General features: G+C 32.6%; 7 protein-coding genes across 12 annotated transcripts; 4 read left to right on the top strand and 3 right to left on the bottom strand.

The window, feature by feature from the left end:
- The first annotated feature begins 4,499 nt into the window (after positions 1-4,499).
- LOC7465545 (leucine-rich repeat receptor-like serine/threonine-protein kinase BAM1) lies at positions 4,500-8,444 on the top strand. The gene is made up of 2 exons (XM_002310284.4): positions 4,500-7,188; positions 7,745-8,444. The coding sequence occupies exons 1-2, from the start codon at positions 4,587-4,589 to the stop codon at positions 8,203-8,205; spliced, it is 3,063 nt and encodes a 1,020-aa protein (XP_002310320.2). The 5' UTR covers positions 4,500-4,586; the 3' UTR covers positions 8,206-8,444.
- An 11,144-nt stretch (positions 8,445-19,588) lies between these two features.
- Positions 19,589-23,964, bottom strand: LOC7465546 (malate dehydrogenase, glyoxysomal). The gene is made up of 9 exons (XM_002310838.4): positions 23,587-23,964; positions 23,266-23,484; positions 22,586-22,900; positions 21,821-21,910; positions 21,648-21,731; positions 20,402-20,437; positions 20,206-20,295; positions 19,995-20,089; positions 19,589-19,900 (listed from the first exon to the last, which is right to left on the bottom strand). Exons 1-9 carry the CDS (start codon positions 23,647-23,649, stop codon positions 19,828-19,830), a joined length of 1,065 nt encoding a protein of 354 aa, XP_002310874.4. The 5' UTR covers positions 23,650-23,964; the 3' UTR covers positions 19,589-19,827.
- Positions 23,965-32,046: 8,082 nt separating this feature from the next.
- On the top strand, positions 32,047-33,709 carry LOC7465547 (uncharacterized). Its single transcript, XM_002310286.4, has one exon. The coding sequence runs from the start codon at positions 32,468-32,470 to the stop codon at positions 33,512-33,514; it is 1,047 nt and encodes a 348-aa protein (XP_002310322.4). The 5' UTR covers positions 32,047-32,467; the 3' UTR covers positions 33,515-33,709.
- Positions 33,710-36,640: 2,931 nt separating this feature from the next.
- On the top strand, positions 36,641-39,734 carry LOC7465548 (cytochrome c oxidase subunit 6a, mitochondrial). The gene is made up of 4 exons (XM_002310287.4): positions 36,641-36,848; positions 36,939-37,045; positions 37,146-37,188; positions 39,478-39,734. The coding sequence occupies exons 1-4, from the start codon at positions 36,734-36,736 to the stop codon at positions 39,516-39,518; spliced, it is 306 nt and encodes a 101-aa protein (XP_002310323.3). The 5' UTR covers positions 36,641-36,733; the 3' UTR covers positions 39,519-39,734.
- A 1,027-nt stretch (positions 39,735-40,761) lies between these two features.
- LOC18101243 (uncharacterized) lies at positions 40,762-44,369 on the bottom strand. 2 transcript variants are annotated; one of them, XM_006380756.3, is made up of 2 exons: positions 44,074-44,369; positions 40,762-43,418 (listed from the first exon to the last, which is right to left on the bottom strand). In XM_006380756.3, the coding sequence occupies exon 2, from the start codon at positions 43,369-43,371 to the stop codon at positions 40,954-40,956; it is 2,418 nt and encodes an 805-aa protein (XP_006380818.1). In that variant the 5' UTR covers positions 43,372-43,418; positions 44,074-44,369; the 3' UTR covers positions 40,762-40,953. The 2 variants fall into 2 exon arrangements, with proteins under 2 accessions (XP_006380818.1, XP_006380819.1); XM_006380757.3 differs by having other exon boundaries at positions 40,762-43,415.
- A 13,434-nt stretch (positions 44,370-57,803) lies between these two features.
- Positions 57,804-59,459, top strand: LOC7465538 (probable xyloglucan endotransglucosylase/hydrolase protein 6). Its single transcript, XM_002310288.4, has 4 exons — positions 57,804-58,065; positions 58,173-58,273; positions 58,375-58,571; positions 58,749-59,459. The coding sequence occupies exons 1-4, from the start codon at positions 57,864-57,866 to the stop codon at positions 59,137-59,139; spliced, it is 891 nt and encodes a 296-aa protein (XP_002310324.1). The 5' UTR covers positions 57,804-57,863; the 3' UTR covers positions 59,140-59,459.
- Positions 59,460-60,478: 1,019 nt separating this feature from the next.
- LOC7465550 (uncharacterized) lies at positions 60,479-67,842 on the bottom strand. 5 transcript variants are annotated; one of them, XR_002982953.2, is made up of 12 exons: positions 67,684-67,842; positions 67,503-67,574; positions 67,324-67,394; positions 67,117-67,195; positions 66,963-67,037; positions 66,700-66,814; positions 66,449-66,506; positions 66,295-66,366; positions 65,866-65,996; positions 65,615-65,789; positions 60,879-60,972; positions 60,479-60,736 (listed from the first exon to the last, which is right to left on the bottom strand). XR_002982953.2 is itself a non-coding variant. In XM_024605526.2 (12 exons), exons 1-11 carry the CDS (start codon positions 67,684-67,686, stop codon positions 60,888-60,890), a joined length of 885 nt encoding a protein of 294 aa, XP_024461294.1. In that variant the 5' UTR covers positions 67,687-67,842; the 3' UTR covers positions 60,479-60,736; positions 60,855-60,887. The 5 variants fall into 5 exon arrangements, 4 of the variants coding, with proteins under 4 accessions (XP_024461294.1, XP_024461293.1, XP_024461292.1 ...); XM_024605526.2 differs by having other exon boundaries at positions 60,855-60,972; positions 65,666-65,789; XM_024605525.2 differs by having other exon boundaries at positions 65,666-65,789; positions 67,684-67,841.
- Positions 67,843-68,569: the final 727 nt, after the last annotated feature.

Below are 68,569 nucleotides of genomic sequence, written 5' to 3'. Positions count from 1 at the left end.
TTTAACATCAACACATTAAAATAATTTGAAAATATAAAAAATATTAATTTAAAACAAAAATATATATAAAAACTTTTAATTTTTTCAAAAATATATAAGCCGGGAGTGTTAAAAATACTTGATAGGAGATAAGAAAAAACACTACCGATCCTCTTCGTAATAAATATGAATAAAATCAAAATTTAATTAAACGTGGTTATAAAATAATAATATAATATATATTTGTGAAAATGAAATGAGAAGGGAAAACTGTTAAAATAATAATAATAATAATAATGTGAAGTGATGGCATGACCTTTATAATTTGTAGGTGAGTTGTGGGTTTGTGGTACTATACTAGATATAGTTTTTTTATAAGGTTCTTGGAAGTTTGTTAGTAGTTTTTTTTTAAATTTATTTTTTATTTAAAAATATATACAAATAACATTTTATTATTATTATATAAAAATTAATTTTCATATCATCTGAAAATATAAAAAAATTAATTTAAAGTAAATAAAAAATAAAACTTTCTAAATTTTTTTCAAAAGTATTTTTAAATGGCAAAAATAAACGGGTCTTGATCACCGAAAACATGCCAAACAGGGTCTTTGACTGCGGCACCGAACCCTACCGACTCTCTTTATCTCCTTTTACTTTGAAAAAACAAAACCTTTCCCTACATCAAAAAAGAAAAAAAAGCTCTCCTTCTTTTGAGCTTCGAAAGGATCCAAGGATTACACAATTGACGGCCATACATGCGTTTGGCTGCCATGGTAATAATAAAAGGAAGTGGTGATAGCGTTTACAAATTAATTTTTTTAAAATAAATGTAGGTGTTCGGACCAGTTTATGTATATCTTGACTAATCTCACATATCTTGAAGTTAATAATCACGTAAGCCTTCAATGACCCTAAAATTTGTAGAACTCGAACTGATAATTTCTGGGAAGCAAACCCAAAACCTAATCAATTAAATTTTACCTCTAAAGTTTTTTGTTTTTGTTTTTCTTTTATGATTAATCAGTTGATAGGCATCTTTTGTGTGTATTTTTTTTCATACATGGCCTAACCAATCCTTAATTTTTATAATTCTCAATGGCTTCACACTAGTATGGTATATTAAGAAGAATAATTAATAAAATTTTACCCTGAAATTTGAATTTTAAAATTTTAAAAATACTAAAAAAATATTACTTTAATATTTTATCGAGAAAAATAAAGTTTGCGTCGGCTACAAAATCAACTGATATGAATAATAAAGGATATTCTTAAAAAGAAAACAAAAAGGGACTTGAAAGTGCAATTGCATTTATTGCAGGGCAGAAGGTACCTGAGGAGAAAAATTAAATTAATTTAGGAACCATTATTGATTGTTATATTGGTTGCTTCCATCTATCATTATCCTTATCTCTCCAGCAAAATACTTTATAATATTAAGCATGTCCACTTCCATGATTCCAAAAGAGGAATAAAAATAACAAACTCCCATCATCGAAACTATTACTTCCATTTACAATAAATAAATAAATAAATAACCCATCTTCATAGCCTGATTGACAAGCAAAATTCAACGACTTCTGCTCAGTTTTGACCGGCTAATTGTTATTATTTATTTACTTTCTCAAAATAAATACCCACCCATACCAAACCTAATCTCAATAAAAACCCTCCTTATTGTTTTTCTTAATCTTTATTATTACTTGTTTAATCTATTAAATGACCACGTATTTTAATTAAAAAAAATGAGATTGTTAATTGATTAATAAAACGTATGCATAAAGTTGGTGATGAAGTTGAACTAGAACTTCTATTTTAATCGTGTTCTATTAAATTTTAACTAATCAGTTCTTGGTAATATCATGTAGCTTTGAAGTGTTGATTTCACCATGAAGAACTGATTTTATTTCTTTGAGGCTTGGTTTATCATTTCGCTTTAGGTGGGTAAATAAAAAATATATAGAGGAAATAAATCCCAGTTGTATTTTCAACTGCCAAGCAAAACAATTATATATATAAGAGAAAGAAATTCCAATTTATTAAAAAAAACTTTTTTTTATTTAATAATAAAGGTACTATTGGGTCAAAGGTTATCAAAATCACGAGTTAACTCGTAAAATCATAAGATTATACGAGTCAACATGTATCTAATGTGTTAAATCGTACTAAAAACTTTTTACCAGTAAAATCGGACTTAATTCGTGCAAAATCGGTAAACTCGCCAAACTCGGCCCGATTTTATGAGTTTACTAAATTTGTGATATGAACCAGGTCATATTCAAATTTGGCCTTAAAATATCTGTTAACTAGCTTTGCGAGATTGAACATGTATTTTAAACCGTATATTGGATAAAGCTGAAATTTTACAGGGAAATATTACATACATAAAAATATATTGTGATAAATTTTCATGTCAAATGGAGTTATGAAACATAATATCTCAGAGGGTCAAAGTTAGTAAACTAATATTGTCAAATATGTCAAACAAAACATTCATGTATTGTTTTGGATATATTTGAAGCTACCGGTGAAATTTTACTTCGATTAAAGTTGGGATAAAAACTAGACATTTAAAACTTTACAACAATATATAATAGGTCCAATAATTCATCCAAACGAGATAGAACGACATGTTTGAAATCATGACTCAAATCTGCCAAGAATATGCAAAAATTGGAGATTCAGACTACATGAATAACATGAAGACTTTTTTATTATTATATTATTTTTATTTATTTAATTTTAAATAATTATTTTTAATTTGAATTTTTTATAGCGCATTGGACATTGTTTAGGAGTTTATTTCATTATTGAATTTATGTTAGTCAATTACTAATTTAAACTCATTAGCTTGTAGCCCAAAAGAGGTCTATCAAGATTTATTGTGATGGGAACAACCAGGTTGTCACTGTGTTTATTTGTGCTTCCTACCTTTCAACGATTCCTCTGCATCGAGAAATTTTGTTCCGAGACTTTTTATTTCTCCATGTTATTAATTTATTGATTCATACTATCTATCTTTCTTATTTTATTTAGATCACTCATTGATTATACTATTGTTGACTTATTTTATCAGATTTTAATGTAATTTAATTTATTGGTAAGAATTATCAATATATAATTAATTAAAAAAATTACATACGATTTTACGATTTAAGTTTGCGATACGAGTTTATAATATATTTTCCGTGTCGTATAAAAAAAAGGGCTTTTAATAACTTTGATTGGGACAATTTATACGTCGAAGATGAATACATCTTTCTAAATTAATTTTAAGAATATAATTTCTTTTATTTGGATGAAATTAAATGATCAACTTATCCATTAGTATATTGATGACTAATGAGATTTTTTTGTTGGTTTTTTTTTTAAGATTTATATTTTGAAGTGAGCTCGTAGATAATTTTTTTTTTCATGAATACATTAAACTATAAAGAATGTATATCCTTAAGATTATTAAAAAAAATATCTACATAAAAAACTAAACCATGAAAAAAAATCATCAATGAAAGATAAAATTATTATTTTCTATGAATTACTTTAGCTATAAAGAACGTATATCTATAAGATTATTAAAAAACATTTACATAAAAAACTAATTTGATGAAAAGAAAAAAAATCAACGAAAGACAATAAACTCCCAAAACAAAACAAAAGGACAAATGCATAATCGTGGCCAAGGCCAATATATCCTTTCAGACACTAAAAGATTATTTTACAACGCTGCTTGTTTCCCATTCACCAAACAATAAGAGTCCAAAACAAAAATAAATGAACCTTTTTGGCAATTATTATGATCTGAAATATTTATTCGGTACCCCTCAAGTCTCAGTCCACAACAAGGAATATATTTTATGGTATGCTCGTATGGAAAATTATAAAAACTTGAAAAAAAAATTATTTTAATATATTTTTAAATAAAAAATATTTTTTTAATGCATTGTATTAACTTTTATAATTGTGATAAAAAAAACAGATCTAAAAAATACACTTATAATTAAGTTTTTAAAAATATATATTTAGTTAAAACTGCTATAAAATAATTTTTGTAAGTAGAAAAAATAAAAAAATAGATCTTTAGCTTTTATAAAAAAAAGTTTGAAATATAATTATATTGAGGGCTTGGTAATAACATAAAATTTAACTAACTAAATAATTTTTTTTAATGTAATTAAAAAAAAAACTTATATATTACGAGTATTTTATTGATTAAGAGGGTGTTTGGTGCTGCGATTGAATTATGTTTTTGAAGTATTTTGAATTTATTTTTTTAAAAATTAATTTTTAAATATATTGATATTATAATTAATATTAAAAAATAAAAAAAATATTTTTTTATATTTATAATAAAAAAACAATTTTATCATCTTCCAAGCACTACTGAATACAAAAATATTTCCTTATCACCATCTAATAAAATAAAATGAAAAAAAGCATGTAATCACTGCCTAGTAGCAGTTGTGGTATTATTATTTTAAAATCTAGTCTCAAAAACAACACCCTCTCATCTTTCTTCAACACCACTCCCCCTCCTCTACCCCCATCCACCACCACCACCCCCTCCCCCTCTTTCTAAACTTTAACACAGAAAACCCAAGAAAAGAAAAATGAGACTCCTCCTTCTTCTTCTCCTTCTCCTTCTCCTTCTCCACCTTCAAATCTATGCACCCACCACCACTGCACGCACTGTATCAGAATATGAAGCTCTCCTCTCCATAAAATCCTCCATCACCGACGACCCTCAATCATTTCTCTCCGCATGGAACTCCACAACCCCACTTTGCTCCTGGACTGGCATCACCTGTGACCACACTGGCCGTCGAGTGACCTCCTTAGACCTCTCCGGTCTCAACCTCTCGGGCACTCTCTCCTCTGACGTAGCCCACCTTCGTTACCTTCAAAATCTCTCCCTGGCTGTCAACCAGTTTTCCGGCCCAATCCCTGCCTCACTCTCCGCCGTCACTTCCCTTCGCTCCCTTAACCTCTCCAACAACATCTTCAACTCCACATTCCCTCCACAGCTCTCTTCCCTCAAGAACCTTCAAGTTCTTGACCTTTACAACAACAACATGACAGGTGGGTTGCCACTAACCGTAGTGGAAATGCCAAATCTCCGGCATTTACACCTCGGCGGTAACTATTACTCCGGGAAAATCCCATCAGAATATGGAAAATGGGGGTTTCTTGAATATCTTGCCATCTCCGGTAACGAGCTTGAAGGTAGCATTCCTGTTGAGTTAGGTAACTTGACTAAATTGCGTGAACTCTACATCGGGTATTTCAATACTTACGAAGGTGGTTTACCGCCTGAGATCGGTAATTTATCCAGCTTGGTTCGTTTTGACGCTGCAAACTGTGGGTTATCCGGCCAAATACCGCCGGAAATTGGCAGGTTACAGAAGCTGGACACATTGTTTCTTCAGGTTAACGGGCTTTCGGGTTCGTTAACTCCAGAGCTTGGGAGCTTGAAGAGCTTAAAATCCATGGATTTGTCGAATAATATGTTCACGGGGGAGATTCCTACTAGTTTTGCAGAGTTAAAGAACTTGACCCTTTTGAATCTGTTTAGAAACAAGCTGTACGGAGCAATCCCGGAGTTCATCGCCGAGTTGCCGGAGCTTCAGGTGTTGCAGCTGTGGGAGAATAATTTCACTTCAACTATTCCACAGGCCTTGGGTCAAAATGGGAAGCTTGAGATTTTAGATCTTTCATCCAATAAGCTTACTGGGACTTTGCCTCCTAATATGTGCTTGGGTAATAATCTGCAAACTTTGATCACTCTTAGCAATTTCTTGTTTGGTCCCATTCCTGAATCGCTTGGACAATGTCAGTCCTTGAGTAGAATTCGAATGGGAGAGAATTTTCTCAATGGCTCAATTCCTAAAGGGCTTTTTGATTTGCCAAACTTGAGTCAAGTTGAGTTGCAAGATAATCTTCTAGCTGGGGAGTTTCCTGTGATTGGTACATTGGCTGTGAATCTTGGCCAGCTTAGTCTCTCAAATAATCGCCTCACAGGGTCTTTGCCTCCTAGTGTCGGTAACTTTTCTGGTGTTCAAAAGTTTCTCCTTGATGGGAACAAGTTCAGTGGTTCAATCCCACCTGAGATTGGAAGGTTGCAGCAACTTACCAAGATGGATTTTAGCCACAACAAGTTTTCAGGTCCCATTGCTCCAGAGATTAGTCAATGCAAGCTGTTAACGTTTGTTGATCTCAGTAGAAACGAGCTTTCAGGTGAGATTCCTACTGAGATTACAGGTATGAGGATCTTGAATTACCTGAATCTCTCAAGAAATCATCTTGTTGGTAGCATTCCTGCTCCTATAGCCACTATGCAGAGCTTAACTTCTGTTGATTTTTCTTACAACAATCTTTCTGGTTTGGTCCCTGGTACTGGTCAGTTTAGTTATTTCAATTACACTTCGTTTTTGGGTAATCCTGGTCTTTGCGGTCCCTATTTGGGCCCCTGCAAAGATGGGGATGTAAATGGAACTCACCAGCCACGAGTTAAGGGGCCGCTCTCTTCTTCTCTGAAGCTCTTGCTTGTTATTGGCTTGCTTGTTTGCTCCATTGCGTTTGCGGTCGCGGCTATAATTAAGGCTAGGTCGTTGAAAAAGGCCAGTGAGGCTCGTGCTTGGAAATTGACTGCTTTCCAGCGCTTGGACTTTACTGTTGATGATGTTTTGGATTGCTTGAAAGAAGACAATATTATTGGTAAAGGTGGTGCGGGGATTGTTTACAAGGGTGCAATGCCAAATGGTGATCATGTTGCTGTGAAAAGACTACCGGTAATGAGCCGTGGATCTTCTCATGATCATGGATTCAATGCTGAGATTCAGACCTTGGGGAGGATTAGGCACCGACACATTGTTAGATTGTTGGGGTTCTGTTCTAACCACGAGACTAATCTCTTGGTCTATGAGTACATGCCCAATGGGAGCTTAGGAGAGGTTCTTCATGGCAAGAAAGGAGGTCATTTGCACTGGGATACCAGGTATAAGATTGCTGTTGAGGCTGCAAAGGGCCTTTGCTACCTTCATCATGATTGCTCCCCATTGATTGTTCACCGTGATGTGAAATCGAACAACATCCTTCTTGACACCAGTTTTGAAGCTCATGTTGCAGACTTTGGCCTTGCCAAGTTCTTGCAAGATTCTGGCACATCAGAGTGCATGTCTGCAATTGCTGGATCTTATGGATACATAGCTCCAGGTAAGTTTGGATCTTGGAATTTGGTTTGCTTATGTTTTCTACACAGGTCCTGTTTGTCTAGAGATATACTCATTTCAATTTTTTTTCCTGAAGTCTTGATTTTGCCGAATGAACTTTAACTCATCCTCTATAAGATGGGTTCGGATTATGCATTAATTTCTATCCGATTTTTCTGTCCATGGATCTATTCTGACTTCAGAGTTCTTGAAACATGGCGTGCAATTTAATCTTTAGTTTGTTTTTGGAGGAAGTTTGCTTTACTTTATCTTTTGTGCAGTCTACTCGAGTTTGGTCATAGAAAATTAAATGTTAGTTGGGTTTGAAAGTACACGAATCTAATGATTTCTTAACTGTTACTCCTCTAAAGGATAAAACTCTTATCTGATCATGATGAGCCCTGCCAATCAAAAGTTCGTATCTTAGCTTGTTTGATATGGCCTTATTACAGGGATTTAGATCTTGGCAAAAGTTAAAAGCATCTGCCTCAAATTCTGTATGCAATGCAATTCTCTTGGTAAAGCTTTTGACTGATAAAACATCCAATGATCTGTTGCAGAATATGCCTACACACTGAAGGTTGATGAAAAGAGTGACGTGTACAGCTTTGGTGTAGTTCTCTTAGAACTCGTTACTGGTAGAAAACCGGTTGGAGAATTCGGTGATGGTGTGGATATAGTTCAATGGGTTCGAAAAATGACAGACTCAATCAAGGAAGGAGTTTTGAAAGTCCTGGACCCAAGACTCCCATCAGTTCCGCTTCATGAGGTGATGCATGTGTTCTATGTTGCAATGCTTTGCGTGGAAGAACAGGCTGTCGAACGCCCAACAATGCGAGAAGTTGTTCAGATTCTAACAGAGCTTCCGAAGTCACCAAGCTCAAAACAAGGAGACTCAGTAATCACAGAGCCCTCGCCACATTCAGCCGCCACCGCAGCGCTCGACTCTCCTAGTTCAACAGCTAAAGACGTCCCAAAAGACCATCAGCAGCCACCACCTGCCGATCTTCTTAGCATTTGAAGCATGTTGAATGGGGGGTTGCTGTTTGTTACCTAAAATTCCAGGAATTGTGTTAGTTTCTGTCCGTCTTTGTGTTCCTTTTCATTTTTCTGGGGGGGATTTTCTCTAATGTTTGCAAGTATTTTCTTTTTCTTTTTTGTTGTACAGTAGGTTTTGGGGGAAGGGAGGTATTTTATTTTCTTAAATTATAAGACTTGACTTCATCCATGTAGTAAGTACTTACTGCCTGCTGTTGCTGACTTGCTGGGCTCTGGCTACCTTGTTTATGGCACAGCTGTTCAGTGTTCAACAACACTGTTGCAGCCTGTAGGTAAGCATTAAAGGGGGGAAGTCCTTTTCTTTTTAGCTCTGGGGCGTTGTGACTTTTGCGAGAGGGAAAGGTTGAAAGAGACACCAATGGGGTTGGGTAGGGCAAGTAGAAAGATGCGTATGCAATTCACAAAATATTCATTTGCCCAGAGGCCTTGGTGCTTGTCTCAGAGAGAGCAGAAGGCTGTGGGGTTTCTCTGGCCCCTTGACCAGGCACTTACAGGGAATTGAACTGAGAACTCGAGCAAGCATGAGTGAAGTGAGCGCAGAGCCAGCTAGCCAGCCATTATAAAAGAAGCCAAGCAACTTTGGAAAACTCCATGGGTCTACTTGGGGACTTCAATCAATGGACTGTGCATCGACATGGGGTTCAACCCTTGTGTCGGGCAACGGGAGAATGTCACATGACTCTGCACGTTATTTGTGCGTTATATAAAACTACGAGTAAATTATTATTTATTTTTCTATATTATTACTGTATTAAAAAATCTAATGTTAGTTTCTAGGTTCTTCTGTTTGTTTTCCCGTCACAACTAAATTCTTCTTTTTTCAACTTAAAATTTAAAAAAACACTGTTTTCATTGCGTTTCTAAATTAGACCTTTAGTAATCGAAATCTTATAATATAAAATTAAAGGTGGATTTAAACAAAAAACGTAATTAATAAATCTTAAAAAATAATACACTTGCGATTTTAAGAAGCATGTATTAATTTATAATTTGTTTTAAAAAAAAGACTATAAAAATAGAGTTAGTGAGATTGTCCTGTGGATGGTTGAGCATAGAATCAACAAGTAGCAGGAGCTTCTCGAGCCACAATGTCAGGAATGCCCATGTCATAAACGCCGTTCCTATGGTTAAGAGTGGGGTATTTATGTCCTTTTCTTGAAATCATTTTGTTATCATGATCTTCGGGTTGGTGAGTATTAAGTACGCAGAAGAGGACGTCCTATCTTCTATCTCATTTCGTACTCAAAAATATTTTTTAATTAATTTGCATGTAAATAAAAATAAAAGATTTTATTTAAAAAAGAATTTGTACTTCAACTTGATTTATTTAAAGGAAGAAATTTAATAAATTTATGATGATGACCTTAAAGATTTAATAAAAAAATAATATATGCTCTTGAGAAGATGCAAAAGAGAGCATGCTAGGACAAGATGCCCACGCCTACGTAGTTACCTTTCTTGTTTTTTCTTCTGTAGGTCTTCAATCGTAGGGTCGTACGCGCACACACGTATACATATACATTTATACACATTTATATGTTGAGAAACTCCAACTATATTTGAGATTCGAAAAAAAATAATAACGAGAATAAAAATTATTAGCTTCAAGCACCTCCGATGAAATTTAAAATATCTAGTACGTACTATTTTTTTAATAAATATATTATTAATAAATAATTACGATATATGTGAATTCACAGTGATAAAATAAAATTTTTTATTTAGATATTGTGATAGTTTTTGTGTTTTACCTAACTATAGAAAAAAAATGGCTAATTAGTTATATAGCTTATGCTTTTTTTTCCGGAGCTTGTTTTTCATAAAGATCTATTTTTTATTTATTTTACATGCAACAATTATCTCATAATAATTTTAATAAAATATATATTGGTTTAAAACCGCAACTAAAAATATTTTTCTTAAACCCGTCTTTTATAAACCCTAACAAAAAAAGCTATTGCAATGAGAGACATATATTTAGACTAGGATACTTGTGTGTGTATTGCACTGTGATGCAAACTATTTTTTAAAAATATTTTTTTTTAATTAAAAATATATTAAAATAGTTTTTTTAAATTTATTTTTAATTCTTGATATTAATACATTAAAATCATACAAAAAAAAATATGTCAAATTAATATATTTTTTAAAGTAAAATATACTTTTAAAAAATATTCTAAAACAAAAGTTACAAGGTCTGTTTCGAGAAGCTTCTTAACACTATTGACAAGTACGTATGTACGTAACGTACATACATACAATCATACATCCGTGTGTGTGTGTGTGTGTGTGTGTGTGTGTGTGTAAGTGCGTGTGTGGGGCTTGGATGCCACGTTGGTGTTTGTTTCTGAAATCTGATTTGACAGCCCAAAGATCTCAGCATTTGCATGGAACAATTTATCACAGCGTGGTATTGTCCCATCTCTGACGTATGGTTGAATTTTACTGTTTTAGGCAGCAATTGTTTTACTCTTTGTACTTGATTGAATGATTGATGGATGGATGGATGGATGGATGGGTGTATTTACATTTATCCATCCCTCGAAATTAATTGCGGTGAAGCTCAATGGAGCATGCTATATGGTTAATTAGCGTCACCCTTTTATTATTAGTTCACTTTAATTATAAGATATAAATATTCATGTATTGAAAGATGATATTTAATAGGATAATGTTCAGTTTGTGATTTCTTGAAAAGTTGATATGATTTATTTTTTTATATTTTATTTTTCATTATTTTATTCATAATTACAGATTTAAAAGAAATTAAAAGAGGTACCTATTTTACTATAACATTTTTAGTGTAGTTATAGACTCCTCTGTATCAAGAATTGAAATAGTAAGATTATAATTTTGCCCTTAACAACAAAACACAACTAATCTTGACAACGGGCTAAAATGGCTAATATATCATTTGAGATTAAAAAAAAAAAAATGTGCTGGCGAGCACGAGTGTTTTTGAGTTTTTTGTTAGGAAAATAACCACAATGCCCTTGATTTCCAATTGTCTTCAATCTGGGTCAAGGGATTCTTTAGTCTTTTCCTTATAACTTTTCTGTTATTATAAAGTCTAATTACGAGGAATTTTATATTTTCACATAAACAAAAATATTGTTTAATGTTAAAAGGTGGGTTTTGCGTGTAAAATACGTGGACGCGCGTGAGAACATTCACCCAAGATATAGTCCAACTACCAAACACTGGCTTCTACGATGACGTTTTAATCCTCACGCATCACCTCCATTTCTGGACGGCGTGCGTGTCAAAAAATATCAGGTTTTATGCCGACGATCATTTTTGTTTTTTTTTCATGCCTTCTTTCCTCTCTTACCCTCGATTTAACGCCTTCCCCAACACATTTTTAAAGTAGCCATTCGATTTGTTTTTCTTTCAGATCCGGTCCCTGATATTTTAATTGCTATTTATTTTATTTTAAACAATCCATATAATTAGTATTTTCTTTTAATTTAATTCTCCTTTGATTTTTTATTTACCTTTCAAATTTGGTATTCATTCTTTCGATTGTGAATTTTTGTTTTGTTTTTAATCATTCTCATAATTTGATTGTCTTTCCAATTGCATCCCTCAATATTCTATATCATTTTCTTAATTGAATTATTTTTTCAATTGCATCCCCTAATATTTTATTTTATTTTATTTTATGTTAGATTTTATCCTTATTTTTTTAATTGCTATTTGTTTAGCTTTTTTATCCTTTTTTTAGAACTTTCCTTTTCAATTCCATCCATTGGTATGTTATTGATTGGGATTTTATCAATATAAAATTTGACTTCATAATTTTTTTAGGTTTGCATTCTATGAGATGATTTCGGCCTCAGAACCTGAGTCACGAGTTTGAAAGGTTGGACCGAGTTGACTTAAATCTTTTCTAGGTCATTTTTTACAATTGATTCTTTTCTAATTCCATCCTTCTATGGGGGTTATCTCGATCTCATATGTCAGGTTGCGAGTTTTGAGTTAACCCAGCTTGAACTCGACCAATTTTGGTTTTTTATTTTTAATTTATCTGTTGTTGCTTTTTTTTCTTATCATATTATCAAATTAACCGAGGTTATTGAATCCAATAAAGCCAATAACTCGACTCTCAAATTCCCTTACTTTTTTCACATTAAAAAAAATTTAGTCCGACACGCAGCATGGTGCATACCACCAATCTAGTGATGTAATATAATGTAATGTTATGCTAGAATTTACCTTATGTATGTGCTAACATTTCATCAAATATGATTTTTATTTAGTTATTGTTTTAAATCATATTTACCAAATAGAATTTACATTTATTTTCTAGGACTCTGTTGACCTTTAGGTCACACATTTATGTTTTTATATATTTTAATATTAACAATAATATGAAAATTGGATTAATAATATATTTAATTGAAAATAAATTATACATAGATTTTATACGAAGATCATATCAACAAGTATGAATAATCTCATAAATGAATTAATCAAGAAGTTCAGGAAGAAGCAAAGTGAAGACTTAATTTAGATATTCATTTTAGTATTATATTATAAATATTTATATCTTATCTTGATAGCACAAGTAAAATGAACTCACAGATTTTACTATATTTAAAGGATTGATAATTAATCTGATATAATCTTAAGATAGACTGTTCTAAGAACTCACCTTGGTTAAATTGATAAATTTGGTATTCTGTATGAATCACTCGATTGTTTGGTATGGCTAAATGAACCGGTCAACTACTTATTCATTAGTTATGAACACCTGAAAATTTTACAGGAACCGATTGACTGATTGACTTAACAAATTGAATCGGTCGACCGTTTTAGTTGTCAGTGGGATAATTATGGCTATAAACGACTAGTGTTTTTTTTAAACATACATATGGTTGTCTAATTGCAAAATTAAAAAGAGATTTTGAACACACATCATATACAAGCTATTCTAAGTGCAAAAACATCAATCCTTAATTATACTCAAATTTATGCAAGCAATTTTAGTTGTCAGTGGTATAATTATGGCTATAAACGACTAGTGTGTTTTTTAAACATACATATGGTTGTCTAATTGCAAAATTAAAAAGAGATTTTGAACACACATGATATACAAGCTATTCTAAGTGCAAAAACATCAATCCTTAATTATACTCAAATTTATGCAAGCAAATCTTCATAATCTAGCACAAGAGTATGCAATCTTATTCTCACTACACTTAAACACTTTCTAATCCTATAAATGCTATTTTGTGAGATATTGAGATACTAGAAATTTCAATTGTAATATCCAATCTATTAAGAGAGTAAATTGTGATAACAAAAATCACACTTGTAAACCTTTGAGAGTCAGTAAAAAACTCTTGGTTTTGGTGAGGTGTTTTCACAAAGAAAAAAATCTTGAAGATGACACATCATAAAGAAATAATAAACTCAATAATCACTAGAATTTAGGCCTAATTAATCAAAAATAATAATTTAAATCACTTCCTAGATAATAATCCTAAATTAAACAAAACCTCCCAAGCTTCGAAATCAAGCCATGCATGATTGATTTGGCTGCCAAATTCAGATAAATTTATGGTATTTAAAGAAGTAGATAAGTAATAAAAAAGAAAATTAAATTCTATACCCACTAAAAATAATAAAAATATTTGTACTTAGACAGAAAAATAGTTTTCATTGTATTTCTCTTTTGGCTCTCTTCTTCTTAAGTTTATTTATATCTAGTCACTTACTGAAGTTCATGGTAAATTCTTCCACATGTAACACAATTTATCTTCAGTTTGTCTTGCTTGGTCCCTGTTTTTCCTTAAGTATCTTTTTTAGTCCTTATTGTTACTTGGAAAAAACTTAGCCCTTGTTTATTTGCCCAAGAAAGACGAAGGAACATCAATATACGACCTTTGAGCTTCTAAATATATATATTTGTGTGTGTGGACGCGCGCTCTCTCTCACGGGTTTCTTTTTTTTAAAAAAAATATATTTTAAAAAAAATTAAAAAAAATATGTTTCAAATTAATTTTTTTTTATGTTTTTAGATCATTTTATGTATTGATGTTAAAAATAATTTTTTAAAAAAATATTATTTTAATATATTTCTAAATAAAATATATTTTAAAAACAATCTCTTTACAATACTAAAGAACTTATATAGCATTAAAAGAGGCAAATAGTACTTCCTCTCGTGCTTATAGGAACACTCTAAAATGACTCTTGAGATAGCTTTGGCTAACACATCACAAGCCATGCAAGGTAAGGTTGGAGATCTATGACCACTAATTTTCGACTGTCCTAAAATATCAAGAGTTAATTATCATCTTTGGTATCTTCATTTAAATACCTTAAGACAGGTTTTGAATGGTAGATGCTTTGTTTTTTTTTTTTTTAATGTGAGTATTCGGGTCAGCTTATACATACCTCAACTAATCTCACATGTCCTAAAATTAACGATCACATAAATATCTACGCTTCGTTTTATATGAGGTGCAAGTTGCAATGGCTGCTGGGCTTTATTCCTCCTGTAACTGTACATATTCTTCTTAAATTTATAATCTTTAATCTTTAGATTCTGCAAATATATGCACTGCATCGCCTTCAAGACTTTATCCCCTTAATATCCATGCTAACTTAAGCATGGAAGGGTCCTCTAAACACGAGAAAGAGCTTATTTAATTCGAAGGTGCCGGTCATTTTCTTCAATCTTTTAGGCGCCCATTTCCCATCCCTTGGAGATGAAGGTCTTGATTCTGCGAGGCTTCCTCTTGCAAAAGCTTGATGAAGATGTGGAATGCAATTCACGATGATCTGTGACAGTAAACTAGTGTCAAAATTGAATTAGAAAGCGGGATGGACGCTGGCATAAAGGATCAATCAATTATCTTTTTTTTTTTTTTTTTTTTTTTTTTTTTTTTTTTTGCTTTTAAAAGTGATTGATTAAAGCACTATTAACGCAATGGAGAAGGGGGGCAGTTGAGATGATGTTGGAAAAGCAAAAGGAGACATGACAATGGCTTTCATGTTCATCTCTTTTGAAAATTCAATACAACAAAGTGGTAGGGCACTGCTGAGAAAAGGATCTGTAAAAGACGGCAAAATTTTTGCACTAAGTTGGACTTTTTGGCCCTTTGTTGTCTGGTAATCTTTGGCATAAAGTAGAGCATGTGTGATGAGAAGAAAAATGTGGGGATAAAGCAATTTTATCTCATACATAAATAATAATTAATTTGGACGCCAACAATCATATTCCATTAAAGCAACCTTTAACCTAATTCCACTCCCACGTCTTAATTTTTGTTTTTATATCATCTGTGTCCGCTCCCATGTATCTCTATAATATATGTATATATTATCTACGTCAATAATTTAGGAAAAAGACAAGGGGTATCATGGATTTGCTCTTTAGAATCACCAGTTCGAGTTCCACGAAAATTAGGGTTACTGGAAATTTACATGGTCGTTAATTTTAGGGCATGTGAAATTAGTCGAGACACGTGCAAGCTGACCCGGACACCCATGTTAATAATAAAAAAAAAGAACAAGACAAGGAGTGTTAACTCATAATAGTTTATGCTGCCCTTTTCTTGTAAGAAGATCATGGTAATGACATAAAAATAATAATTAAAATGATCCTTTACACACCAAAAAGTTTACAGATTTTATTGTTGTGTTGCCAATAAAATCTTATTTTTTTTTTATTAATTGAAAGTAAACCGGAAGAAAAGACAATAACTTCTCAGTCGAGCAAGACGTGCTTCCAACGGCAGCTGAACTATGAGCAAATATATAGCAAGGTTTTCTAGCCAGAAGCATAATAAACTACATGAGTTTATAGTAGAGAGTAACTATAGAAAATTAAGAAAATATTAAAGCTCAGAAAAGAAGCATTAAATAAATTTATGAATAAAGCATTAAATAAATATGAAATAAAATTGCTAAGAAAAACTCTGAAATAAGTTAAAACGTTGAGCTCGTGAGAAAATTGTTTTACATTGAAACCTTAGCTGGGCAATTGATGATAACTAGCTTCTGTTTTTAGAAATATATTTGTTTTGAAAAAAGTAAAAAATAAATTAATATGTTTTAGTATTTTTTTTTATGATTTTAATATATTAATGTAAAATATAATAATTAAAAAAAAAATCCTGAAAATCACTTTACGATGTAACTACAAAAATGCACTCAATCATTCATGAGTCTCCGTGAGTCAGTCCTGGTAAAAGATTCTAAAATAGACTATAACCGAAAGGTAGATTACTAGAGTAGAAAACTAGGACATGCTTGATTTAATTTGCGGTGTTTCATGCTTGTCTAACACCCAATAAAACAGTTGTTGTACCTTATACATCGGAAAAAAAAAAATAGAGCTTCATTGTTTAAATAAACATTGAAGCTCCTCCTTTTTCTTTTTTTTTCGACTCAGCCCATCATATTTTCCATCCACTTCTTATTTTTTTTATTACATTTTTTTTAATTTTATTCTTAATTTTTTTAATAATTATTCGAGTTGCTTTTGGACCGACTAAGTCAACTGGATCATATCAAGACAACTCCTACATGATTTAATTTTAAACCCGTGCTAAGTAAAGAGAAGAATCAAGAGGTTTTTTTCTTGTCAATTTCATCTTTTTTCATAGGTCAACCATGTTGTTTTTTGATCGATCAAGGCAACTGGGTCATGTTAAGACAACTTTCACACAGTCTGATTTTAAACACTCACCAAACAAGAAGTTAGGCTGAGAAATTTTTTCATGCTAATTTCATTATTTTTCAATTAGCTTCTCTTGAAGTCGTTCAATGCCTCATGGTCTCCAAAGAAGTGTTTACTTTGGGTGTCATAATGGCCCCTTCATGTTGTTTTATTGGAACCCTACATAAGATAATAAAACGACAGCAAAATACCGAAAATGTAAGAGTTAAGTAGTTAGTGATATTAATTTTGTTATTCATATGGTAACACATACTTTCATTTGATCTTATACATATACATATACATACATGCATATACATATACATACATGCATATATATATTAAAAAAATATAGTCTTGTCTTGCATATAAGCCGTTGGATATTGGACTGTATCTGTAAGATTTCATAGTGAAGGAATTATGTCAAGAACATGAAGAAACAAACACAGAGCTTGTGGAGCCTCGAGAGAAAGGCAGGCCTGGCCTGGGAAATGGAAGGATAAGAAAAGAATGCAGCAGCAGCAGCTTCTTTAATTATGAAATGTTTCACAGGCTCTCTCCCTCTTCATCATTGCTCAACCCATTTAACCTTTGCTTGCTTGATTCTGTAGTGTTTTTGCCTGTGAACATGATGAGTTGAAAGTAAAAGTAAAACTTTCGTTTGTGTTTGATAATGTAATTAAAATATATTTTTTATTACTCATCTATAGAAATATTAAATTAATACTCGTTTGCACCTAATATCAAAAGTAAGAATCTTACAAAAAAAAAAAAAACAAAAAAAAAACACCATTTCAATCCAAACATAATTTTAAAAAACATTAAAATTGCAATACTTCAAGTACTAGTTATTAAAGCCGATCCAGGGTCAATTTAGTTCAAGGATCGGGTAGTCGAATGAGTTGACCCGAGTTAATTTAAAAATACTTTTTAAAAAAGTCAAATATACATGAATTTTCATGTTATGATTCATTGAATTTTTTGTATTGGTTTTATGTATGGGTTTAGAGTTGATTTATTTTATACTTTTATGATTCATGTATAGGGATATAATTTTTTTTTAATATTAAGTTTATTTTTATAAAAAAATTGATCTAAGACAATAAAGAATTCGGATCAGGTCGAGTACCTTCTAAGTAAAAAAAATCCTCTACTCGACTCGACGGAATCGAACCGAAGTAAGAGACAAGTAATAGATTTGGATAGAGATGCAGGTGAAGCAGAGTTCGGCTTAATATGAGATCCCTACTATGATTTGAAATCCATCTATAACTTAATTATTTCGTCCATTCCTTTTCTTTATTTCTTTTTCTCAATGACATTTTTAAAAATTAAATACTAATCGATTAACCATGATGTCAAATAACTGTTTAATGATTTTTTATACCACGAGAATTGATTAATTTTTTTTTAATAAACTAAAGGACTAAGTTATAATTAACTCTTAACATATAAGATTAACATTACTCTTCTGGATAAAGCTGGTAAAGACAATCTCAGACAATAAGATCTCCAAGGATTTAGAGATGTTTGGTATCTATTTGGTATTTCAACGGTAGTGATTTTAAAAAATAAATTTAAAAAAAATATTTTTAGATATGTCTGATTAAAATTATTATGGGAAGAATATTTATAAGAAAAATAGATAAAAAACAAGTTTATAATTTAAAAACAAATTATTGTAGCTCCTATCAAGCAATGTGACTGAGCAAACGAAAGTTTTTCTGCAAGTTGAACAAAAACAAAGACTACCAATGTTTCCGAGCAGAACCAATCATTCAGGCCCGATTCACAAAGCCAGTGGGAGGAAGGAAGAAACAGTTCAGGTGACCGGCGAAGAATGAATCTCGGAAGCTATCTAGCTGGATGCCACGAAGAGGAACTGACATCGTGACAGCATCCAAGAGGTTTTTCAATGCAGCACGCTTTTTGGCACATCTGACAGACTATCCTGTTCAGTTCTGTCTTTGTGTATCACTTCTCCTATTTCTATGTTTGTCCCTTCAATTATTTCTGCACTCACTCAGACAGTCACTACTAATAGCCTGACTCTTCATCTTTTATTTATTTAAAAGTGTATTAAGTAATATATTTTTTATTTTTTTAGATTTTATTTTTAACATCAATACATAAAAATAATTTAAAAATATTAAAAAAATTCAATTTATTTTAAAAATATAATTAAATTGCAAAAACAAACACAATCTAGACACTTTTTAAGAATAAACCGGATCAATCCAAAACTTAATCCATCTTAAGATAAAAATAAAAATTAATCCAATCAAGCTAATATAAATCATCAACCCAATTAAAATCTTATGCCTTTTTAAAAATTACTAAGACAACATTTAACTTAAAAAAACTAAAAAAATCAATTTTTATTGAAGTAAGCCAACCTATTAACCCATTATCCAAAATATTTTTTTATTTAAAAATATATCAAAATATATATTTTAAATTTTTTAATATTAATATGTTAAAAAATATAAAAATACTAAAAAAAATTAATTTAAAATAAAAAAATAAAAAAATTTAAATTTTTTTAAAATTATTTTTAAATAGAAAAACAATTAGGTTCTTGGATCGGATCATGAAGTGGGCTAAGCTGGGCTGCGTTTAGCATCTTTAGAATTATGTCCTTGAAAAAGAAATCAAACCTTTGCACTAGCAAGTATTCTCTGGAATAGTTCAGAGGTTATAATTATTATTATTTTTCTATCTATTCATTACATGAATCTCACCAGAGCCCTGTGCACGAAACCTCATTTTTATTATAAGATTCGAGCTCTCTTACTCTCAGCTAAAACAAAGAATTTAAACTTATTTCGAGGAACAAGTATCTTGAGGACACCCGGTACTAAAAAGAACCACAAATGGCAGAAAACCATCACCGAAATATATCAATGGCATAACTCATTTCTTTACAAAGGAAACCCCCTTCTGAATGCTTCCTGCTAGCTCTTTCTTTGCTTTCTCCAAACCAGCCCTGTTGATAAACAGATATGATTCTGTTCTCTTAAATTTGTATTGAATTTAACCAGGTTTTTCATCAAGAGAGTATAAAGCAAATAGTTACAGACCTTTCATAATCATTGAGGGGTCCAAGTGGGTAAATCTCCTCTACTCCGTTACGGCCGAGCCGTACCTTGGATGCGAAGAAAGGCAGTTCGGTCACCTATAAAATGTAGCATGTGAGTTTCATACAAGCCCCCTAGACTCACTAAATGCTCAAATGTAGAAAAACAAATGATTTAAAAGATGGTTCACTAAAAAAGGACACTGGAAGCACACCGCAGAAGCTACATATGCACAATGGACAACAGCAGCGTCTCCTCTCAAGGCCCGGAGGCAAGCATCTGCAAATTTAACAGCAGCATATGCCTGCAAATATTGTTTTATATCTTTAGTCACATTACTTCGACCAGTTCAAATTGACAAGTAGAATAGTAAGGATTAAAAAAAAATTGTAAAAGTAAATGTAACCAACCATTGATAGTGTCGCAGAACCAGCTCCAGCCTTTGCCTGCAAAATGCATCCAAATGCTGACTCAAACATAATTGAAGAACACAACACCATGGCAATAGAATGGCACTAAATCTATAGGGAGATGTCAGCAAAATAATCAATATGTATAATTCAAGCCAACAGCTGCAACAACTTGGCAATTGATATCAAATCCTTGTCAATAATTTCTACAGCTAATGCAGTGGCAGTCGGGTACTACAATAAAGGGGACAATTCCTTCTTCAAAAAGCTGAACTAAAGTTTTACTATGAACTCGGCCAAAAATCAGAAAATTATAACAGCAGCAGAACAGAGATCCAGGAATCATACAGGCATTGTAAAGTCCTTAAGGGTTCAGGAAGCTATCTACTAAAGTAACACATTCCTTCCAAGGAGAAATTGTTTTCTCGAGGTAAGAAATTTTCATTATGTCCCTCCTGCATACTTACTCCCACGCACTATATCAGCCAAAGCAGCTTGGTCTTCTGCCATTTGTAACAGTTGTTACAAAAACTTGCACAACTCTGTTTTTCTCTCTTTCTTTGTTTTTTCTTTCAATCAGTCTACATATATGATTCCAATGTATTTGATTTTTTTAAAAGGAAACAAAGTTGACATGGAAGATAATTATTCTGATCTTAGTAAGACAAAAACCATAACTTGACATCATTCTTTCGGGATACATTATTTATATGTAGTGGTGACATTCAGGGACTCTTTCTTACAAGACAGAGAATAACAAAAACAATGAAACGTCATGCATAGAACTTGTGTAAAAAGTTTGAAATCTGCATCCCAAGGTTTGAAAAGGTAGATTTATGATATCTTCTATAAGCAACATCATGCAAATAACAAGTATTAAAATTTTAAAGCCTTGTGTCCCTAGATGTTACAAAAAGATTTATCATGTATCGTTTGTTATTAATAGCAATCTTTGGATGTGTTCTAAACATGCAATTCTGGATAGGCTTTGCAGCATTGAATTGCCAGTCATATCTTTACTACAATGATCCCCGTGCAACAAATTAAGCATATGAACCATCAGAAAGCATTTATTAAGAGAACCAAAAAGATTGACATCAACTTAAGCAAGACTCCAATGGCCATCAGTTGAGGCTACATGATACCGCAAGTATGAAGTTTAACATGATCCCTATTAGCCCCTCCAAAACAACAGTTGTTTTTGTTCGAAAATAACATGAAAAAACATGGCACAAGTATCTCTTACCTCAACAACTTCTGTTCCGCCATTTTGAATACGATCTGTCAAGTAGTCTATTTCTTTCTGTGTGAATGAGCACAAAGGTTTTACCTACACAACGGAGAACAAAGGACAGAATAAGTGATACAAGAGCTACAATACAACATACATACAGTTCCCAAGTTTAAATGAAGTTAAACCTGTGATAGAAGAGGTAATATAGTAACCCCAGCATGACCCCCGACAACTGGAACATCAACCTCCCTAGGATCAAGACCCATAATTTCTGCCTGTGGTGTAAACAGAATTACGAAAATAACACATACATTATTCCAGAATGGAAGTGAATGATAGTAAAAACACTAAAATAGAACAAGAAGTTACAAGAAGCAAACAATTGTATAAAACATGGAGCACTGAGCTACGCTATTTTAAATTCTCTATGCCATGGTAGATTAAAAGCAACATAAGCAATTAACAGTATAAATACTGGCATCATAGTTTATGTAACATCGATTATTGAATCACATTGCTTGTCTCGAAAATTCATAAAACTAGCAATATCTTCCTCATAGAAAATAATTTCCAGGCTCAATTTATTGCAAAAGAAGCCACCTCACAACAGCTTTACTGAATATCGTTTCAGTCAGTAACAAGTATGGGATGCATTAGATTTTTCTTTCTATCATGAATGAAAATGAGGGAAACAGATTCCAACAATTAACAAAGACTCAAACTTCCAACAAGAAGATCATATCCTTCACCTGTACATTGTCACAACCAATGCATTGATCCATCATAATTGACTTCAAAGCATATAATAAAGTTATAAAGGAGTGGAAAAGATGCAAGCAATTTGGTCATTTAACAGCAGATAGCCAGCCATTAGCAACTCATTGATATATCAGCAGTAAAATGAAGCAAAGATTATCCCAAATGAGTCAACAGTGGTTCGTAGTTATTACCACAAAAGTATTGGCTCTGACAACATCAAGCATCGTGACTCCCAAAACTCGTTTCGGATCAAAGACACCAGCTTTCTTGAAGACTTCAGCTGCAATTGGAACTGTGGAATTAACAGGATTGCTAATTATGTTGACAATAGCTTTTGGGCAGCATTTAGCAATTGCTTCACAAAGAGTCTTAACAATTCCAGCATTGATGTTGAAGAGATCATCCCTCGTCATTCCTGGTTTTCTAGGAACACCAGCGGGAATGATTACAAGATCCATCCCTATTAGAGCATCCTCTAATTGCTGCTGCCCCAAGAACCCACGAACCTACAAATCACAAAATAGCTTAAGTTCTTTTGCACAAATTCAGGAAACTGCTTACTTATTTGAAGTTTCAAGCTGTCAACCACGAAAAGTTAAGGACGAACCAAGTCTCAAAGGATTTGAGCAATCACTAATCTAAAAAAAACCCTTCATCCAATCATCAAATCAGATAAATAGCTCCAGATTTTGAAACCCCAAACGCCCCAAAACACATCACAACATAGCCAACCAAACCCAGATTCCGAATTACTATAAAAACAGATATTAAACCAAAAGGGAAATAAAATAAAACATCATGAGAAAAAAATTGAACCGCAAAAATAAAAATAAAAAAAGAAAAGAAAAGAGAAAAAGAAAGAAGTAATTACCACAGCAGAAGTGTCCATGTGACTAATATCAGCAGTGACACCAGGAGCATTGACGACATCATACAAGTGAAGAAGAGAAACCAATGGGTTCATCTTCATTAACATAGCCAGTGGCTGCCCTATGCCTCCTGCAGCTCCCAGTATAGCAACCTTGAACCCAGATGATGCTCCTTTGGCTCGGCAATTCACCCGCTCCAGACCCAAATCCTCCTCCACCATCTTTGTTAAAAAAACAGTTTTTATCATTTCCCTTGATTCAATTAATTAAAAGAAACAAAGAAAGCAAGCAAACAAATAACTAAATAAAAAAGATAGAGAAACCTGGAGATTTGGAGGATTAATATGGGCTGCAATTCTTGCAACGCGTAGATTGGATTGCTGCATCGTTTCGTTTCTTGAAAGGGAAAAAGAGAAGAGAGAGAGAGAGAGATGCGTTGTTGAAATCTACTCTACGTTTAAACTTGTTGTGCAATAGAAGAAGAAGATGAAGAAGAAGACGCCTTCGTACAGGAACATGAGAATTGAGATGTATGTTCTGCACTGTACTGATGACGTCAAACGTTGAATTTAGCAAAAACTAATTGCATCGGGAAACGTGGAAAGCATCAAAATTCATCTTATCTGCGTTAAGTTTGCTTTCCATGTTACCATTCATTTCCGAATTTCTACAGTAAATTATAAATTGTTTTTTTTAGTATTAAAAATTATACGATTTGTTATTTGAATATTGTTGGGTTCTATTTAACTTAATATTATTTTTATATTAGAAAATGTTTTATTTCTCTTTCAATCTTTCTGAACTATTTACTCTCTTCTCTTCGTTTCGTTTTATAGTTTCTCCCATTTTCAAAAGAATAAAGCAAAGGTTTTCTAATATGATCACAATTTTTTTTTAAAAAAATTAAATTATCTTGATTTCATATATAAATTTTCATTTATATATAATCTTTGAAAAATTATTCGTAAAATTCAACCAAAACCCTGATTTTTTATTTTTGATGATCAAGTTTGTCTAAAAACGATCTATCATTATAAAAAAAAAAAGTAAAAGAAGAAGAGGAGGAGCATCGTATCCGGATCTCGGTTGTGTCCAAAATCGTGGTCGTTGAATGCTCTCTTTATTTTTGGTGGCATCGGGCGTCAACGATCAATCGATTATAACCTACTATCATTAAATTAATTAGTCCTCTTAGTTTTGAGAATCATACGTTTTTAGTCCCTCCTCAGTTGTTTCTTCCTTTCTGATTTTTTTCTTCAAAAATAAACAAAAGAAAATAAGAAATAGGTGATATGAAAAAAATCAATTAGAAAAATAGGTGTGTATATATATATATATATATATATATAAAAGATACTATATTGATTAAATATTTAATTTTAAATTGGAATTGGCTATTTCATTAAAATACCTAACACATCTCAGGTGACAAAAGTTACATTTCACAGCACTCAATGAGCATCAATCTTCTATGGAATCCTTCAAGTATCATTAGTTAACATGAAATATAGGCGTGGATTTCATTAAAAGTTTTTATTTTTTTGGTTTTATATAAATGAACTTTACTTCTCAAAATAAAAAATATTTATTTTTAAATAATATTTATAATATATTTAGCTTTATATAATATATTTTTTAGGGTGTGAGTTTATCAATTAGTTTCATTTCTGTTTCTATTTCTATTATTTTTTATTAATTTAAATAAATAAGTTCAGTAAATATAACCAAATAAATATCTTATTCTACTGTGTGATTGAATACCTTGATTCACATTTGTTTATTAATTTTTCTTTTAGTTATTGTCAATTATTTGTTTCTGTTTATTTACATAGATAATTATTTATTTATTTAATTACATATCTGTATAGGCTTTTTAATTTATATTTTAATTTTTTTATATAAAAAATACATTGAAATAACTTAAATACCTGATGTTTGTTTTTTTAAAAAATTATAATCCATAACAATAAACAAGTTAAATAACTACTAAATATTAGGCTTAATGGCTCAAATTGTCATTATATAGATTCATATATCTTTAATTAGTATTAAATCATTATTTTTGAGAAATATAGCCATCGTAAGGGTTTTCTTTTCTACTTTTTTCTCTGTATTGTGTAAATTTTTTTTTCAATTAATAATAACATGCAGCGCAAAGGTTTCCTTATTTTTGTTATACGAAATGTTAGTTCTTTATACGAGAAATGATTCTATAGATGAAAAAACAAGAAATAAAAATCTTGTTATTTCTTTTTTATTTATTTCTTTTTTGTTGATTAATCTTGAAACTAGCTTCGACTGTGTAATATGTATATCTGATGATGAGCAGAGCAGTCAACAAAACCAATCCAATTTGGCAATGGCTAGCAGGGATGATAGTCCATTCTGCGACCCTGCAACTTTTTGGGATCGGCAATACCATTCAATTCCTCGAAATATTGTGGAACAGCCTTCCTCAAGTTCAAAGCGACATGTACTGGCACAATCACCACTACCTGTTGCCATGAGCCAGTGGGAACAATTGCTGAACCTGCAATTGCTTCACCATCATGTCCAGCAGAGCCATCTACTGTCACAATCAACCATACCCTTTTGTCTACCCCATCTCTATGGTTACCAGGTACCAGGAGTGAATGCACCTGGTGTTCCTCGACCATTCACTCCCATTGGAACAATTGATGGTAGCTGGCATTTTGCTGTGGTGGGTGGAGGTGGAACTTCTTTGAAAAACCATCCTCAGGTTTCCAACCTGGGCTACCAATTTGTCTGCCCATATCCATTCTTTCCAGGTAATGTAGGCTACTTATGTAAATCAGGATGCTATGTACTGAAAAATAGAATTTGTGTGTGTGTGTGTGTGTCTTGAACTACTTTAATTGTCGCCTCTATGGATAAAATGTGTACTCAGTTGGCAGGATTAATATTAGTATAATGATGCAGCAGGGAACTCTCAAGTGCCTTTTCTTCTGGGCATTATTATGACCTGAAGCTTTTCTTGTTAGCAGGGCCTTGGGATACCTCATCTTGGTGGCAATTATGCTCTCCTTGCACCTATACTGTTCCAGGATTATGTGGCTATGTCCGTTCACAACCTCCAAATATGCCTGGTTCCGCAACATCCCTTCTAGAATCTTTTCAAAGAGGCATCATTAGGACACCAGAAAAACTTTCTCAAAAGCACCAACAACTATGGGATGCACGTACTTTCTTTAACTCTTCTGTTATTGTTTACTGTGATCTTATTATGTTATGGTTGTCAGTCAATATAAAGTGAATTTTTGGTTTACGTTGTTGGTTTTGTGTGAGGATGAAGTCAACAGAGAATGTTCAGCTTTGGTCTGTAATTGGTCTGTTGCAATCAGAAATAACTGATTACAAGAGCCGTATAATGAAGCTTCAAGCAGAAATTCCACCTGTGAAGCAAGCAGTGGAAGATCCCATTGCTCATGTTGCTGAAAGTGCTGTATCTAGAAAAGCATCAAAGAGAGGAAGACCAAAGAAATTAGCTGCTTCAGTTGATGCTCCACCTTCACTTGACAAGCCTCAACTCCAAGCTCAAGCTAGAAAATCAGAACCATGCAAGGTTCAACCTGAAGCCAGAGCACACATTTTTGAGGAAGTTGTCCTAAACAAGGTAGAAAACAAAGAAGAAGAACAATAAAATCCCATCGTCACTGCCAATCAAGATAGAATAAGAAGAATTCAAAGATGCTCCCAGACAGTAATGTTAGCATGGAAGTTGATGGAGGAGAACTGAATGCCTTCATTTCACAGTCAAGTTCACCAACAAATGCTGGGAGTACAAATGTGTGCAGTTGGCCATGATTCCTCACTAGACATGAAAAGTAATGATTACATGGCTGGAGATCCAAGCATTTCTATAAAAGTCTTTTCTCAAGAAGCTAACAATATTGACAATAAAGGTGCTTTGGCTACTTGTTTGGGAGAAATGAACAAGAGTAACCTTGCATGGCCTTACACGGTCTCCTCTAAAGACAGTGGAAAACATGTGCTGAATATGAGTTCGGAAACCTCTTACAATAATGGCAGTGTTATCCAACAAGTTGAAAAGTTCATTCCAGGATGGAGTTTTATGAATGGAGAGGATGCCTCCAATGAGTTTGTAGATGGTTTAGCGGCATTGTCCAAGGACAAAAATGAGGAAGAAATGAGAGATGATGCCTGCGAGATAGGTCAAGGTTCACCTCATATCAGTAACTGCTGATGGATTTTTCTTCTGGGGAGCTGCACTTCACTCTGGAAAGTAAATCAAGTATTTTGCTTTTAGGACCAACAGTAGATGAAGTTGATGATAAGAACTCTGCTCAACTGGGCCAACGTTTTGTGTACGTGATAAAGGTTTGCCCAAAATTTTGTAGGAGAGCAGATTTCACATTCATGGCGACTACTACTTCTGTCAATATGTACGTGTAAGAATTTGTTCAAAGTGCAGCTGTGTGAATGCGCGCGCGCATGTGCATTGAGCCTAGATGTTGAAAACTTCTGCATGGGCAACTAGCTCAATCCAGTCCAAGTGAAAATTTCCAAACCCAGATCCATTGAACTGCCAAGTTAGGCCACCCTGAAACTTAGGATGGACTGTATATTTTTTTTTTTTTTGTATAAGACTGGTTTGTCTTTGGACTTTGACTATTTCCTTTTTATTTAAAATTGAACCGAAATAAAAATACTTATATAAAAAAAAAACAAATTGTTAAAGGGTATATTTATTTGTTTGTATGATAGTTGTTTTTCAAAGTATTTTTTATTTAAAAATATATTGATATAATATTTTTTTATTTTTAAAAATTTTTTTTTAATATATGCTTACCAACAAAAAAACCTATGATAACGGTTGTTTTTCAAAATATTTTTTATTTTTTTAATATTTTTAAATTTATTTTTAATATTTTTAGATTAAAATAATCTAAAAATATATAAAAAAATCAAATTTTCTTAAAATTACTTTGAAAAAAAAAAAAACAAAATGACTCTGAGAGATAATGTATCACAGCATCGCATTGTACTAGTATTCTGTAAAACCTAGAAGGCCTAACAATATTAAATGTGATTAAACATTGCTTGGCATCCTAACGTTTCTTTTTTTTTTTTTTTACTTGAAAATACATTGAAATAATATTTTTTTTATTTTTTTAAATTTATTTTTAATACTTTTAGATTAAAAATAATCTAAAAATATATAAAAAAAATCAAATTTTCTTAAAATTACTCTGAAACAAAAAAGAACAAAACAAAATAACTCTGAGAGATAATGTATCACAACATCGCACTGTACTAGTACTCTATAAAACCAAGAAGGCCTAACAATATTAAATGTGATTAAACATTGCTTGGCATGCTAACTTCTCTTCTCTCCTTTTCTTATCTATTTTCAAGTAAAAATAATTTTAATTTTAAAATACATTAAAATAATATTTTTTATTTTTTAAAATTTATTTTTAATATTTTTAGACTAAAATAATCTAAAAATATATAAAAAAATTAAATTTTCTTAAAATTACTCTGAAATAAAAAAAAAAAAAACAAAACGACTCTAAAAAATAATATATCACAACATCGCACTGTACTAGTGTAAAACCGTGAAGGAACTAACAATATTAAATGTGATTAAACATTGCTTGGCATGCTAACTTCTCTTCTCTCGTTTCCTTTTCTACCCAGTTGGCCTACAAGAGAATTTCTATTTGGTTGGGCCATTAATGGGATTAACAAGCTGTCTAGCTACCCAGTTTAGCACCTGTTTTACCCCGCAGTCGTGACCGAACAACAACTATCCCGTCTAGGGCAAGCCATAGCTCTGATAGTCCATGCCCAGCAGCTATCCGGTCAAGCAATTCAGATAATTATTCTAAATCAACATCAATCTTAGTTTTTTATGCTCCGTCCACCGCACATGGCCCCTTGAAACCTTTGTCCGAATCAATAGGAAGTAATTTGTTTTTTTTTATTAATGTATATGTTTGGACCAGCTTGTATGTATTTTAATTAATTTTATAAATTTTAAAATTAATAACTATATAAAACTTCAATAACTCTCAATAACTCTCGGATTTATATAACTTAAACGGGGTGAATTCTAAAAGTAATTCTAATAATTCTTTATTCTTAGGTCATGATGTTGTCCTTTTGTCTATCTCGACTTGAGCCATGTCATTTGGTCAAGATTAGTCACATAACCCGCGCGATGCCGCGGGTTAATTTTTTATATAAAAAATACAAAAAAAAAACTAAGATCTAAAAGTGTTAGGTCTTTCTGTAAAGCTATATCCAAGAATCTTGGGTTTGGTTATAATGTCTGACCTAAAAGTAATATTTATAATAATAATAATAATAATATTAAACTTGCATGACCCAGTAGGTTTAGGTCTCGCTCTAATACCAGACCTAATAGCCTTGGATGTGGATCTGGTTGCAAAGTCATGTCATAAAAGTATGATAATTAAATAAATTAATTAAAAAGGAAAAAACCAATAGAAAGAAAAAAACTAATGAAGAAAAAGAAAAAAAATCTGAATTAACTGGGTTAACCCGTCAAACCTTGGATTCGCGTCGTGAAAGTTTGATAACTAAATAGAAAAAAAAATTGACGGGTTAACCCAAAATTAACCGGGCTAACCCGTCAAACCAGGTTACCTGTCAAACCCGGGATCCGTGTCATGAAAGTCTGATAACTAAATAGAAAAAAATTAAACATTAACAACCTAAACTAAACGAAAAAAATTAATTAAAAATAATAAAAAACAAAAAAAAAACAAAAGACATAAGCCTGTTACTAATGAGGAAAAAGAAAAAAAATCTGAATCAACTGAGTTAACCTGTCAAATCAGGTTAACCTGTCAAACCTGAGATTCGCGTCATGAAAGTTTAATAACTAAATAGAAAAAAAAATCGACGGGTGAAACGAAAAAAATTGATTAAAAAGGAAAAAAACAAAAAAAAATTCAGGTTAACTCGTCAAACCAGAGATCCGTGTAATAAAAATATGATAACTAAATAAAAAAAAATTCATATTAACAAACTAAATTAAACAAAAAAATTCATTAAAGAAAAAAAACACAGAAAAAAAACCCATAGATGAAAAAACAAAAACAAAAAAGAAAAAGTCAAGTGTTTCACTGTGCACTGTATGCACAGTGATACATTACATGTAAAAAACATAAGAAACAAAAGAAAAAAAAAAAAAACTGCTACTACAGGGAAAAACCCACGCGTTTTAAAGTTTTTTAATAATTTTGCACTAATGACAACTTGCACGTTCAAGCTCTGGATTAGGATATTGCATCACGGGAAGCCATTTGACAGTATCAGACGCGAAACCACAAGCAAAATGAAGTCACCCAATTGTCGTCATTCCTCACAGCCTAATCAGATTCTAAGACCAGATTTCCATGCCATATGGCGAGTGCATGCTAGAACTCTCGGCGCAATATATTCCACGACGCTAGAAACCTTACAATATTCATAGAGATCGATTGATGGTTAATGTGGTCCTATTCTAGCATGATTTCAGGATATTACGATGTGTTTGCTTCCCAATTAAATAGATTGGACGAGTCGGAGCCGAGGCACGATACAGATTTTTAATACACTATAAATTTAAATTAAACAAGGCAGAGGCTAGCTGCAGGGATCCAAGGTCGTGATTAATTATGTGTTTTTATTAAATGACAAGATATATTTTATAGATAGTTTGTACATCAATCAATATATATATTATTATTTTTAATGGTTTTAATTAAAAATGTATTTTCTATGATTTTTTTTTAAATAATAAATTCTTATAATTGTTAGTGCTGAGATTTAAATTCAAAATTAAAAAAAGAGCATGGCCCATTAACTACTCGATCAACCTTTTCAGTCAATTGTTATATATCTTAATTGTTATATGATGGGATAATAGACTCACGTGTCTATATTTAAATTTTTGTTATGTAAAGCTGGATCTCATTAATACAACTGCTCTGTAGACTAACGAGGTGTTTGATATAATTTTTGTTTTTATATTTTAAAAAAAATATTTTTGATTTGAAAAAATAATAAAATTGATATTTTTTTAGTGTTTTGTAAATATTTTAATGTGCTGATATTAAAAGAACTGAAAAAAATTATTTTAAAGTACTTTTAAGTAAAAAACTATTTTGAAAGATACACCACACACACACTGTATATATACCCTTAATTAATTAATTAAAAACTAAAGGAAAAACAAAATTGTTCTTCCTCAATTTCATTTTAATAAAATCTTTAACAAAAAACCTTTTTCTTGGCGATAATTCTTGGTTTTTATTTGTTATTCATCTTTCCCATCTCTAACATGAACAAAATATAATTTTTTTCAGCCATATATCCATTTTGTATTTGTTGAAATTATCCAACTCCATGACAACAGTTAATTTATTTTTTCTTATAGTAAATCAAATTACGGAGTAAGGCAATTTGAAGTAAAAAAAATAATTTCTTCATGTTTAGTATTAGTAATAATGTAGTAATAAATAATGCATGTTGCACTATAAAATTGATAACCAACCTAATTATAACAAGAGATAACATAAATTAATTTGAATCCTTGATATGCATCCGATCATGCTTAAAATCCAATTATTAATTTGGAATACAATAATAAAGTTGAGGTAAAAGAAATAAAACGAAAAAAAGTCAAGCAATTATTATTTTTAAATTTCTATCATATATTAAATTATATTAATTTAATTTAAACTCTCTAACGAGTATGGCGGTGATATTTCAGTCACCTTCAATTTTTTTCCTGCTCAAGGCAACCCGACCCCTCCCAAGGCAACTTCATTCTGGCCGTTGGCAGTCATGAGGTGTTACGTTAGCTTTTCTCCTTCTCCTTCTCCTTCTCCTTCTCCTTCTCCTCGTATACTAATCCAAGTCAAACTCGTGTCTCTCTCATACCCATACGGATCTTAACTCCTTGGAGACTTCTTCGCATCCTGGCTACCTCCACAAACCATACACTCTCCTCCTCCTCCTCCTCCAAACTCGCTCTTCCTCGTAACAGATTAAACCACAATAATATATGATCCGTCCTGCACAAACACAAACCCTGATTTCTTACTATTATCTTCAATATTTTGTTACTTCTTCTCATCTCATCCCTCTCTATATATATTTCAATATAGTCTTCTTCTTCATCATTCATTTCTATATATATACGTATATATGGCAGCAACAAAACAGAACACAGTACTAGTATGTTTCTCCTTTGCTGCCTATGCCAAGACCTTATTAGACCACCTCAAATCACTCAACATCCCAATCCTCCCTGGCCTCACAGACTCTGAATTCACCTCTATCGAATCCACCTTCCACTTCACTTTCCCACCTGACCTTCGGTCCATTCTCCAAGAAGGACTCCCCATTGGACCTCACTTCCCTAACTGGCGTTCCTCCTCTTTACAACAACTCCAAATCCTCTTAAACCTTCCTTCCTTGAACCTCTGTAAGAATATCTCTCTAAACAACTTCTGGGTTGATTCTTGGGGTCGTAGACCTCAAGATACTAACAAAGCCCTAGATTTTGCAAAACAGTTCTTGGATAAAGCACCAGTTCTTGTGCCCATTTATAGAAACTGTTATATTCCTTCTTCCCCTAACGTGTCCGGTAACCCCGTCTTTCACGTTGATGATGAACAAGTGTGTGTTTTGAGCTTTGATGTTACTAGGTTTTTTCAACAAGTTGATTTCTTGCAAGTGGGGTTTCCTATACGTTCGTCAAGAAACGAAAATGTATCCATGAATGTGCCTGCGTGGGCAGCGACAGAGGCCCGGAAGATAGAATTTTGGACGGAGGTGGCGGAGAGAGGGAGGAGAGTGGTGGCGCGTGGAGATACTCCTCGGTGGTGGAAAGATGTTGGTGGGGGTTCAGATCATTTTGAGTTAAGGGAATGTTTGGAAGAGGTGTTTTGGAGGTTGAGGGATGGAGGGTGGAGAGAAGAGGAGGTGAGAGAGATGATGAACGGCTGCGATCAAGGGATCAGAGAGAATGGTGGTGGTTGTGGGACCACAAAGTTTGATAAAGAGGATGTGTTCTGGCACGGTAGGATGTGGTCAATTGTGTTGTTGCGTGCGGGACGGAGCATGGAAGATGTTGTGCACTTGCTTGATCTTGAAGAATTACAACTTCCAAACAGCTGTTCCAGAGAGGATGATGATCATAAAAAAAACAGTATCAAGCAGTTAATGAAGCTGAGGTCTCTTGAAGTTTGATCATGATTTCGAGGGTCCCACGTTCCTGAGATGCCTGCAATTTTGATAATTTGTTTTCTATATTTTTAGCTCAGAGTTTCAAGTCCTCCATGTAATTATTAGTTGCTAATACATTCTTGATAGTAAAATTATTATTTTTTGTATCAAACTTTACTTTAAAGTTGTATAGATGTAAAAATATTTTGATTGGTTTTTTTTTTTGGATAAAACATAAATTTTATAATTAAACATGAAAATATTATTTTTAGATTAAAATATTATTTTTTTTTGTCGTGAATGAAATTATCATCATTTTTCATATTATTATAATCATTTTCAAGATAATATAATTTTTAGGCATCCAAATTTAGCTATAATTATAAAGAAAATATAAATAATATGATCTTTGTTTTTTATTTGTATCACAATTCTTAAAATTAAAATCTATTTATATTTTATATAAAATACAATAAAAATTAATCTCTTATATTCATTATGATAGTTAAGGTTTTCTTCTTCTTCTCCACACATCGATAATTACTCAGTGATTATGTTTTCTGTCGGTGTAGTAGAATTTTAAACTCTAAACTAGTATTAAGTGAATTTTAAAAAATAAATTTTAAAAAATTAAAAATATTATTTCAAAAAAAATTAAAAAGTAACCACTAATATAATATCAAATGCTATCTTAATATATATTAAATGATAATTAATTGAAAATGTATTAAAATAATATTTTTTAAAAAATATTTTTAATATTAATATATTAAAATTATTATAAAATCTTCAAAAAAAACAACCTTTTAATATCTTTTCATATAAAAATCAAAGTGAAATGCAAGTTCAACCAATCTCTCTAGAAGGTGGCACCAAGTAAGATATTTACAATGCCACGTCACCAAGTGAGATATTTACAATGCACGTCTTTAATAGATTGTTGTTGCTAGCTATTGTTGATGAAAAGTCAAGAGGAGGCATCGGTAATATTTGTTTTTTTTTTGGTTTGAAGTTGTATTTTAAAAATATATTTGATTTGAAAAATATTAAATTAATTTTTTAAGTGTTTTAAAATGAGTTTAATATACCGATAAAAAATATAAAAAAATTATTTTAATATATTTTAAAATAAAAAACAATTTTAAAAATACTTTGCATTACAATACCAAACACATGGTAATTTGAGTAATCGATAAGACAGAGTATGATTAATATAATTACAATATGGTCTCCAATCATAGCAATACTTCGTCCAAGATTAGAATATTTTATTTGACAACAATTTCAATCCTGAATGACAATATTGTCATCTTTCAGCTCAAGGAAATAAAAATGCCGACCAAATGTGTGAGCCCCGGATCAAGTTCGAGTGCAATTTTTCTTCATGATCCATCCTTTTCGTCGGAGGTTATTATTGGTAATTGGAGTGCTTGAATCAATTGTCCAAAATTAAGATCACGAGAGATTAGTGTAGAGATCCAATCTTTCAAAAAGTGCTGCAAAAATGTCAACAAACAAGACTTTCCTGCGAACATCACCATCCATATGGTCTAAAATATATTACTTCCAAGAAGATCAAATTATTGGCATCTTGACTTGTTCTTTCAAAGCCTGCGTTGTGCCCTGCGTTTGAGTTTGGAGATTGGACTTGTGGGAACGCAGATAAAAGGCCTGACGACACTGTTATTTCTCAATTTTTCTCAGGGCTAGTTTGTGGCCAAGAATGTGGTTTTGTGGCTCATGTGATGGATGGACAAGAACTGCAGGGGGAAAAGGAGAGTAATATGCCGCTCCATCACGGATCCTAGACCTTTATATAAAAAACATGAGAAATATACTATATATTTTTGTGGATATAGATTTATTTTAATGTGGATTACATTATAGATATATAGTATTTTGCACCGTAAATAATACTGTAAAATCATGAGAGCATTCTCTTTGCTATTTTTTTTAGTTAAATAGTATTGTTAGGGCATTGTTTTTTTTATTTTTTATGTCAAAAGTTGTTGGGTTTGTCTATCAAATCAAACTCAAATCGCTTTCAACAGGTGTTGGGTCTGACTTGACAGCCAAACTCACCGCTATTGGGTCTGGCTCGCAGCTAGACCCAAGGCTACTGGGTCCGACTTTCAGCTAGACCTAAATATGTTCAATTTTATTTTTTTGTCTCTTTAGATTTTTTTTCTTTTCTTTTATGTAATTATTTTTTATACGGTAAAGAAGAAATAAATTGATGAGACTTTTTTTATATTGTACAAAAGTTAGGTGATGATAATTTTTTTTTTCATTTGAGGTTGGGTTGGTTGAATTTTTTTCTCCTAATAAAGTTGGGTTGCTGCTAGACCCAAGACATTTAATATATTCTCTATACTCTTCATATTTTTTTTTTACTTTTAAATTTTTTTGTTATTGACCCGTTGCGGAGTGCGAACTAATATGCTAGTTTAATTTATAACTTGTTTAAGCTTTTTACAAATAATAAAATTTGTTACAAGTCAAAACTTAATCAAAACACCATAATAGAAAATATCCAATTTTTATCTATTAAAAATTTTATTAAAAATTTCACTTATCAAAATGAAATTGCAATATTTTATATAAAATATATAAAGCCCTATTAATATAGAATAAGAAAATTAAAAAACAATTCCCTTTAAATAAAAAACCTAGAAAAATATAACATAAAAATAAAAATAAAAACAATACAATTTCTAAACTAAAAAAATAATTAATATTTTTTTTCTTTCAAAAATCTCCTAAATGCCATCTCTTTTATAAAAATTATCATTGAGGTCGCTTTGCCCCATCATTGTTGCTTACAGTCTCTTATTTTTGGAGGAAATTATAAATTTGTCCTTCTAGGTTTGCAAAATAAATTTAAAAAGTCCCTTTAGTTTTAAAAACTAATTAATTAGTTCCTATAATCTTAAAATTATCTGTAACTTAATAATTTTCATCCATTTCATTTAAAAAAAAAGATAAAAAAAAGATAATATAAAAATATTGAAGAGAAAATAAAATATTTTCCAGTAAAGTAATATTAAATTAAACGTAATCAAAAGAGTATAATTAATTAATTTTTGAAACTAAAAAAAGTTATTTAATTCATTTTATAAAATTAAAGAAAATAATTCATAATTTACCTTGCCAAAGCCCTACCTGCTGATTATTAGAGAGAGCCAGCCAGCCAGGGGTAGGGTTGCTCAAAATTGAAAGCAAGAAAAAGAAAGAGAAGAAGAAATGGCGATTTCTATGATGCGATCTGCTCTACTTCGAAACTCTCTTCGCAGCGCCTCCAAACCCTCTGCTCCTACTAGACGAGGCTTTTCATCCTCTGCCCATCACGACGATGCTTGTGTGTATTGTTCTCTGTTTTTCATTCTATTTATCAGAATCAGGATCTTGATTTCGATTTTTTTTCTGGGTTTTTATGGATTTTAATTAGACGAGGCTGCGAAGTGGGAGAAGATAGCGTACTTGGGTGCTGCGACCTGCACTATTTTGGCCATTTATAACTTATCAAAGGGTCATCCTCACTACGAAACCCCTCCTGTGAGCTTTCCTTTTCTTTTGATTCATCTCTTCAATACATTTTTAGTCTGTCCATCTGATTGATTTATGCTTAAGATTTGTGTTTCAATTCGATGTGCAGGAGTACCCATATTTGCACATTCGCAACAAGGAGTTTCCATGGGGTATGTTTTTTTTTTGTTGGATCTCGAGTTTCCTTAACTGGGAAAATCTTTCTGGTTTGTTATTGAGCTTATATGGTTTATTTTGGCCAATTATATTGAAATTATCATAGTGGTTTGTTTTTGTGATTTTGCATTTTGTTGATTTTGCGTTTTCTGGTAGACTTGGATTTTGATCTGGGGATGTTTAGATGGTTTGAATCGAGGCTTTTAGCTTGTCCATAGAGAATGGTGGTTTCTGTGTAATTGTGCTCTTGCTATCAGAATTGGCTGGTGAATATATGATGCCCATATCAAATATTGCCCAAAGTTGCACGGTGTTTTTTTTTTGTTTTCTTGGTGTGTGTGGAGATTAATAGCCTGAGCCAGTTTCAATACTTCAAACCTGTTCTTGGTTCAGTTCATATGTTTCTTGAAGTCTTTGATGCTTAGTTTCTTCAGTATACATATTTTGTGGATGTCGGGGGCAGTTCCTTTTCATGCATTTCCAAAGGACACTCTTCACAAATTGTATTGAATAGTTGCAAATGTGTAATTCATCATTAACCTTTGCTCACCACTGCCGCCACTACCTCGACTATCCTTTCTATTTGTACACACACATACATGCATGTTCATACACAGACATGTACACATTTATATGTTGCAGTGGCACGAGAAACTTTTTGATATGGCACGATTAGCAATAAGTCTGTATGATTGGTTGAAAGCTATCAGATCTGGGGACGTTTTTATGTCATTTAATTTTTAAGGGAACCCATGCCTGCATTATGCCTAAACATTAAGAAATTTGCCACTGATCGCTATATGTGTTTGTAGTTCACACATTTAGTCCAGCCATTATGTGATATTCCTAGAGAATTGTCCATTTCTTAATCAACTTTAAATTGAAGATTTGAGCACTTGGTGCCATAGCCTTTTTCTTTATCCTGCTTATTGCAATACTTTTTTAGTATTTATGGAGGTTTATCTAAGTAAAGGTAGAGTGCATTTTTCAAACCAACAGGTGTTTGACCCAGTGGTACTGTCCTGATGGAGGGGGTAATAGATTGAGTTTTGTTTGTTAGTGTCTTTAAGTTTGGTTGGGTATGAAGGTAGGGGGTGTTAAGGGACTAATGGAGATTGTTTAAAGGGATTGGAGATGAATGTAAAAATGCTAGAGTTGCATTAGGAAGGTTTTTTAGGAGTCACACCTAGAAGATAGAAAAACCTAAGTTTCACACCAAGGGTTCATAAGAGTCAATACCTAAGGGAAGATTGGGCCACACAATGAAAAGCATAGTTGTTGAAATTTTACTAGTAAACTGATTCCTTTTCTGTATGGAACAATTACAAAACCTTTATGTAGAGTTTCTAGGACTCATCTTCCAATATAAGAAAATGCTAATAGTTCTATTTAGAATAGGAAAAACCTAATAAAGCTAATTACTTTAGAACTAATACTGAATAGAAAATAAAATCAATACTCGGATGATTTTTCAGATTTTCCAGAAAATCTAAAAATTACGGAAATACCCTTGTCTACTTTTGTTGTCTGCATCGTACGGTGCTTCTATTATTATAGGAAATGTTGCCGTAAGTATCCTGGTAGATATCACACAGGGTCCAACTTACTGCCCAGGCTTTGATCCTGCATCACCAAGGCTAAACTACATTGTGACCTGTGCCTGGTGCAATTCATTTTGTATATTGAAGGCTTTGATGGATAGTTTTTCAAATTTTCTGGTACTCATGCTGGTGTGGTTAGTATATGGTGTGCCTAATGATTCCATGCACTGAAAGTGCCTAATGTTTCCATGCACGGAAACTTTAATGGCATTTCCAGTGGATAGTTGGTTTGTAGAGGCAATTAACAAACCAGAAATGATAAAAATTATAAGATTATAGTTGCCAATATGTTTATGATATGATGCTAATAGTTTGTATTATATAACGACATGTAGTGTTGAGCTTGTAACAAAGAGCAAGTTAGGGTTGCACTTAGCAGTATGCAGATTGCAATTGTTTTGCTTTTGGATGCAATATCCTACAAGTTTAGTCTCAAGTTCAGCATAATGCAGATTCCAACGTGAAAATGCAGCAATCCATGGGCATTAGTTGGTTGGATTATTTAGTTTGTAATGTTGTATTATATTTGCCACAAACAAGGTTAGCCCATAACTGTGCCGAAGCAACGCACCCATCTTGTGCCAAATTCAGTGAAAGTGCTTTTTCAAGTGTAATATCTATCAGTATTCGTGATTGTTTGAATCTGATATGCCTTCGATCTTCTTCTTTTTTTGTGTCATGCAGGACCAAATGGACTCTTTGAGGTCAAGGAGGACCATCACTGAGACTTTTGTATTGGATGGAAGTATCCGAAAGTACTTTTGTTTATGACATTCCTACCATTTTCTCAGAAAGATCGAAGAGACAACCCTTGGATCTTTGAATTTGATGTTAGCACTTCAGTTTTATGGCTTTGCATGTTGGAATTTCTTTTCTGTCCCATTGTCTGTTACCTGTTAAGTGCTCTCAGCAAAATAAAATAAATGAATGATTTGAAATAATATCCTTCTATCTTTAATAATTTGCAATTTATATAGTTAATCTTTCCCAGTACGGAATGGATAGTGTTTTGGAGTACAGCTTTTGAACTTGAGTGTGAGCTGCACCTACAATGAATGCTGAATGTTTTAGAGTGAACAGGACATGTTTCTGTCATTTTAAAACAGGACATGTCTCTGCCATCTCTGTCTCTTCTACCATCTACCGCTATCTCTGTATTTTCTATCTTTAAGACAACAAAAAAGCTACCTTGCTGATTCACATAATCAAGCACGTGCTGAACGTTTTTCAGGTCTAGTGATCCGATTTAGAGGGCAGGAAATGGATAAGGATGAATGGTGGTGGTTTTTTCGTTCTTTCAATTTTTTAGATGACTAGTAAACTCTACAGAAGCATATAACTAGCTCTAAGCGACAGCGATGGGATATCCCTGAACGCCGCTAGTGGCTCACAAGGATGGGAGAAGGGGTTCTTGCATGTCTATAAGAGGTGGAACTTCACCATAATCTTACAAGTTTTTATCCGACCCCTAAACCAATGAGTCACCCTCGTAGGTTTATCATCAAAAGAGTATGAGCCAGCTTGGGATTTTGGTGGGGAGGCTTTTGACCCGACAACACCAGAAGAAAAAAGATGCTTGCCTAACTAAAGCATCATGCTAGGGGTGGGCATTATAAAAAAAACCTGAATTATCCATGAATTATCCAAGTTATCTGAATTGATTCGGATAATTGTTTTTAGAAATATATCAAAAAACAAGTAATTCAGAGAAGGTGATGGGTAAATAATCCGAACTACCCAAATTATTTGATCAACTAAAAGAAAAAAAATCCAAAGTAATTATCTGAAAGAACAATTTTTTTTATCCGAAAATATCCGAATGCTCATCTCGAAGTCATGAGGGAACTACAAGGAACACTTGCAACTAGGGAAAGTGTTGGCTCATATGGTGTCTGCACTTTTAACTTTGTTGAAGCACTAATCACAACAAACACAGGGATTCTGCTTTAACCTTATTGAAGCCTCTGATACAACAAATCTTCAATACTCTTGTCAACTTGTTCACGTCGAAAATCAACGTAAAATATTCTTTAGATAGTATAATTGCAATAAAGCACAACCTTGCACATTTCCTGATCATCAAGGGAGAAGGGGAAAAAAATCCAAAATCTTAATGACAAGAATAATGGTTCAAGTAAACACTGTAACCTAATAGAAACTTCACTCCGTAGCTGCATCTCCACCACTGGCTCCTTTGGTTCCAGAACCAGGCAAAGTTCCCAAGTCCGTTCGAGCCTCCTTTTCTTCTTGAGAAATGGAAGAATCAACAGAACCATTCTGCTTCACATCGATGCTGCTACTAGTGTTTGTGGATACATCTCCCTCTTCTCGAGACTTTGAAGAATCAGAAGATTCAACTTGCTCGTTTTGGTTTGCATCTGTGTTTTCATTGGCATTGCCATTGTAGTTTGAGTGGCTGTTCTGGTCAGCATTGCCATTGTTAGGATCAACCTGTTCTTTTTGGCTTGCATCAGTGTAGACATTTTCATTGTTGTTGTTGTTTGCATTGCTGGTAGCAGAACTCTGGTCAGCACCATCATTGTTACTACTGATTGATAACTTATCTTTCTCTTGAGAGCTCCAATTGTTACCTTGTTGCTCTTGGCCAGTATTAGCATCGTTATTTGTGTTTGAGGATGTGTCTTTCTGTTCAGAGTGCAGAGAATCACCATGTCCGGTTTGCCCAGCATCAGCACTTTCATTTGTGCTTGATGGTAGAACAATTTCCGTACTCCCTTCAACACTAGAACTACTGTTGGACTTGTCAATCTGAGCTGCATCACCATTTTGGCTTGTCAACAAAGGTGTAATGGAGTTGGTCTGTCCATTTGACGCAACAGATTCAGAATTGCTAGAGCCCATTGATTCTACATTTGTTGAATCTCCATTATTGGTTGTACTAGAATGTGTTGAGTTTGAATCTGATTGCTGGTTGCTAGCAACTGATTCAGGTTTCTCAGTTTGCTCTAGCACAACATTATTCATGGTTGACTCCTCTTCTTTTGATACTACGTTATCTGCAGTAACTGGAATGGAGTTAGAATCTTCATGCTGCTGTTCATTCACTGTTGCTACTGTGGAAGTATCATGGGAACCTTCCTCCGAGTCTTGCTTATTATTTTCATTAGTACCCTCTTCACTTGTTTTTGCATTTGTGGAATCATCATTTTCTCCCGAGTCAGATTCTTTCACCTTTGGAACTTCATTTTGATTGAAGTCAACCACTTCAGTGTTATTTGTTCTATTTTCAAACTCTAACTGATTCTTCTCTTTGTTTTCCACTGGCTCTCCCTCACCAGATTTCTTCAAATCACCGTGCTCCTCTTCAGGCGTATCATTCTGAATTTGATGGACTACTGCACTGGATGCATCATCCCCCTTGTAATGTTCCTCTCTTGCCTCCTCACTATGTGCATTATTTCCATCATTAACTTGATCCTCCATTGTAACTTTACTCTCTAACTCTTTTTCTTTATTTTCTTCCTCATTGCTTTGTTCCACAACCTCTTTATTTTCCTTCTGCTGACTCTCTTCCACCCTTTCCTTTTCTTCACTTGCATTTTCTTTATTCTCATTTGCAGTCTCTTCGCTCATTTCGTGCTCCTTGCTGTCTTCAGTCTCTCTGTGCTCACTTTCACTTTCTTTTCTCTCTTCATTCTCCTTGCTGTCTTCACTCTCTCTGTGTTCGCTTTCACTTTCTTTGCTCTCTTCATTCACCTTCCTCTCTTCACTTTCTCTGTGCTCGCTTTCACTTTCTTTGCTCTCTTCATTCTCCTTGCTGTCTTCACTCCCTCTGTGTTCGCTTTCACTTTCTTTGCTCTCTTCACTCTCCTTCCTCTCTCTCTCTCTGTGCTCGCTTTCACCTTCTTTGCCCTCTTCATTCTCCTTGCTTTCTTCAGTCTCTCTGTTTATGCTTTCACTTTCTTTGCTCTCTTCAATTTCAATCTCTTTTCCCTCTACATTCTCCTTATCCTCACCATCACTCCTTTTGCTCTCTTCAGTCTCCTTATCCTCACTATAATTCTCCCTGATCTCTCCCTTCTCTCTGTCATCATTAACATTATCCCTTGTACCCTCCCTCTCCATCCCTTCACTGACGTTCTCATTTCTCACTTCCCTTTCCTTCTCTCCATCTACAGAATCCTCTCTATGCTCAACTCCCTCTTCAGTCTTATCCTCTGCTTCCTTCTCCCCATCTATAGAATCTTCTCTACGCTCAGCTCCTTCTTCTGTCTTATCATGAAAATGATCATGAATCTCATCATCGCCACCCTCTGTTCCTGTGTTATCATCAGGTTTGCTTTCTTCTTCGCTCTTGCTCTCTTCCTCTTCCTCCTCCTTGTGCCTCTCATCTCCAATGAAATTTTCTTTAACTTCAGGCTGGAGGTCCTTTCTCCCTAATTTTACAACATCATTCTCTGTTTTCACACTTTTCTCATATGCTGCTTTCTTATCATGAGAGTGCTTGACTTGGTAAAGTAGCCAGCCACAAACACCGATCAGAAGACATATTTGCAGAGCATGCTTGACCTTAAAACCTTTTGATCTCTGGTTCCTACGAGGTGATAACCGGGACATGTTGAATACGCCTCAACCACAGCAAATACTTCTCCTTTTGAAATCTACTAAAAAGTTAAACTCATATCATTTCCATGCTCCTGCTAAGAGATATCAAACTAATCCAAAATGTATAATAAAACAAAAGGGGCTACAGAAAACGACCTCAGCTATCAAATTTATCAAGCCTAAAGAATTTCAATTACTGAAATGATTGGCAATTAACAAATTTAATTATCTGTGCCTCATTGTTACAAATTTTCATTACTGTCAGCACTACCAATTTGTCCAAATCAATCTGCTAACTACGAAATGCAAAACTGAGAATCCAAACTCAAATCCCATCAATACAAGACAAAAGCGACCCCAACATGCATGCCATTGTCATGAAACTGAAATTGTATCACTCTCCATGAAAATACAAGATCTGATCTACAGAGCTTCCGGCCGACACAAACGATCACTCGAATATAACAAAATAAAGAAACGGATCAAAGCTCTAGTGCACACATGATAGTGATCCCAGTGCATCAATTAATGAGAAAAGATCTATAACACTTCCATATCGGAAACATGAAGCAACCAAGTTCCCTTATAATAGAATCAATCCAAAACCAACCAAATCCATAAAAAAAAAAGTACAAAATGTAAAAGCAGAGCATTTTGATGATCTAAAAACAAACCCACTTTCATAAAAAGCGATGAAGGAAAAAGGAAACTTACCCGCAAAAACAAGGCCCTTAGATTCTGTAATGGCGATAAAAAGTGTAGTAGCCTTTTTTGCAACTACCCTTCAGGAGACTGGAGTAATTAAATGCGTTATGTATATGCAAGATTTGGATTGTTTTTTTTTTTTTGTTCTTGAGTTCGAATGCTTCAAAGACAAAAGTTTTACTGGATATGAGTTTCACTTGGATGATTGGATCTAAATCAAGGACAGGTAAGACTTGACAAGAGAGGGAGAGACAGAAACTTAGGGAACCACGTAAGAGTCTTCCTTAATCCTTGGTATCGTATAGCCTTGGATTTTACTTTTGAGTACATTTAACCTGCCCAGTTGGGCACCTTAATATTCTACCTTTTTTTACTTGACCACAAAATAATATTGATTTTGTTGATCTAACGCATCTATCTTTCACCACAAAGTAATATTTATCATATGGCATACTCAATAATAATACAAAATAAATTTTTTATTTACTGATAATCATGTAAATCCTAACTAAACTATACCACTTGGTCAATTTAACTTGTCAAAGACTCCCGTTCGAAGTAGGATTGGACCTTTTGGTCATTCATGTGAATTTAAAATCCTATAATTTATTGCTTTGCTTTGGTCAATGATGATTCCTGATCATTTGGGCAACTAATTTCTCGTTCCCTTGATCAATTTGTAATATTTAAACTTGATCGATTTCACTGTTCATAATCAATTTCAACTTCTTTATTTTGTTTAAACATGAGCAATTAATGTTCTCATTTGATTGTCATGTTAATGTTTATTTTTTTATATAAACAAATACCATGTATTCCTTTATTTCTTAAAAGAAAAAAAATATTCCCCCATCATATTTTAACTAAAATTAATCGATTGAATTGATCACCACTGACATGATAAGTGTCACTATTCATCCAAAAGTATCGACCATGTTCTTAAATGTGCTAACATGTCAATTAATTTATTGTTTTCAAAAAATTATGCATGCTCTGGCCTTAGACACAACATTTAGGTTTTTACTAAAACCATCTTCCTCCACAACCCCCCCCCCAAGTTCTTCTTAGAAATTAAAAAAAAAAAAGGATTAAGAACCTTAGACCTCCTTTATTTTTAAACACTAAAATGGCATCAACAATTTTTATTCCTTGAAATTCCACACTCATCTATCGCTTTCAAAACTATGCATATTGCTTACCTCATATCAATTGGTCCACAAATAGTTTTGCATAAGAAAACATGAATAAAGAATATATTGACCCATTTTACAAAAAAAAAAAAGTACCATAAGAAGAAGTTCTCCACTTTTCTCTGGATATTGAAAGAGAAAGAATTTCTTTACAAGACAATCATGTAAATCTTAATACAAAGAAGAAGTCAATTCTAACATCGCCAATCATCACTCTTGCAAGTTATATTAGATGACTAGGTGGGATGCAACAAAGCTTTAATGAATTATGGCCATGAAATGATCATACTTGTTAAACTTACCCATAACTAGAAAGATGACTTTCTTACCAACTGATTTAGGCAAAACCTCTATAAAATCAATGCTAATGTTATTGAATGGTGTTTGGAGAATAGGTAGAGGTTGGAATATTTTAGGGGTTAACACATTCTCTATTTTGTTTTTTTAACAAGTTGGACATTCCCAAACAATTTGCCTTTTATATGCTTATACTATTTTTTCCAATAGAAAATACTCTCCACCCCCTTTGCAGTTACTGTAATGCCATAATATCCTCCTATAACAGAGTTATGATGTATAACTATCAATTTAGCTTACAATATAAGATCACATCCCACCATTATTTCCCTTTTCCTATGTAAATGACTATTCATCCATTTATAGTGGAGGTGAGAATTAAGATCCTTGAGTAGTTCATGTATAATACTTTACATAGTAGCATCCTTCTCTCATTACCTTTTAACTTCATCCATAATATTAGTAGAGATAATTGATACCACCGTACATATATTTCTCCATTAAAGATTGTTCTTGCCCTTTCTATACTTAATTTTATAATAAAAATCTAGTAGTTTAGCTAGCCATAATTGTTAGGAAGGACAAGTTACCTTTTGATCAAGTAGATACTTAAGGCTGATATGGTTTATCCTAATCTTGAATTGTTTGCCTCAGAGGTGGTGCCTCTATTTCACCATAGCTTAAAGGATGACCAATATTTATCTTTCATAAATAGATGATGATTGTTGCCTTTGACCAGGCAACTTGATAATAAGAGTTATAGGATGCCCTTCTTGCATCAATATTGCTTCTATACCCATAACCGATGCATCACTCTCCACCACAAATATCTTATTCAAATCTAGTAGTACTATAACAAGTGGCTTGGTCATGACTTTATTAAGGAGTTTCAAGGCAGCTGTAGCCTCATCATCTCTTTCAAAAACATCTTTTTTTAGTAATTTGTTTAAGGGCTTATATATAGAACCATAACCCTTTATAAACTTTCTATAATACCCAACCCAATAAAGCCTTTTAACTGATTGATGTTGTTGGGAATAAACCAATCCATTATAGCTTGCATTTTTTATGGATTAATAGTCACCTATGTCTTCAAAATGATATAGCTAGCTTAAGTATTACATTGTGTCATTGCAGAAGACATATTTACTATTTTTAGTAACCAATTGATGAGAAATCAAGAGTTCAAACACAATCTATAAATGTCTTAAGTAGTCAATAAAAGTATGACTGTAGATTATGATGTCATCAAAGAACACAAGAATAAACTTTATGAGGCGCACACAAAACACTTCATTCATTAAGCTCTAAAATATGGTTAAAGGTTTGGTTAAGTCAAAAGGCATGATCAAAAACTCATAATGGTCATTATAAGTCCTAGATACAATATTGTATATGTCTCCATGACTCATTCTATTATGATAATAACCTGCCCTCGAGTTAGTCTTGGAGAAGATTATTACACCCACTAGTTCCTCTAACAACTCATTAATCAATGATATATGGAGTTTTCTTTTACTATAAGCTTGCTAAGTTCCTTGTAGTCTATATAAAGTCTTCATAAGTTAATTTTCTTTTTCATTAAGACTACCAGAGAAGTAAAAGAACGATGATTATGTTATATGACACCAGACTAGCATTTCAGAAAACACTATCTCCATAATATCCTTTTGTAATCCAAAATGCTTGTAAGGCATTGGGCTAATAAGTTGAGCTCCATTCTTTAGAGGTATAAAATTTTTATGAGGTCTTGGTGAAGGTAAGCCTTTAGGTTCCCTGAATATATCTTGATATGATTCCAACAATGACTTTAAAACAAGACTCCTTTCAACCTTAGGTGAGAGAGTAGCAACATTAAATGTATCTCATTGCTAGCTTTTTAAATTAGCCTTAGACTATCACTACCAGAAAATCAATAAATACAAACGGAAATATCGATGAAATATTTTTGTTGGTAAATTTTCAATGGAAATATTTCCTCGGTATATATCAAGGGAATTACAGTGGGAAAGAAATAATTAAGGTGAGATTTTTTCTTCTTCTTTTTTCGTGTTTTTTTTCACTATATTTGTTTTTTATTTTATTTTTAATTGTTTTTGTTCTTGATTGTATGAATATTGTTGTAGGATATTTTTTTTCATATGTAATCAATTTTTAGTTGATTTATTTATAGGATTTTTAAATTTTTAGCAATCACAACTTCATTTTTTTCATATGAATTTTTTTAGTTGAATTTATTTTTTCGTGTTATTTACTTGTTGTAAATTTGTTTGAGTTGATTTTCTTCTTCTTTTTTCCAAGTGTTTTGAGTATTATAGAGTGCTCATTTATATTAATTTAATTATTTTATAGTTTTGTAAAATGGATTTATTTAAAAATATTTTTAAATAATTACCGACGGAATTACATACGGTATTTTTCCGAGGGAAATACTGATGAAATGAAGCGGGTAATTTTTTTAAACGCCTTTTCCATCAGTAAATCCATCGATAATAAAAAATTTTATTATCGATGAAAGATTCACCGACGAAGCATTTTCGTCAGTGATTTCATTGGTAAATTAATTACTAACGGAATGATAGTACAAATACCAACGGAAAATTTCATCGGTAAATATAAAGTTTGTGGAGGTGTATACACACTGACCTCTGCTACTTAAGTTGGGTCGTCTAACAGACTATTGATTTACTCAAACATGATGGTTTGTACCTAATATGATTCTCTCCCCTATGTATCATTTCCTGATTATGCCACTCAAAAGACATCCAAAACTTTTTATAATTTGACATAATATTGCCGAACATGGCTAACCATTATATACCTAGCATCATATCATAATTATTGAAATCTATAATGAACACATCAACCACAAAACTAATCCCTTGTATTTTTTATTTGAGTTTCTGCACATAGTTATGCAAATCATTAGTTCCCTATTTATTGATTCCATTCTTAATGGCTTTATAACTGTGAGGTTACACTATAATTTATTGTCCATTTGAATGTTGATAAAATCATGAGTACTGCTAGAGCCCATCATAATTAAAAAAAAAAAATGGATGTTTATCTATCATTCTAGTAACCCTTAGAGTGTGGAAGCTAATGACTCATTATAAGGCATTAATTGAGATATATAGGGTAATTTTCTCATGAATGAATTCCTCTCTCTCAACCCCATCACCATCCTCCACTTCCTCATCTCTATCCTCCACTATACACAAAGAGTATAGTTTTTTATTTTTATATCTATGGCCTGGTACAAATTTATCATTGCACCAAAAACACAATCTCTTGGCCTTTTTTTCACCTAGCACTTTATTCCTTACATATTTGGTAAGTTTCATGGTTGGTTTGTAATGAAGTTTTGGTAGGAGTAGGTAAGAAGTTATTTTAGAAGGTCTTTGGTTGTTCATGGTTAATGAAGATGGAACTTTGTAAGGTGTTTAATTGTTGATGGTTTTAGGTTGGATTGTTTGGTTGGTGGTTTATGAAGGGAGTTTAAAATGATTCTGGTAGGATCTTTTGTAAGTTAAGGTGTTTTCTTTTAGGCATGCCAATTTGTAAGCTTGTTTTAAAGTTTTAGGTTCAAACATTTTCATAAGATTTTTTATTTCTACCTTTAAACCTCCTGTGAAAAACATTAAAGTTTGCTTCTTATTAATTTTTGTCTTGTTCCATGTATATCAAAGTCTTTAATATAAGTCTCTAGATCCTTTATTTACTTGAGATCTTTAAGTTTTTCTAGTGGATCTTTCTGCCCAAATCTGAAATATATTGCTTCCACATATTCACCCCAAATCACCACTTGGCTACCTTTACTTCTTATGAAGTCTCGGTGCTAGTAAGGGATCATTCCATCAAAATAATGTGAGTCTAGCTTAGCTTCCTAGAATCAATAACTTTTTTTATATCAAAATATTAGGTGCACATGTATAACTATTTGTGTACTTCCTCACCATTAAAATTAAAAAAGTTTTATTTAGGTTTATGTAACTTGTAAGGGTAGTAGCTTCCTTCACAGGTCCAACATCATTTTACAGCATATTCCACTGAATTAGAGGTTTGGTGGTAATGGTAATGGTTTCATCAGAGTATAGTTGTAGCTTCCGTAGAATAAAGCTTTGTTGGTAGGATTGTCAAAGAATCATCTCAACCCAAAAGTTTAACATGTTAGGTGAGGTCCCATGATATGATTTATATTATTCTCTAGCACACCCCTTCAAGTGAAAGCTATTTGGGCTTGGAACTTGCACAGACCCACATTACCTTGTGCTTAATTTTTATCAAATAAATAGGGGATGATGAGATTCGAACTCGTGACCGCTTGGTCATTAAGGCTCTGATACTATGTCAAAGAACCATCTTAATTCAAAAGTTTAAGTTGTTAGGTGACGTCCCATGATATAATTTATATTATTCTCTAACAAGAATAACCATTGATAAGCTCCCCAAGCTCCTCACACTTGGTTTCATGGGTGGATTTAGTATTTTCTTATTGCTGACCATACACCTCTAATATTTTCATAACTTGTTCATACTTCTGTGATTGTTCCTTCTTGCAGGTCCAAAGAATTCTTCCATTTTTTAAAGATTTTAGGATCAAGTGTCAGGAGTCATAGCAAGCATCCAAAAATTAATGACTCTGATATCACTTGAAGGAAGTAAGATTTCAAGGGAGCGTCTCTAAAGGTCAATATGGCATTCAACGGAGCAAATAATGCAAGGTATGAGAATGTGTTAATGGTAGAGAGAGAGAGATCATTTTTACTCATTCTTTGGCAATTAAGTTACAGGTTATATAATAGGATATTCCTTGTACAAGACAAGACTCTCTTACAAAGCTACGTGTGACATTTTATTTACTAAGTGAGACGTTGCATATGGACTAAGTGAAACGCTACGTATAATGATCAACAGCTATATACCAATGGTCATATTTATTCAAAAGATCTAACCTAACTCTCTGCTCTTCACTGGTTTGCTTCGCCTCCTCCAGCAATTAATCTCATTGACAAAACACTGCTAAAGTATTACTTTATCAATATACCCAGATTGATTAATCATCTCAGCATAAGATCTTACAACATTATGATTTATTGAGCAAGGATCTTTTTTCCAATATGACTGTAAATGTATCCCAGCTAGGTCTTCTACTTTTTCTAGAGTTTATAAAAAGATAGTACACAGCATTCTTTTCAGAAGAGTGCTCAAGTTAAGAGAGGAAATTGTGCAAACCAAGAAGCTTGGAAACGACGTTGGAGCTTTTTTGATACTCAGAAAGATTGATAAGGACCAGCTAGAAGATAAGCTACTGGAGAAACATCCCCTCTTAGTTTCTGAGCAGGCATCCAGTCCCCAAGCTACCTGGCTTGCCTGTAGAAGAACCATCGAACATCCCATTTAGGTGAGACATCGGTGGGAGATATCCATGCTGCAACTGGCCAAATACTAATTTGGCATTGGACCGTTGTTGAATTTTTATAAAACTATTATAGTCGTTGAAAAGAAAGGCTATCAAAGACATGCTTTTGATGTATCTTAAGTAGACATACGCATGATTGAAAAATGAAATATTAGATGAAAAGCACATGAATGACAAGAAGAAAGCAAAAAAAAGTCCAAAGCCTCCAAAGGGCTGCCAAATACATGCTTCTCAAATATAAATCTATATGGACAGTACAAATAAAACGGAGATTTGAGATGAAAGCCGCAGTAATGGCCATTTAACAAGTGAAAACTACAAACTAGAATCTATTTTCAAGTTCGTGTTTAGTATTGGTAATTAAGTTGGAAGGATTGACGAAAAAATATCCAAGGCATCCTAGCCATCGCGAAGAAAAGCCATCAAAATGGTTTTTTTTTTTTTTTTTGGTCAAGAGTGGTAATAGTCGAATCAAACAGAGAACAACATTTTCTCAAACGTGATAGTGAAGGGATAAATTGACAAAATTAATAGTATATATAGAACTCGATGTTTCACAATCCCAATAGTTTAGAGGTCAAAAGTTGTCATTAAGCCGTTTTAGATGCATAAAAGTTAACATGATGATACTTTTACCACTAAAAAAAAGTCCAAATTGTAAGATACCATCTGAGCTTAAGCGAAGAAACAAATATCTCGCCGAACTAAAAAAAAATATTTTTCATCTTTTGAATTTGCCTCTTTTGATAGGGTTCTATTAAAAATATTGACAAAAAAACCTATAGAATCTTTCTAATTCCTCTCTCTTTCTCTAATATATATATAGGAAAGAAGTATTTAAATCTCTTCTGTAATTACTTGAACATCATCAACAACTATTTAATCGATTCAATCTAAATAAAAAAATTAAACTGAAAATTAATCTTTGAAATGTAAATTCATACATAGAATCCTCATTCAAAACACAAATTAACCAAGAAAGAAGATGGGTTTTTTATGGCTTTTTAGAATTGAAAATCTTTCAAATTGGGGTTTTTAGAGATAAATCTAATTGGGATTTTTAATTTTATGTTTCTTTTAGGGCTTCATGGAACTTTCTTTAATTTTTCTCCTTTATATATATATATATAGCTTACAAGCTTAGATTCAGGTGTTAGAAGAGAAAAGAAAAAAGAAGATGAATATGAGTTAGTTTTTCTTCTGTATTATGAGTTGCTAAGAAAGAAAAGGGGAATTAAGAGAATTTTTATGGGCTTTTCCATCAATTTTTTCTTAATTTTATTGCTTGGAAAATCATAAAATTTAGAATGCTTATTTTATTTAGAAAGATATTTGTTAACAACAACAACAATAATTATTATTATTATTTGTGCTGCTTACTTGATGAAAATAAGTGAGGTGGTTACTGTGTTCACATCAGTATAATGGCACAGAAGTGATTGACCAGCCAGCTACAGCCTTGGTAATATATTAACGAATATTTGATCATCTTGCTAATCCATGAGGTGATGAGCATGTAGGGTGCCTATGCTTAATTATGTCTCTCTAGATGAAGATTAAACAAGATGCATGTTTCCCTAGCTATGACAAATACTTTTAAATTAAGCTCCATAAATTGCAAAATGGCCCCCCCCCCCACCCCCAATTTCTTCCATGTATTGTAGATAAGGTCGTTGAATTATTTCTTCTTCTTTTTTTTTCAATTTGGTACACAGAGACATGAAAGGGGAGGAAAACCAAACGAATTAGGTCGATACAATCTCTTCGACTGTGTGCGTCTACATCCATGCATTTAGCACTGCTCAGTGGCCGATGCTGACATGATACCGGATGTTGAATTTACATGGATACTTTTTAATCATCCAAGTTTTGGTTTCTCCTAATGTTATGGCATTGTGGTGCTATAAAAATTCGGTTCAGGCGGTGTGTTATGATTTGCGTTTTGTTTTAACTACATATTTAAAATTGTTTATTTAGTTAATATGAATTTAATTTATTGAAAAATCTCTGTTGAAACTTTAGTTAAAAAAATTACAATTTATAGTTTATTTTAAATCTTTTTTTTTCAAACTGTAATAGTAGAAATTATGGCCATTCCCAACTCAAACTTACCAGATGCTGCAATGATTCTTGAAAAGGGAGGATTTGGGGTATTAGCAAAGGTAGAGGGTGATGATGATTGTGGGCTGCTATCTATATCAGTGATGTCCAAAGATAGAATAAACGAGACATGCTAAGAAAGTTTAAAGTTAAAATGAATCTCCTAGAACTATCAAAAAGTCTTCAAATGAAATAATGAATGAGCTATTTATACATTTTAATTGGATTGAAATCATGTTTTCAAGAGAAAACATAGTTTTAGATTACATTGGTTTCGTATAAAATATTTTTTAATGTTTAATTTGAAAAACATTTTATGTAAAATATACAAATATTTTTCAATGGTAGCGATTATGACATGAAGATGATGATAGAAAAGAAATTGATGGTGGTAAAAAAAAGTGGTTATCATGGTGTGACAGTAATGGAATGGTAAAGAAAGAGATTGTAGTGGTGATGAAAGGGAATGTAATGATAAGATGGAGATATAATTGAAATAGTTAGATAATCTTATAAGTGAATTATTATTTGTAAAATATTTTATATAATTTTTTGAGCTGAAAATATTTTCCAGCAAATAAATTAAATTTAAAAATTAGTTGTAAAATTTAATCATTTTTCTTATAAAATATTTTTGAAGAAAAAATATTTTTAAAATAGTTTCCAAGTCCAGAAAACATATTCCTTTAAAATATCTAACGGAATCTAATATATATAAAGAAAGGTTAAGGGAAATTTGGATGAATATTAATGGAGACTACTTCCATCCCATCAAACCAAGTCTTCCATGGCCTGAAAACCCACCACAAGTCCTACCATTAATGAAGTTACTCCAATCCCATCAAATCAAGTCTTCGGATGGCCTGGAAACTTATCACGACTTGTCCTTTGATTGGCCTCTGTTCCTACCATTTATTGACGACCTTTGTCCATATCGCTCTCCAGTTCGAGAGTCTCTCAAAATTCATACAAGAAGAGAGTGTTATTGCACATTACTTACAATGACGTGACTGGCAAGCTTGAATATCCATATCATGGAATAGCCAGAAATCTGGAATTAAAACGATTTTCTTAGTTATAAATAAAAGACTTTTAGAAGAAGAAAAAATATTATCAATTGAGTTGCAATTAATTTGTTGATTGGAACTAATATATATATATATATATATATATTGAGATTTATAAATAAACAAAGTGGTTAATTCTCGTTTATTTTGATTATGTGTAGTTCTATCCAATTTTACATTCGTTCAAGATAACGTCATTAATTTTGAGTTAATAGATAAAAGAAATACAATATATGGAGCTTTGACCAACTTTTTGGTATATATACATGAATCTAGCCTATGAAATATTTCTTCCATAATTGTATCAGTAGAAATGTTTTTTATATACCAAATAATGACTGCAAAAATAAGAATAAAGAATATTGAATTATTAGCTTGTTGCTATTTGAAGATATTTATGGAAATAACATTTTTAGAATATGAATTAAATGTTATTTGAAATATTATTTTTCTTGATAGTGTTTAGTTACTGTCTCGTGATAAAAGATGCAGAAACAATTTATATATATAAAAAATATGTCTTTTTATACTTTTTATTTTGAAAGTACAAAATTTACTCCAAAACTATTCCAAGATTATCTTATTTATCTTATATTTTCAGCTATGTCTCTTTAAATAAATATATTTTTATATTTTTTTATATCTTATTTTTATATATAATTAAAAAATACAAACAAAACATAATTTTTTTTACGAGAATTCTTGTTGAACTAAGAGTGCGTTTAGTAAAATGGTTTAATCTGTTTTTTTTTAATGTTTTTTAAGATATTTTTTTGCCTGAAAAATATTAAATAAATGTTTTTATGTGTTTTTTTAATAGTTTTTATCAAAAATAAATAAAAATAATAATATTTTTTTAATTAAAAAATATGATGCAATAATAATAAATCTTGGGTGGCCCAGCTCTTTCAAGTTATAAGAGGATTATTTTTCTCAGACCAATCAGTGTTAAACACGAGTCCATGTAGCTAGCACATATACATCACTCTTGTTGGTCCGACAAGTACAATAAAAAATCTGGCCTACTGCTTTATGACCACAGTATGATTCTCCTATCCAACTCACCTCTCTTCCAATAATATTGTGCCACGAGGGATGGAACATAAGCTCCAGCTCAGTTGTTGGGGCGCTACAATCCAAGCAAAACGTGGGCAAGTTTCCATATGACTACGTGGCTTTCTCTAATTTGTTGCACGGATGATTCTTTCCATTTCAATCATGTAAATAAAAAAGTGATCTCTTTGTCGTTTAGCTTGACGTGTATTTGTTATATATTTATGGTGCAACTCAATAACGTTTGATTTGCCTAAAATATTTTTTCTGCAAAATATACATTGTTAGTAGAAGCTTTTTTTATATATAATTTTTAATTATATAAGAAATAGAATGATAATAATATATTTATGAAGATAAAATAATATATTTATGAGGATAATAATTAGAAAGGTATTGTAGTGGTGATAATAAAAAGAAGAGTGGGATGAATAAATAGTTATAATGATTAAAATTTAGTGATGGAAGCCAAAACAATAATAAATGTGGTTGGATCATAGTGATTATTGAAATAATTAGATAAAATTATTAAGTGATTTATAAAACAATTTATAGAATTACATTGAATAGTTTTTTTATTAAAAAAATGCTTTCCAAGAAAAATACACAAAAATAAAAATGAATACTTTCTTTTAAAAAAAATCTACCCAAAACAAACTATTCTTTGTTGATTTCCTGAAAATTGTTTATTAAAAAAGAATATTAATACTATCATCATTACCATTATTGTCTCATATTCATTATCATGACTATATAACTATTTTTTTATTATTATTATCACCCTTTCTTTGTTATTGCTACCGTCGTTATTTTTATATCTATAAAACATTATTTGATCAAAATCGCACCCATTATCTCCGCCAGTGATATTATTGACAACATGTTTTCATATTTTTATTAAGAAATAACTCAATTTAAAGATTATAATGATGCAAATAAAAATTCAATTTAATTCATGTATTGTAATGAATGCTTCAATAATTTAAGGGGCCTATGTCCTAAAAACAAATACACCATGTATATCTTGTCATGAAATATTGAGCATCTTGTGACAAAAAAATTTCCACACACGCACATATTCAAGTATATGTATATGTAGGGTAATTCGAACACACCGCAGTTATTCTACCACTGGCAATTAAGTCAAGTCCTTCAATCAATATTCAAGCTGGCCAATCTAATGTGGGAGCAAGACCAAGGTCTAATCGTTGCCCCATACACCACTGTATACCCAATCTTTCCCCAATCTCATGACTAAAAACTAAATTATCCTCAAAATTGTATCATATATATATATATATATATATATATGAATGTAATAATATTTGAAAAAAATCCAATTTTTTGAGTAGATATGTAATATCGATGTCTACACAATTTGTCTTATAAAATTAATAAGTTACTAAAATCAAGGACTTAATTGTAATTTACTGCACAGAAAACTACGAAGCTTGAAGAAGTTGAGATGGGCCCGAGAAAGTCCAAACCTAGTCGATACAGCCTACTTAATAATGGGCTCCACATTAGAGGTTTCTATCAATCGGCAGATCAAAATCAATCTCTGTCTATGGGCTGGCCACGGATATAAGAATAAATGAATTGTTATTATTGCAAGAAATGGAAGCACAGCCTTTTAACTTGGGGCTGTTTGACCAGAATTCGGGGCTGTTTGGTATTTTGCTGACTTGTGATTGTGCTCTGTACCTTGTTTTGTGTTGGATTTTTTTTGTTTTTTTTTTTATTTTTAAAAAAGTTTGTTTTTTACTTAATTCTTTTTTATTAAGAATTGTTAAATTTAACATTGAATCTCATGAAGGGCCATTAAATTTGGAGAGTTTATCTGATTGGATCAAACCTATGCTCCATCCTTTTCACAGCGATTGCTATCCAAGACAACTAGCTAGCTATTACGGTTTTGGGGGTATTAGCTGGGAAGCTCCAAGTTTTTCTAGCCTCCACACAATAATATCTTCTTCATTTTTCCTCTTTTTTTTTTTTAATGATTTCAAAGGTGCATTCCCCGTCTCAGTTCGATATATTCGGAGGGATTTAATGAGATTTCTTTGACGCGAACTTTTTTTTTTTTGTGTGGTAATTGTAGGTGTTGGGTCAGTTTGTGTGCATCTTAACTAATCTCTCGAGGCCCTAAAGTTAATGAACAGGTAATCTTCCAGTGACCCTGAGATTTGTAGCACTCAAATTGGTAATATTTAGAGAACAAATTCAGAGTCTGACCAGTTAAGCTACACCCTTGAGATTTCTTGGACGCTAACTTGAAAAGTCAAGAAATGGATTACAGGTCCTTGTAATTTCGGGCAATAATACATAGGAAGATAAAGTGTATCAAAATGTAGACTGGTAGTTCTACGTATTGCGTCTGGGAAATTAAGAATGAGTTGAAGAAAATTATGAGGTGGAGGATAAGACGGAACAAGGGTCGAAGCAAAATAAGCACACACGGACACAGTTGGGAGTAGGGCCTATTGACGGCATGCCATTAGCTAGATTTGAAAGCAAAACTGCAGTGTTGTTTTTCACTTGAATGCTGCAGTCAACATCATGTATCTTACAACTGGTGTCTGTGTGTATATATAGCAAGAGCCCTTAACCTCTCTAAATCACACGGTCTAACAATACTCTTAATATCACTTTTTGTAACACAAAACTCTAATGATCATGACCATGTTTCTTCAATCTCTCTCCCTGAGAAAGGCTAGTGTCTTTCTTTTCTTTTCCTTCCTTGCATTTCCTCTCCACGTCTCGGCTCGACCGGCAACTTTTCTTCAAGACTTTAGAGTCACATGGTCCGATTCCCATATCAGGCAAATCGATGGAGGGAGGGCTATCCAACTCGTTCTAGACCAATATTCAGGTCACACTTTTCGTGGGGTCACTAGCTAATTACAATAATTGGAAATCTTGACAAATGATCTAATTACAATAATGTTCGACAAACTAAGACTTGTTACAATATTTCAGGATGTGGGTTTGCATCCAAGGCCAAGTACTTGTTCGGCCGTGTTAGCATGAGGATCAAGCTCATCCCTGGAGACTCTGCTGGGACTGTCACTGCCTTTTATGTGTGTAGTCCATGTTTTGAATTCATGATTTCATATACTACACTTGCATGCTCATTCAAACGTTGAAGTTTCATTATTTCATTTGATTTTTGTTTTTGTAGATGAATTCGGACACCGATGCCGTTCGAGATGAGCTTGATTTTGAATTTCTGGGGAATAGGACAGGGCAGCCTTACACGGTTCAAACAAATATCTTTGCTCATGGAAAGGGTGATAGAGAACAGAGAGTTAACCTGTGGTTTGATCCTGCTGCAGACTTCCACCTCTACACAATTTTCTGGAACCATCAACATATTGTGTAAGTTCATAGCAAAATACCCATTATTAACTTTTTTATCGGTGACAGAGCAACAGGGCAGCCATTTTTTTATGTTCAAGTGTTGAAGTTTTCAACCTTCAATCATTAATTTTGTAATTGGGAGACTATACAGAGTAATTGCACTGTTAATGGTATTATTGCTGGTGGGGATTGCAGGTTCTTCGTAGATGATGTGCCTATCAGGGTTTACAAGAACAATGAGGCGAAAGGAATTCCATTTCCAAAGCTCCAGCCTATGGGGGTATATTCAACACTGTGGGAGGCCGACGATTGGGCAACAAGAGGTGGCCTAGAAAAGATTAATTGGAGCAAAGCCCCTTTCTATGCATACTACAAGGACTTCGACATCGAGGGATGTCCGGTTCCAGGACCAGCAACCTGTGCTTCAAATCGTGGAAACTGGTGGGAAGGTGCTACTTACCAAGCCCTCAACGCCATGGAAGCTAGGAAATATAGATGGGTCCGTATGAACCACATGATTTATGATTACTGTGCCGACAAATCCCGTTATCCGACTACACCACCAGAGTGCGTTGCCGGTATCTAGTTTGCGACAATCAACCAATCCATCAAGCAAACCAGTACATAGACATTGATATCGTATACTTGAATGTCTTTCCTACGCCATTTACGTACAAGTCGTTGTCCCGGTACTCTCCTATATTGTGCGACAAGAGCCATGCATGTAAAAAGGGTAATAAATCATTCCTGTGTGCCTATGTGGACCACCAGTTCTAAGTTTATTCTTGGAGAGGGGCAAAAAAACAAATAAAAAAAAGTCGATATCTACCTTGTAATCAAGCGTGTCTGTATATGATGCACAATATTTTGTGCCTATAAAAAAAGCTTGTCTATTATTGTGCGCAAGGGTTTTGATTTTCAAAGGTGGAGCAAGAAAAATCTTGCCACTGTCTACTTTTTTTAAAAAAACCAAAGGACATGGTAGGTTCATTAAACGTTCAATCATGATACAAGCCGACAGAGGAAGAAAGAATGGAAAGGAAATGGCCGAAGGTGGAGTACGGCAATCCTTTTGAATTTTTTCTGGCTCTTATTACTCCTACACGAATAGGTCCCCATCTTTTTGAGACCCTCTTGTATGATCTACAACAACATGATTCACATGGCCCATGAGTAACCCAGAGAGTAGGTGGGGTGCTTTACGACGTAGCATGAACATTACTACTCCACTCAAGCATGAAAGCCTGAAATGCTTCCTCTTGAGAGTAGACTGGATCTTGTCAGAAGAATCGATTCATGGATTGAGGTCTATTGCTTTTGTCCCCTCTAATTTTCTTTCTATCAAGGCCTCAACGCTAAATCCACGTTATTTCGAGGGATTTAAAAATTGGATTCATACGTGAAATATGTGCCCCTCCATTCAAATGCCTGTAACGTGCATGTTTCTCAACTAGCCTTGTTCCCTTTAAATGGTAAGGTTATAGTGAAGGAAGCAAAAGCTAGACAGGTCAATATGAAAGCGATCAGGGGAACCCTTCCCCTCTTCGTGCCCCCCCGAGACACACAAAGCTGGTAGAACTATGGACTATTCTTTGAAACTGTGGCCAATTTAATCGAAAGCCAAGTGTAAACTAGTTCAATATGGCGTATCTACAAACTTTAAGCATAGGTGCCAATCAACTGTTGTTGTAAGAATGCGGTTCCTTGGGTTCAACAAAAACAAAAAACTAAAAAGTCTACCTGTCAGTGCCTATAGACTGCAGCAAGAAGCAAGGCATATATATCCAAAGTGGCAGATCAATCATCGACAAGAAATTAAGATGCTAGGTTTAGAGAAAATTGGATCACTTGGCAGCTTTCAATCAAGCAGTGAAAACTTGTGATCAATAATCAACAGGCCAAGAGATAAGGTCAAGGACAGGAAATAATGAATTGAAAGTTGCATATCATTGCTGTATCGCAGGTCACATTAAATGAAATTGTGGAATATATAAATGAGTAACAAAAGTGGTCCCTGAAATCACCATAGTTTCTCACTTTAAGAGTTGATTTTTCAAGAATTGGCAGATTTACTAGGACTTGCGGGAATGGAGTGTTCAGCTGAGGAATTCGTTGTCTAACAAAGCAATGAGATCATGTTTAACAAGAATGCTTCCTTTTATCGTTCAGTTCAACAACAATGCCTACGGAATAAAATCCAGTTAGAAAAGGAAATCCAATTAGAGACTCTTTTGTTTGAGACGAAGAACATCAAGTCAATAGACAAATAAGGGCAATCAAAGAGAACGGATCCCATTGAACCTCCGTCTTTCTTGGCCTTGATGCTTTGAAGACCTAGACATGCTTCTTTTTATCGTTCAATTTGACTGCAACAGGCTCGGAACAGTACGGGCAATTACCAAACAGGACATCAAACGATCTGCAATGAAAAGATGCAAGAATCCACAAATCATTTAAACCCCAGTATTTAAAACAATCAGAGAAAATAATAGGTCGGTGTGGATCTTCTCTATGCAACTTAATTAAGAGGAACAAAAACAAAAACTAATTATCAATGCTTTTAATGACCCTATCATTTCCTGCGGTGCAGATGTTCTGTTAAATTTCCCCTAATAGAGCAATTAAAGTTGAGATTTACCTTAAATGAGGCCACCACAAATTGTAAGTAGTAACCATCATCACCAGTGTCGGCAACAAATTATGCTGTATCTTGTTCACTGAATCTAATATTTACTCTTAACCATCAACCGTGGTGATAGGTCAATTATTTCATAGTACTTTTTGAAGAACTACCGATAATGAAGTGATGCAGAAACGTCAAGAAGATTACCAATAAGAGAGACACTCGATATTGAAGAAAGTAACATAAAAAAGATATACTCAATCTTGAAGAAAACTCAATTTATTTTATTCAAAAACTCAACCATTCAATAACCATGTTAAGTGCTTATTTATATATACCAGACAAAAAAAAAATAGAAAAAACCTAATAAATACTAATTCCATACGGAAATTAGAATCCTAATTTAAGGGTTAATTTTATTTTATCCCCTAAAGGATATGGATTCTATCAATTTCTTCTCAAAAATTTGTTCTTTATCAATTATCTTATGATATTTCATCCCTTTATCTATAAGGTCCTTTCATCTATAAAGAGTAATTGATTAAACAACTTAGGAGTGTAATCGATTGAGAATATATTTTTGAGAAGAAATTGATATAACTCATATATTTCAGGAAGTAAAATGAAATTGACCCTTAAATTTAACTACTAAATTATAAATACTAATATTTTTAAATAATAATAAAATCTAGAATGATCATTACTATTAAAATTTCTAATAAACAAATACCAATTCCATTCGTTACTCACTTGCCCTTCATCCCCATTCATTTTCCCTTGATTGGAAATAAGATAGACTTAGACTTCTTAACAACAATACAGAAGGAAGAACAAAGTCATTGTGATTAACCTTTTCTTTAAACTCTTCAAGGATAGAATTTTCAATTTGTGGTACTTCCAAACCTTTCTTGTACAAGATCCATTGCATTAAATTCTTCATCCTCCATGTCTTACACATCATGTATCTACATGATCTTAATCTCCTCTAAAAATTTCTCTCCGACGCGATTTATCTACTTGTTTTACAAATTCTGCTTACTTCATAAAATGCCCAACATAGACTGTGAACCAGTCAAATTTATCGCTCAGGTTCTGCCTTAAATTTACTGTAGTTGGTTTGCATAGTTTAGACTTGAGTCGCAAGAAAAAAATAACTTAAATAATTTTGGAGATCTAAGTGTTTACAATCAAAAGAGCTTATTAACCGAACGTTGTGACAATTAAACTTTTCGTTTCGAATGATAGATGATATTTAAGGCTCCCATTATCATAATACATTGGTAACTTTCTATATCTGTGAATAGGATACCCACCTTACAACAATTTTCATAAAAACAAATGTCATTAACCTTAAATAAATCTGGAATAGCATGTCTCATTTATTGAAATTGAACGAAAGGCAACTCCTCAAACATAAATATATTCTCCAAATAACCACAGTCATAAAATATTTCATGTGATACAATCACTTTGATACGATTAAAATATGTGAAAATCTAACCAAAAACGTTAAACTTGGCTCACTTTGTTCCTGAAGTCTACTTCTCCGATCATAATTCTATTGGTTATGAAGATGGTACTTGGAAGGTTGATCCGCCATAATCAAATTGATTATTAACCAAAAAAAGAAGAAAAGAAAAAAAGAAAAAAAGAATAGTATTGTTTAGTATGTTTTACTAGAATAGTATTGTTTTTCATTCTTTTGGCATTTTTATATACATAATTTTTTTTCTTCAATTTCATCTTTGATATTAGATTTATTAAGAATTGAACTTCTAAATTTTTTACAATTTACTTTTTATAAGGTTATTCTAATCTCATAACCCGGGCCGCAAGTTTTAGGGTTAACTTGGTTGATTTAAGTTTTTTTTTTCCTTTTTCTCATTGACTTTTTTTTTTTCAATTTCATCCTTCAACATTGGATTGATTGGTAATTAAGCTTTGTGATTTATTTCGGTTTATTTTCTATGAGGTTATCCCCTCATATGACTCACATCACGAGTTTGGTGAGTTAACTCAGGTTGACTCGAGTTGGGTTTTGTGTTTTTTTAATCAATTTTTCAATATCAATTTCATCCTTAACATTAAGTTTATTGAGATTGAGTTTCATAATTTTTTTCAATTTACCTTTTATAAGGTTATTTCAATCTCATGATCCAGACCGCGAGTTTAACGAGTTAACCTAGTTAACTCGAGTTTTTTTTTCTAATTTATTTTTTTCTCAATTTTATCCTTCAATGTTAGATTAATTGAAAATTAAGCTTCGTAATTTAATTCGGTTTACTTTCTATGAGGTTGTTCTCGTCTCATGACTCGAGTCAGGGTTTGACGGATTAACCCAGGTTGACTCGAGTCATTTTTTTATCCTTTTTTAATCATTTTTTTTTCAATTTCATCTTTCAACATTTGATTAATTAAGAATTAAACTTTATAATTTGTTTTCTAATGGGTTATCCCGGTCTCATGACCTAGGTCGAGGGTTTGGCAGATTATCTTGGTCTGACTCAAGTCATTTTTTTAATTGATTTTTTTTTTCAATTTTATCCTTCAACATTGGATTTATTGAAAATTGAACTTCATAATTGTTTTGATTTATTTTATATAGAGTTATCATAGTTTCACGATCCGGCATGTGGATTAGCAGGTTAACCTGAATCAATCCAATATGTTGTCATTTCGATATTTATAAAAAAATATTATCTTGAATATTTATTTTGAGTCAAACTATATTTTTACTAGTAGTCCGTGCTATTTTTGAACCTGTCAAGTTAACCGAGTCATATTAAATTAATCCCAACACGGTAAAAAAAATTTCCTACTATAAAAAAAAAATTAGCAAATTGTATCCACAAAAGTAGACTATGAAGATTGCTATTAATTGTTTTCGATCAAATAAAAATGACCTTAATGACTCATATGATGACAACATTAAAAAAAAAAAAAAGAATTGATTGAAAACGAGAAATAGAGAAAGTAAGAGAATTGGTAATGAAAAGTACATGTAAATTTGATTTTCTATTAAATTCATTTGTACTTTTCTTCAATCTAAAAAATTCTGCATGGTTAGCAAGTTGAACTTCTGTTTTTATTTTTCAAAAAAACAATTTAATGGGCTATATGTATACATTTTTCTTATTCGACTTTTAAGTGAATTTGGCTTTATATTTTATTTTATTTTTAAATTTTTTCCGAATTTATTGTATTTTTTTATGTCTATTCGAAGCGAATTTCCTTTCAAAGTCAAATTATATATAAATATTTCGAATGAATCAAGTGAACTTTTCTCAGAGAATTAATTGATAAACTAACTGCACTTTTGAAGGAAAATTGAAGTTTATAAAATATAAAGGCATTTTCTATAATTCTTAGATGGATGAAAGAATCTTCTTGATAAGAGAATGAAATGTCACCGGAGAAAATTGATAAAGAACACACTTTTAAAAAGAAACTGATAGAACCCATATATTTTAAGGAGATAAAATGAAATTATGATAGAACTAGAAAAAAGCAATTGTAGGAAGAAAATATATGAAGAAAAAATTTCAAGATCAAGAAAGACAAAATTATAGTGGAATAGTTATAATACCAAATTGATGTATTCAATAATCCAACCATTTCGTAACAGATGTTTAGATGCTTATTTATATGCACCAAACCAAATAAAATATGAAAACCTAATAAGTTTTAATTCCATAAGAAAACTAAAATCTTAATTTAACTACTAAACAATAAATAATAACATTTATAAATAATAATAAAATATAGAATAATCATATGATTTTGAAATTTCTAAATAAACAGATATCAGTTCTTGTCGTTATCCTTCATTCCTCATCATAAAGTACAAGAAAATTGGAGGATCTATTATTGAAAGGACTCTAAAATAGACCTCTAAAACTTCTCACTGAATCTTGTGGCATCGTCATATTTTAAAAGTTGTTTTAATTGTGTAATTTCAAAGGTTCGTAAACCTGGATAGCTGGTCCTACCAATTTACCTACCCATTTACATGTGCAAAAATGTACTAGAAAAGGTACCGAAGGATTTGGAAACAATCCATGATAGAGTGAGCCAACGCAGAAAGTTTCTTTTTTCTTTTAAAAATCAAAGTAGATGGTTAAGATATGAACATTTGGTGAAGTATTAGCTATGGAAAAAGGGCAAAAAGTGCAGCAAAGCAATCTCAACTTAAAATCACTCTTCAAAATGCAGTGAATGGGGACTAAAACCATGCTTATCTTATGCGAGACAGGTAAAAGCAAAGCCAGAGATACTAAAAAGTCAACGTATTGCCTAGTTGTTGTGATAGAGCGCAACCAGTGAGACATGAACATTTAGTGGAGACGTGTTAGATATGGAAAATGAGCAGAAAATGCAGCAAAGCAATCTCAACTTAAACCACTCTTCAAAATGCAGTGAATGAGAACTAAAACCATACTTATCTTATGTGAGCCAAATAAAATCCAGAGATACTAAAAAGTCAACGTACTGCCTAGTTGTGGTGATAGAGCGCAGCCAGTCCACCAGACAAACAGTATGGAAAGCCCTGCCACAACTGGTATTATCACATGTATGGTCAGTTCCAGCACCACTCCTAGATCCAAGCTCCTCATCTACATGAACATTTACAGGTCAATGATAAATGAACTAATTCAAAAATATAAACACTTCTACTTAGTATAGCATTACCGATGGGAAGGTATTGGGCATAACAGATTCCACATTCAACTTGCTGATCATTCTCCAGGACATGTGATGGTCTTGGTAGTTCAGTCTCCAGAATAAATGCAAGATTTTCAGGAAGTGTTTTATCCTTCATCCTGTAAAAATTAATCCAAGTGCGCATGTGTATGGAGTATTCACTGATTGGTACAGTTGACAATGAAGTCACTCTTTTTCCAAAATGAATGATAATACTATCACTACTTCAAACAATGGATGGAAAATTTAGGGAAAATAGCGAACAGGCTACCCCTCCTTCCCTTTTCCCTATTGGAATGCATTTTACTTATTTGAAAAACACAAAAGAAAATCTCAACAATTGTACCCTGGTTATAATACTAACAGGTAATTGAACTCAAAATGCTAATCATAAACTGAGCAGACTCAAGATCGTACCATCGTTTGTTGTTTCTTAGCCATAACTTTCTCACAGGGTTCACCACTGGACCAGAGCCCATAAAGCGACACCTATTCAAACTTAAGAAATTCATTAGAGAATGGAAAGCCAAGACTGGCTAGACAATAACATCGATTTGACAAGAAAACTTACTCTGGCAAAGATCTAGGATCTCTGGCATTTATAGACAACATTATCGAACAATCATTTCCTGGGGAAAGGTCAGGAAAAGGGGAGGAGGTTTTAATTACAACAAACAGGATTCTGTGTTACACTATTCACAAATTGTTCGATAGATACTGAATGGACAAAAAATATAATCATATAGCTAACCTCAGCTGGCAAAGCACATGTATTTCAGTTGATCAACAACAGAAGACAAAAATGCGTGACCAAATAAATACCTATATCAATTTGGCGACAAGTTGTGGCGCGAGACAACTTTTTCTTGTTAGTGACACAAAGAGAATGATCAATATCCTCCAAGGTAGACCAAAACTCCTGAAGCTCTTCCAAATGCTGTTATATTTAGAAAGAACAATCTCGGTTGACACCCTTTTTAGATGTAACATTACAGAGTTATTACAAAGATCATGTCCCCAGAAGTCACATGAAAACTAAAATTTTCGTAATTGAAAACACAAGAAAAGAACCTGTGAAAGCATACCTCTCGGAACTGTTGCACCAAATCTTTTAATCTTGATTTTACTGACCATTTAACATTGAATATATATGGTACCTCCTGCAATAGTTTAAAAATGAAGAAAGTTTCAGCCTTGAAATGAAAGAATTCAAATAGCAAACAGATTATTAGGACCAACCGCAGAAACTGAAGGTGGCTTTTGCGGATAGGTTTTATCCAACTGAATTTCCATGATATGAACTCTTCCCTTCTTATCACTGATACTCAAATACACAACAGGTTAGTCCACTACATGTTTAAGTAAACTTGAAGGAGAACCAAAATAAATTATAATGCAAAACGAGATAGATAGTAATTGGATATTAAGAACTTATTCTATCCTTACGTAATACGAAAACTAAGGAACTCTAAATCTCCACCGAAACGAACCAGACGCTCCCATCCAACTTCTTCTATCTGTCATACAAGAACAACGAAAACATTATCGACTCAACGCAACCTGAAAGCAAAGAAAAGAAAAGAAAAAACACAATCAGGAAATAATTCATTGACGTTAAAGTCAACCTCTGAGTAGACCAAGCGGTAAAATGAAGATGGATTGGCCAGCTCTTTGTGTCTTTTCTGCTCAATAAAATCCTGTAAGCCAAAACAAAATATTCGTTTGGGAATTTTATCAAACAGCTGGTGGGCTGACTTTATTTTGTTTACGGTAATAGAAACTGATCACTAGAAGAAATGGACGAACCATTCTAAAAGGGTTGATAGAGAACTCTACAGCATCAAATTATCAGACAGCTGGTGGGCTAGCTGATTTTTAGGGAGCAATAACCAGTCCTCGAATCCTCTATAAATCTCACGATTCGATCCCTTAAAGTGATACGGGTGGTCCGGTGCTTCTATCATTTCTGTGAACGAACTATTATCTAGTCCTTATAGTTTAACGAGACTAATTAAGTAGTCCTTGTAGTGTCAAAAACTATGTATTTAAAATACAAATTATAACTTAGTCCTTCCAAAAAAAAATTAAGTATTACTCTTCATGAGTTTTTTACTATGCAAGACTCTACTGTTCATCATCTCATATATCATTGTGGATGATGGGCTATGCAAAATTTTATGTTTTTTTTAATTTGAGACTCAAACTTTTTTTTCCGACAATTTAGTCATAATTGAAGACCAATTAATTTTGATTTCTTATAAAAATGTGTGATTGAAAGAAAAGGGACCAGAATGAAAAAGAAGTCAAACATGGATGGCTTGCCATAAGTCTTGCAAAATATGCACTTTGATCATTAAACTTTAAAAATCACATTAATTATACAATTCTAGTACCTCAATATTTTTCCAACTTAATTTTGGTACAAAAACTCATTTTTATTAGTTTTTAGTCTCTGGTTGAGAGAGCAGAGAGAAAGGTCGCCAGATTTCAGTGGTAGAGAAAAAAAAGTGTTGTTGACCTCGATTTAGATCACTAAAACGGATGATATTTGTGTCAAATAGTTACATTTGATGAGAGAATTTCATATTAAATGTTTATTTATCTTTAAAGTTCATGAAAAAACAAATCTGAACTTTGGTTAATTTTTTTATTCGAGTTGATTTTGGTTTTTAGGGTGGTTTATTAGTTTTTT

The sequence above is a fragment of the Populus trichocarpa genome, chromosome 7 (assembly GCF_000002775.5).
Source record: "Populus trichocarpa isolate Nisqually-1 chromosome 7, P.trichocarpa_v4.1, whole genome shotgun sequence".
NCBI classification, from domain to species: Eukaryota; Viridiplantae; Streptophyta; class Magnoliopsida; order Malpighiales; family Salicaceae; genus Populus; species Populus trichocarpa.
This window is presented reverse-complemented; position numbering and strand designations above follow the sequence as displayed.

Coding starts and splice junctions, on each gene's coding strand:
- LOC7465546 (XM_002310838.4), bottom strand. CDS start 23,649: ATGCAGCAATCCAATCTACGCGTTGCAAGAATTGCAGCCCATATTAAT. Junction 20,438..21,647: donor GCGGAACAGAAGTTGTTGAG/GTAAGAGATACT, acceptor TGCATTTTGCAG/GCAAAGGCTGGAGCTGGTTC. Junction 20,090..20,205: donor GTGCATATGTAGCTTCTGCG/GTGTGCTTCCAG, acceptor TACATTTTATAG/GTGACCGAACTGCCTTTCTT.
- LOC7465548 (XM_002310287.4), top strand. CDS start 36,734: ATGGCGATTTCTATGATGCGATCTGCTCTACTTCGAAACTCTCTTCGC. Junction 36,849..36,938: donor TGCCCATCACGACGATGCTT/GTGTGTATTGTT, acceptor GATTTTAATTAG/ACGAGGCTGCGAAGTGGGAG. Junction 37,189..39,477: donor CAACAAGGAGTTTCCATGGG/GTATGTTTTTTT, acceptor TGTGTCATGCAG/GACCAAATGGACTCTTTGAG.
- LOC7465550 (XM_024605524.2), bottom strand. Junction 67,395..67,502: donor ACCGCTTGGTCTACTCAGAG/GTTGACTTTAAC, acceptor CTTGTATGACAG/ATAGAAGAAGTTGGATGGGA. Junction 65,997..66,294: donor CTAAGAAACAACAAACGATG/GTACGATCTTGA, acceptor TAATTTTTACAG/GATGAAGGATAAAACACTTC.
- LOC7465545 (XM_002310284.4), top strand. CDS start 4,587: ATGAGACTCCTCCTTCTTCTTCTCCTTCTCCTTCTCCTTCTCCACCTT. Junction 7,189..7,744: donor TTATGGATACATAGCTCCAG/GTAAGTTTGGAT, acceptor GATCTGTTGCAG/AATATGCCTACACACTGAAG.
- LOC7465538 (XM_002310288.4), top strand. CDS start 57,864: ATGATCATGACCATGTTTCTTCAATCTCTCTCCCTGAGAAAGGCTAGT. Junction 58,066..58,172: donor CGTTCTAGACCAATATTCAG/GTCACACTTTTC, acceptor ACAATATTTCAG/GATGTGGGTTTGCATCCAAG. Junction 58,274..58,374: donor GGACTGTCACTGCCTTTTAT/GTGTGTAGTCCA, acceptor TTGTTTTTGTAG/ATGAATTCGGACACCGATGC.
- LOC18101243 (XM_006380756.3), bottom strand. CDS start 43,371: ATGTCCCGGTTATCACCTCGTAGGAACCAGAGATCAAAAGGTTTTAAG.
- LOC7465547 (XM_002310286.4), top strand. CDS start 32,468: ATGGCAGCAACAAAACAGAACACAGTACTAGTATGTTTCTCCTTTGCT.